Here is a 68,127-nt window from a genome sequence, read left to right as displayed (position 1 = left end):
TCGCTTCGGAGACGGATCAGCTTCTGATTGATGGAGGTAAGTCAGAGTTTCTTCAATTGAACTTCCGCTTCATAATCTACTAAGTATTGGACACTTTTGAGTTAAAACATTTAGACTGATAATTTTCTCTTTGGTGTAAAATAGTATTTCAGTCCTGTAGAATAGAGAACACCGTCTCACACTGTGTTAGATGAGCTACTGACTAACCATTGATCACAGCAGGAATTGTGGGACAAATAGCCAGAAAGCTGCTTTTAAGTTTTCTGATGTCATAGCATTTAAAGAGAGGATGAAATAGCCTAAAACTGTAGGTGCTTTTTTTTTGTTTTGTTTTTTTTTTACTTGCTTTTTTCTATTTTATTTTTGTACATTATTTTTTTTTTTTTCAAGTTAGAGCCCTATTATTTGCACACACACAAAAAAGATCTTAACTACATTAAATATTGGGTTTTATCATCTATAATCTTAGGTCACCATGAAATTATGGAAGCCATTTGCTGTAAATGAGCAATGGTGTGCAGAAGAAGAAAAACAAATTAATGTTGAATAATTGGACAAAGTTTAAGGGGAACCATTTTAACTGAAAACACACAGCAAAATAGCACAAGAATAAGCCTTGATGTTAAAGATACTAAACTCAAATAATGAAGCAAATTGAGAACACTTTAATGTATGATCAGTTAAACATTATCCTGTCTTTGTCGCATATAGATAACTCATGGAGAACTGGGTCCTATCAGGATAAAACAGCTACAACATAGTGATTAATATCTTCCTGACTCCTTGATTCTATTCATTTAAGCCACTTGACTGTTTCTTACAGTTATGAAATGAAAATCTATCCATTCATTTAGCCTCACTTGGAGGTTCTTTCCTATTCCTGCTAAAGGGCAGTTTTCCTTTCAGCTATACATGCTCATTAAGGAGGTGTCAATTCTGCAGGTCATTGGCTGAATGCCATCTACTGGGTTTCCTAGATAGAAAACGCTTTAAGAAATCTGCCTGGACGATTTAATTGTATTGGCTTTGTAAAGTTCCCTGGAATGACACATGTTGTAAAATGACAACTAATTTTGATATGAAACTGATTTGACCTAACCTTTGGCATTGGTAACATGTACCACATCACTTCAAAGGAATGAGCTCCTGCTTTAACAACTGGCATGTTGCCTCAATTCCTGAATTTTAGCTTATAAAGTGGAGTGGAAACTTCTGTGTGTGTTTATATCTTTATATAATATTTTGATTTTTTTCCCCATTTGTTTGACTTAGAGGCATTCTTCAATAAATTAAAAAAAATCATTTTCCCCCCCCCCAAAAAAGAGGCTGCTAACTTCCTACAGATTTTCAATAAAAACAGCACAGTAGGAATGTTAGTTTGCACTTAATGCAAAGTGATGGCCAAGAAAACCATGTCTCAGCAGGATTTATTTTTTTAAGAGTGCATTTAAAAAATATAATCCTAAACTTTCCCCCATCGTCCGATTTTCAGTGTCTTATCATTTGACGGTATGTGATAGATCAACACAAGGGAGTGCAATTTTGAAGTGAAAGGAAAATGGTTTTCTGTAAAGGGAAAACAGTCAAAAGGCATTAAAGGGAGCACAAAGACCAAAAAACACAGCTGGCTAGGGGTATAACATCGCTGATAATTGTGACAGAAAAACTGAATTTTTTCCATTTTATAAATTTCAGATTAATTAATCTAATTGGATGTGAATCATATTGTGTCTGACTTTGTGATATCAGCAGTCACTGTATCACCATCGAAGATAAATCAATATAATCTCCCCATTTTTATCTGGTTATCTAAAACCCTACAGTCAACTTTTCAACAAAAGTTAATGGGGAATTTGGGTTCTGAAATGGGATTGGGTTCTAAAACAATATCTTAAGTTTTGAAATTTTCATTTTATTTCACTCTGTCATTTTAAAGTAATACAATAAAAAAAAAATTGCCTGAAAAACTACCCAGACATGGCCAGGAAAGGAGACAATTAATCAAAGACGCAGCCAATAGGAAAATAATATCCAAATTCAATCCCAAAAAGATACAGTCAAATTTGTAGTTAGACGATAAAATATATATGAATATGTCCAAAGGCTTTGATTGAATACTACCACTATAAATAAACTGTATAATTCATCCTGCAGGTTTTGATAAACTTTTCTGATTTGGTGGGTCTGTTTCAAGATTTAAATTGAGTCCAATGAATGGATGTTTTACGATATTACAAAACCTCAGCAAGACAATCTCCTGTTAATTACTGGTTACAGTCACAGGTTAATAAAATCTCATTGAAGATAGGGCTGTCACCTGCTGCGGTTGGGTCAGGACCCCCCTCTGAATGCTGGTGGCCAACTGAGAACTAAGGGGCCAACATATGGTGCAGAGGCTTATGGGATTACTCAATTAACAAGGTGACTTGGAGAGCTACTAATCTTCAAATTGTTGCAAAGGAATATGAACTCAGAGTAGGGTAAAGAGTGGCTGTTTCTTTTAAGGTTTTCTAACCCAATTGAAAAGCAACCTTCTTTGAGTCATTTCTAAAATGTAGAGCTGCTGCAGTCCCAGATTCTGGATGCAGCTCCAACAACACTCTTTACGCATACCTCAAAACGTCAGGAAAACTAACCACAGTCCATTTGATTCTGACAACATGTAGGTGTGCTAATTGTAATCATCCTGACACAAAGTGAGCCACAGGCATAAACAGCACCTTTAAACTTAGTGCGCTGCTGTGCGCGCGGAGCTGGAGGCGCGCATGGATGGACGTCACGCAAAAATCAGCATCAGCAGCAAATCAGAGAGTGGATTATTCTCACCAAAAGTAGAGCATTTGATTTAAATAAACATGGGAGGTAAAGGGAGAACTATTTTAGTCGTGAAAAGTCCATAACCCTGCTGATTTGCAGCAGATTTTCTTGCTGCTGAGGGTCGATTATGCCAAAGGAGGATGCCTTACCGTGTGGAAACGCGTTGGGTTGCACCGCGTGCAGGAAGGCGCGCACCAGCTGGAACAGGATCCCTATGGGTCCGGGTTCGTAATGGGCCAGGGTCTCATAAACTCCCGCAGGCACGTAGCCGAAATCCAACTTTCCCGGAGGCGGTAGCCTCCGTTGCTCCGTCTCCTGCTGGAGTTCACCGGACGCCCACAGAAGCGACAGCAGCAGCAGTGTCCCGGGTTTCCACATCGTTTCTAAAGCGAACCTCGATCTACCCTCAGATTGCACACAGGTACTTCAACTGGACGATCACTGACAGATTTGTGTTTCTCCACAAACAGAAGGGAGATTTTCGACTTAAAGCGCTTCAACGGATGGACCGCAGCTCTTTAAGTTCTGCTGCCCACGGGTGTACGCGCTGTGAGCATCCTACCCCACGGTCCGGGGTTCCCTGTCGGCTGATAACCGACTGATCTTGTCTCCACCGTATCCAGTCTCCTGTGCGTTCAGTTCCACAGAGACGTGCGCTCCTGTCGCTTCTACTCCAGTATCTGCGCGCAAAGATGCGCTGCGTCACAGGAGCGGGCGGGGGTGTGAGCTGGACAGATAATCCACGGAGAGAGAAGCGCTCCTCCTGCCGGGAAAAAAGAGGGTGGATGAAGGATGTCATTCCAGCAAGATGAAATTAAATTTACTTTTATGCCCAATAGGCTAAGTCTATTTATTTACTTAAACGTATAACAGTACATACCTAGCTCTGAAAACATGCACCTGCTGCAGGATGAAGAGCAAAATTAATGCAATCATACTTGTAATTACAACATTTTTAATGCAGAGGCATAATTGCATGGACTAGTTAGCTGTAATATTTAGTGAGATGTAATATCTTAAGTTTAATCAAACTTTTATCATATTAATTGACTCTTAACTTTCCCTTCCTACAGCAGATTTTTTATTTTTTATTTAAGGAATCAATGGAGATTATTGGAGACACAGTGGTAATGCAAGAAGTATATCTTAAAAATCAAATGTAATCATAATTATTATGAATATTCCAGTTAAATATTTTTGTCTGAAAACCCTGCAGCCTTATGCTTGATACAAGTCTTGGCATGATGTATATCTGTGTGCTCTGCTCACTTTTTAGGGTTACCCACTACAATCATCTGGAAATGAGGATAAACTTTAACTACATGATAAATCTACTTAAAAAATATCAGGGTTAACTCTTAAAATGTCCATAAAATGATCTGGATTATCTAAAAACAATATAAATATATATATAAAAAAAAGAATGAACTTTTTTAAAAGCCTTTCATCCTATTAATATTCAATTCAATGTATTTAGAGGCGCCAGTTTGCAGCACGTCATCTCAAGGCATTTTACAGACAATTCAATCAGATCTCACAGGCAGATTGGTCAAACATTTTCTGATTGCATCCAGTCATAAACCTTAGAGACAGTAGATTTTGGTTTGCATTGTGTTGTTGACTCTACAGCAATCCCTCCCATAAAGCATGCATGAATGGTGGGATAGTGTAGAGGAAAAACTCCCTTTTAACAGAAATAAATCTGCAGAACCAGCTGCAGTGAGAGTGGTCTTCTGCTCAGGCTGACTGGGGTTCAAGGAGAGAGAAGCAGAAGTACAACAGGAGGATAAATATTTTCCATGTTATAAAAGGTCATGGAAACTGTCTTAGCAAGTATAACTTTCTAGAAGCTAAAACAGACACCATTGGTTAAGAAAAATATTTGCCTCCAACCTATAAGTCTAGAGTATATAGCTCTATAGTTGATAATTTTAACCTTTTACTTTTCACATGGGGTAGCAAAAAGCATAGGAAGTGAAATTACATTATTGCATACAAATTATTATTGATATTATTATATTAGATTATCCTCAGCACTAAAAAAATGTTGAATTTTACAATTTCTGAACAAAAGACTGCACCTAGTTTATTTTAATTGGGAGACCAGGGACAATTGCAACAAGGGAGTGGTTGCAACATTTCATATAAAAAAAGAAGCTAAAGTAATATCACCCAGACTGCACATGGAAAAATTGGAAAATGTAAAAAAAAAAAAAAAAAAAAAGGCCCCAAAAATTGCATATTGAAATTGCTCAACTTCCTAAAAAAGATCAACAACACAAATATTTAATTTAATATTTTTGTGATCAAGCTCAAACCTACATTATTTAAAGAAGTGAGAGGTTTAAATTGAATTTATATGGTTAGCAGGTATAAAGATCACCTAATTTAGCTAGAGCATGAGGTTTTATCATGGCTGACAGGAAGGGTAACGCCTATAATAACTGTTATATCTGTCTCCTTGGGGTATGTGTGTCTGTTTCCATGTCTTATTATTCAGATTATATAGACATAAATACATAAATATACATTCAAATATATATATAAATATATGTCTATGATCAGAGGTGACAAAAGTATTAATGTTTATTGCTCAAGTAGATGTATAAATCCTAATGTTTAAAAATACTTTTGTTGAAGTGTAGAGTATCAATGTAAGCTTTTTACTCAAGTAAAAGTGTAAAAGTACCATTTTAAACCTAGCCAAAGTATAAACGTGAATTTCATGCAGGAAAAAAAAAATTAAGAACAAATGCTTTAAATTTTTTAATCTATTAAAGAAATATTTTTCTAAAATTCTGGATGAAAATTCCCTTAAAGTTAAATTTCTTAATTTTATAACTAATGGAAATAGTTTCAAATTTATCTTTGTATAGTGAACAACAAGTTGGTGCAGGATCGAGTTAAACCAGAAAAAAAATTGTCTGGATTAAACAAATCATTTTGACTTTTTGTTAATGAAAATGAAAAAAACTAACCACACTATTTTTACAATGTAATGAGTAGAAAGTAGAGATAACTGCAAAAAAATAAAAAATAAAAAAAATGTAAGGGGTAGAAGTAAGAAGTTGTCCTGAAAATAATTATTCCAGTCAAGTTTAGATAGCCAAAATTTCTACTTAAGGTAGCAAAGTTTTTGTTATGAGATACCTCTGTCAATGGTGCAGATATATTGAACAGATGCATTAAACTTTTATTTAACACTTAAATATAATATAATTCAGTAGATTAATGGTTAATAATGGCAGTTTTATAGTAAGTACAGGGCTGGCCCACGGGGAAGTCCCTCAGTTTGCTTATGGCTCCAGGAACTGATCTCGGTTACAGTAAGCATGTACTATAGTCATACTTTCTACAGTTGTGGTTTTCCAAATTTGTTCCTAGATTTTTTCATAGGTACATTTAGCATAATGGATGTATGTACTGACAAGGTACAAAATTAAAGTTAATTTGCTTACAGATTGTTTCAGTGTTCCAATGTAACTGAGAACCTCTGTATTTTAGAATATTTTGAATCTTTGTCATCTGCATATAAGATTTACTCATTTAGACAAATATAATAGTTAACCGATCAAAGCCGATAAAGCTTTAATATTATGATAACATATTCAAAAAGTATTAATGCAGCATATAACAATACAACATGTCAACATTAAAAACCTGTGTTTAGAGTTGCCTTTTGTTGTCTTTGTAGTCCGATTTTCCCCATCTGCCATTATGCCACAGCAATGTACTTCTTTCTTTTTTGTTTTAGTCATGAACAGTACTTTGATTTGTCTCATTGCTGATATGTGCTATAGAAATAAACTTGGCTTACATATTGAAGAAAAACTGTGCCACAACACCATGTTTTATCGAAGTCGCTATTTAAATAGCTTTATGTAGTTAAAGTATGTATTTCCAGAAATGGTCTTCACTCTGTTTATCTAGAATGCATTTTGCATACCTTTTAATTTTCAGGTTGCAAACAGATGAAACTGGACCTGTGCTGGGAGCTGACATACCAGTGTGATTGCTGATGTGGCGCTCAGTTAAGCTCTTTTCAGGTTTTTGCAATACAATAACATCTTTGTTCTGCATGTGGAGCACGGCAGGCCTTGGTACAGGCTCAGAAACATTTGATAGTTGACCATGATCACATTTCTCCATAGATAACAAACCTAATAAGACCTGGGGAATGGCCTAGCTGTACTGATATATGATATGTATCATTTTCTGGGTTGGGACAGATCTTTGCAGCGAAAGTCCAGATATTGTCTATATATAAAAAAAAAAAAAAAAAAAGCACCTGCTTCAATAATGCCATTAATACATATTTTAAAGTTTCTTATAAAAGGTTTTAGTTTCAGACTTTGAACTAAACTACTGGTGCTGTTTCATTAAACCTTGTCTATATAACCCAGAACTGTCTACACCTGTCGTCCACTCTCTACTGTACAGGAAGCTGGAACAGGGCTGAAGCTTGTCTCAGCTCTCGCCAGTGTAAGGAGCTTATCCCTCTAAGAATGTCTGTGCAGATTTATTCTGCCTGACCTCCGCTCCCAAACAGACAATGCACAGGTAAAGGTGAGGTCATCAACCGCTATGGGAAGTGGCAAACAAAACAATATGTGGTGGCTTACTTTTGGAATCTGTTTTGCCGTAAGGATGGGAGTTTCACTGATTTCAAACAATAAGTGAAACTTTAGAGTGATTTTACTTCCTGCATTAAACACTTGGACCATGATTCACTTTTATACATTTTTAAAAGAATGTTTCCGAGTGTGCCTTTGAATATATTTTGTATTTCTTTTAATTAATGTTAGATGTGGCACTGTCATTACAAGCATGCTGTGCATGAATTTCTCTGTATTGCTGAATAGTCAACGACAAAATGCAAGCAAATTTTGTCGCCACAAGCTCATCCAAATCAAGGACTGGATGCAATCAGTTGCTTTTCCATGATAGAAAACTTTGAACCAATCTGACTGTATGGTCTCCTTGAATTGTCTGTGTAAACTGCCTTGACATGACACGCTGTCTGAATTTGCGCTATATACATAAAAATAAGCCTGATAAACCAGACTAAATGTGTAATAAAAAAAAAAATCGCAGGCAAAAATGATTTTGGCCTCTGGCAGGTGGGGCTAGTTTATTAGGCTACATAAAAAAATCACTTTATTTGAGTTTTGGACTCTTCCTTCCTCCGATTAAGGTCATAGTTTGCTGGATAGATATGTTGCAGATAATTTGTAAGGTGTTATTCTTTCACGTTTGTGGAAGACTGAAAAATACAATAATTTAAATATAATTGCAAAATGAGGATAATTGAAGAATTGTAAGACTACAAGAATAAACTAGCCTCCATCCATTCTTCTTCTCCCACTTAGTCCTTGTGAGGTTCCTCGGCAGTCTACGGGCGAGAGGCGCGGTACACCTTGGATAGGTCGCAGTCACAGGGCAACACATAGACACACAAAGACATATAATCATGCACAAACGCACTGTTAGGTTAAATAGCCATTTAGAAGCGCCATTTAACCTAACAGTCTTATTTTTGGACTGTGGGAGGAAGAGATAGTACCTGGAGAGAACCGGATAAAGAATGCATTGGGAAAAGATGCAAACTCCATGCAGAGAGATCCTGGCCTTGGAATCGAACCCAGAACCTTCTTGCTACAAGGCAACATTGTTACAAACTATGCAGCTCTGAGAAAAAAAAATAAAAGCTTGCAAGAAAATGATTTAAGAATCAAGAGATTGTCTAGATGGAGGCTTAATTCCATGAAGAAAAAAAATATTTGTCTAAATGAGAAAGATGAGAACATAGATTCATTTGATTATCAGAATCAAAGTGAGTTAAGGCAAACATTCAAACCACCACGAGAAAAACTTAAAAAATGAAAATGGAGGTTTTGGAATAGCATTTCCAGAGTCTAGAGTTACATTTGGCAAAGCAGGTAGTAAAACATTGATAAGATTCATAGACACTTTTCAGGGCAGGAATAACATGGATTTGAAGTTACAGTAAGATGTGGGATGCAAATAGACTCGTAATAAAGACTAAATGTCAAAGTGGACTCATAATGCACACCAACAAAGGATTAACTTAAGACTCGATAATAGATTTATTTTGCCATTAGTTGAACAGCATGCATGTTTTAAAAATGATTATGAACTCATTTGTACAGTAATAAATCTTCTGCTGGTCCTACATGATGTGTAACAACATGTTGCCCATCTGGAAAAAAATCTTCCAGTGTAAAACACATCATGAAGCTTGAATGCCAAAATGCCCTGTTAATCAGCAGCTCAAAAACCTCTGTGATGTCACCATGGTAACACTCCTTAGAAGTCTCATACAGCAGTAAAGTGCAGCTTTAAATCCTTTAACATGAAGCATCCCAACGAGAAGCCAATTGCTGTTGAAAATACTGACTTGTGTTGATTTATGGCATAAGTGACATTGTTCAGTAGGAAGAATGGCCTACCTTACTGGAATGGTACAGCAGTTTGAGACGAGTTGATGCCGAAACTCAGGGTAATAGTTCTGCTCAGAACCAAGGCAGATATTTCAAGGTCTAGCTTTCAAAATGTCAGAATATTAAAGTTTAGAATTATAATGTAACTAACTAGCAAAAGAGAGCTAAAATATATGTATAGATAAGACTATTTTTTCTTTTTGGCTCCTTTGGCCTTTAATTAGGACTTTATAAACCTAACCCTTGCAAGCAAGATCATTTGTAATGAAAGGGCCTTATTTTTGGCTTTGTGGTTGGGAAGATGTTTGCGACTTCCCCCCTGCCCAGATTTGGTAAGAGTTTGATTTATCAGTTAACCCTGCTAAAACCAATACTGCAATTGGCTGGACACTCAACATGGGAGGCAGGTACCCAATAAGCCTAAAGATTTGTACCGACTGTCCCTCCCTTTTACAAACACTCTCTACATGAGGCTTTCCAGATGGAAATATGTAGTTCAATTTGAATTCTACACGGTTTCAATCTGGCTCTTACCACATAACTTTATTTGTGATATTTTTGAAAGTATGCAGACAGGAAATGGGAGCAGAGAAAGGCTGTGAAGGTAACCAGGCCACAACTTGAACCTCTAAAAGACGCGTTAAGGACCAAAGCCTCTGCTCCACCACTGCATAATAACCCAAGTATTCAATGTTTACCTGCAACTGACAGCTTTTTCTGTACATAGCTAAACACAGAAATAATACTTACTTTCTTAAAACTTATAAGGTTCTTTGCTAATTTAAGGTCTGACATTTTAAATCAAAATACTAGCAAGTGTTTATAAAATAGTCACAAAAACTAATTTTTTTTTTAAAGTTTCATTATATTTCATCATTTGCCTTTTGTTCAGAATACACGCTTTTAAGTCATATTGATGGTTCTCATAATCCCTTCTTCTCTTTAGCTTGATTGATTTATTATGTAGTGTAAACAGAATGAATGTTAATCACTGTGGGATCCTGGTCACTGAGTGAAATGCGCTACACCCATAAATGGTTCACAAACAGTCTGTTGTTTCTGATTAAAGTTTACTCCTTCAGCAGACATGAGCTCTCACCACTAGAAAAGAAAACAACAAAAATATGAAGGTTATATTTTCTTTAGGAAGAACAAACTGTTAATGCCAAAACATCTGTACAGAATTTAGGTCAAGACTTTATCTAGGTCACCCCAAAAACGGTACTTTGTTTACTTATTTATTTCTCTTACGTTAAACATGGGTGGACTTGCTGGTATGTTAGAAGGCATTTACTGATTTTCACATAATTCCATATCTCAGATTTAACTGGATTATTGTGGTGAATCATAGATTATTTATCAATTAACAAAGCAGGCTATTCGTTCCTCCAAAGTGCTGGGTTATTTCCCTTTAGCGGCTACATCTACATAAAAGCTGTAGCTCACAGTCACTCTTTCCCCAGAATTATAAAAAAAAATGTTTACACTCACCATTTTAAAAACAAACAGCTTTTATTATTTTAAAAAGGCAAATTTTACATAATCAAAGTATGAATTAAATATTAATCCATACTGATGAAAAATAGCAGGCAGTGTATGGGACATAAAAACACTCTAGTTCCATAAGTTCTGTTGACCTCTGCTTCGGCCTGCCTTTGGTTCGGCTGCCTTTCGCTGTAAACAAAGCAAAGAGTTTGGACCACACCTAACAAAACAAGGGGGACTTCCTGCCATCTGTTAGAACCCTGCAATGGTTTCTGCAATCACATTTCACACCCAAAAATTTATAATAATTTACAGTTCCCCAAATAGAACCATATTCCTTATTATAAGGACAATATAAAAAGATGGTTGCCAATGTTTTTAACTTGGAAGGTTTGTTTCTTTGTTTCTATATATATATATATATATATATATATATATAAATTTTTGCTTAAAAGAATTACAGTAATTGGAGTATAAAATACAAAATCTCGCATTTTGATATGGTATTTTCAGAACGTTTGAAACCAAACTTTTCTAGTCAGATGAAAATCCTTGTTTGACTCCCTTCATAGAAATATCACGAAGCTCTGATTTTTTATATTGTCCTTACATTTAATTATAAAAAAACAATATTTTAATATACTTTATATTTTATTAATATACAGTATATTAAATAAAAAAGTTAACAATAACTTCTGTCAGTCAAATCACTGGTTTTAAAGCACACATGCAGGAAAGGCCTTCTGTTGTGGACATATGACTTCCATCTTTCTCAGATGTTCCTGTAAACATCAGCAGAGTCTGATGTGAAACATAACTGGATATAAACATCTTATGGTCCATCAGTGCAAACAATCGAGACCAGAGGAAATCAAAGTAAACTTTGTACATTCCAGTGAGGGCACCTCAGTCAACCATACCCTGTCTTCATATAGAGATTTTAATTTTAACAATATTGAAGGATTTTCACTTTTTACATAAAGAGTGTTGATATAGATGTACCAAAAGTGAAGATAATGTGCAGACCTGAGCCTCTGCTCTATATCTGTTGAGTAAGGATGGGTTTCTTTACTGAAACGTCAGTATGTCGGCGAAGATGTCAATCATAATCTAACAACGGTGTAAACAAAATGCTCCGAGGCATTTTAAAAGAAAATATGTTGTTTTCTTTGTGCCATTTGTGATGTCACAAAAAAGTTTCATTTTGCATTTCAATGTCTTAAAAAAAAAGCATAAGGTCATGTTTTCTTCCTCACAGATGCTTTGGTGTCTATATTTTCTTTAATCTTGCGTAATTATTTTTTTTAATTATTCACAATAAAACAGACAACATGCTGGCTGAAATGTGAAGAAAACATTTTCCTGCTTTCCAGTTTGATCAATCTCTGAAAGAATTAAAGTCTGTCTTCAAAGCCAATATATTGATGAAAGTTCAGCATCTGTTTTCTTATAAAAAAATAACATATTCTGCCGCTTGAGTTTGTTTTCTGGCTGCTCACAGACATTTGTCTCCTTCTGGTCCCACAGCTGCTCAATCAGGAAGTGCTTGTGTGCTGTCACACTCACACATATGCTGTCGCTTTCTTTCACTCACACAGACACCCATAAAATCACTGGTACGCACACATCATTGGCAGACCATCCTGACAACTCGCCTGCCACACTCACACTTTGTCTCCCGCTGTTTATCAGACACCTGAAGCTTTTCCTGTCAAATGTCTCGACTTCATCAAGCACAGCAGAATTGTCTGACGCTGAGTCCCTGTTAACAATAACTTAATGTATTGCCAATAAATACTCTGCTTTCAGCTTGAAGCCTTCGCTCTCCATTATACCTGAGTGGTTACATCTCAGCTACATCAGTGATGCTGCTGATCAGTCGATTCTGTTGCCACAGATCGTGAAGCGGTCAATCTCCAGCAGGTCTTTTTTGGGAGCCCTCTGGTTCGTTTCTGAGGCTTCGTCTGGTTCCTCCTCCTTTAAGGATGAAGCTATTGGTGGCTCAACATCAGACTGAGGTTCTGTAATCAAAGAGGAGCTCGCTGCTGCTGCAGGTGAAGCGATGGTGGTTGAGGAAGGAAACAGGTCAGGCCGTCGGGATGGCTGAGTGGTCACAGATGAGGAGGAGGCTGGTGAGGTGAAGGGTGTGGCAGGATTGGGATCGATGCTGGATTCACCTGAATGATGAAGCATGCAGATATTTAAAAATGTTGTTTCTCTTAAAGTATATTTTTTTTTATGTTACTTTTAGAAGACAAATTCATGTTGTATTAAGAGACTGTCTTTTATCTTAATGCTAAAAAACTGAATGCAAGCTGTAATGATTTTTTTTTAAGAATTAAAAAATTGCAATGGACATAGCCATCAGCTGACTTTGTACAGGGTTTTTGTTGCTAGGCAACAAAGGCAGAATCCAGCATGTAAATGCATCTGCCAACTTGTTCTCAATAAGGCAATTTAGTGCTATTATGGTGGCTTTATCTACCAATTACACAAAAAAATGGATATTAATAAACCAAACTGCTGCAGCTTACAGCACCTGCCTTAAGATTCAGTGTCCTTCAAGACTCTAGCTATAGCTAAAAGATTAAAAGTTTAATCTTTACAAATCAGTGAGATTAAAGCCTTTCATTTACAAACAAATAAAGCATAAATTTTTTATGTTTTAGCAGATATAATGACTATTAAATTAATACGTCCGGCCACCCAGAGACTTAGAGTGAAAATTAAACCAATTAAAAACAAGCCTGGCATAGATAAAGCAATTTTTCCACAACTTCATTCAAATCCACCAATATGGCTGATATACCATAATGCAGTACAGAGGAAAATAATGGAAATTATACAGAAAACTGAGTGTTCTATAAAACATAGAACAGCAATGGTCTCATTATAAAGAACTGTGTTTTGTTGAAAGGCAACACTGCAAGAGCTATTTCATTCTGAGAGCACCGGGGGCCAAACATTAGGAAAATCAATCCCAGAATAAACAGAATATTTTATATCTGAAGGAACTGAACAAAACTGCACTGATAATTAAGAGGATTGGCAGGGGGACCAATGCCTCCATTCCGGGTGTTTTAGCTTCAAAGCCTCCTGTTCTCATGGCAGACATTGATCTACTTACAATGGGCTCTATGCACAGCTCCACTACTTCCTGAATTTAATGCAGCTCCTTTGTTTCCTGTCTTTCATTACTGGACGAACTGATTAATCCAGGTGTGTCTGGCCAGTTACTTAGGTCATACACACCTGGATTAATCAGTGCATCCAATCATGAAAGACAGGAAACAAAGGAGCTGCATTAAATTCAGGAAGTAGTGGAGCTGTGCATAGAGCCTATTAGATGAACTAACATATAATCATTTGGAATAAAATATGCTGAAGAAAATTGTTTTGCAGTGACTCTAGTGCACTGCACAATAATTATTATGATTAATAAAGACACAAGATTACTCCAGTCTGGAACTACAGGTAGCTATACCAGGCATTGTGCAGACAAGGAGGATGGTTTTAAAGCACAAAAGTAAGAAAATGGTAGAAAAATCAAAGAAATTGATAAATGTAAAACATTATTTCAAATGTTAAAAAATGTCCTTGTTTACCTGAGGGTTTGGCGCATCTACGTAGGTCAGCCTTGCTTGGGCTCTTTGCTGAGGAGGACGGAGCGGTTGATGGCCTCTCAAACAGTTTGTCCTCCATGTTGGCTCTCTTGACGTACACACAAGACTTCCCCAGCAGCACAATACTGTTTAAAACTTTCAGTGTCACCATCCTGCAATTAGAGCAAAGATGAAAAGAAGAAAATAATCAATCCTATCGTCTTTCATGTGCACAAAATAAATTTTCAAGAAGTTTGAAAAGATATTAAGGTCTTCATATAAAAAGATTAAGCAGAGCAGGTTTTTGGAATTAGGGTTAATAATCTATTTTATAGATTTCAATAATGATCAGTTTCACTGAAATTGTCAAACCAATGAGTAAATATGTTTCTAATTGGAAGCAAAGGTTCCTTGAATTTATCTTCTTATGTTCACAGGATAATCTCAATGGATTTAAATTTGATTTAAAAGCGTATTAATTAGACACCACAATTCAACCTGGAGAGACTCACAGGGAAAATATGCACATAGTGAATATTAAATTTACTTATTCAAGTAACAGAATCATTGTCTTCAAAAAAACAGCTGACTGCAAGGACTATTGGCTCTTTACAATGCCTCGTACTGAGCATGCATGTAGTGACAGTGGAGAGGAAAACTCCCTTTTAACAGGAAGAAACCTCCAGCAGAACCAAGCTCAGTGTGAGCGGCCATCTGCCTTGACCGACTGGGGTTCAAGGAACAGATAAACACATTAATTGATTAATTAATTAAGTTCTTTGGCGCTCGGGCCCTGGCAGAAGACTTCAATGCTGTGAATCAACATTCAATTGTATGTGTAACCTGGAAAAAGACTAGTCCTCCCCCTGGGGCTGGAGACTGGTGGTGGAATAAGCCAGAGGGTTAGTGGGGCTGAGAATAGTCTGAGAGTGAGGGAGGAGCTAAATGAAGGGGATCTTAAAAGATGATTGGCTTTAGAGAAGATGCAGCCCTGCATTGGTTGGCTGGAGCTGAAAGAGGGACATCGCAGGTGGTTCAGGTGAAGCTGCAGTCCTCTAGATTGAATTTACGCTTAAACTTCATTAATTTCAGATATGATGTATATATATACATAAATACATCATATATATATATATACAAGAACCTTGTTTATACAAATCATATGGAAAAGGAAGTGCAATAATAGGTTAAAATGCCCAAATATCATAATTTCCGAGCTAAAAAACACACAATTATATACACTTCAAATAATTATAAACATTAAGAAAGAGAGAATCTGCCCACTGTATGACTGAGTTTCTTTTTTCTCAACTGATATTTAAATATTTAGAATTGTTTTTTTTTGTTGTTAAAGAAATTATGTCAACATGCAAACAGCCACATTTTATTAACGATATTGTTAAAAAAAACAAATTTTTTAGATTATATTTATTGTCAGAATTTAAAAGTGGATGTTGTATAGCTTGATAACACCAAATGACTTTTGATTCAACCATTCTGTGCTGTCATGGGAATCTATGTATGACATATAATAATAGTGTTATAACAGAACACCAAATAAAACAACTCTTTTAGTTTTGTACTTCCATTACTCTGTCCAACTGACTAAATACTACATTATTATGTAAAATGTCGTCCTCTAAAAATCAATTTGTTAACCAGCAATTGCAAAGTAGATAACCATGACAACATCCAATGACATTTTTGATGTATTGTGCAGTTCATTATGATATCAGTGTGATGCCTTCACAACTATGAGGAAGGCTAAACTCATGTTATTCAAGAGAAATCACTGACACCGAACAAAAGAAGAGTGATTTATTAAAAGTACTGATGGAATATTGAGTGGAGGAAAACAACTGGTAGAAAAAGGACGAAAAGGCACAAAGGATAACCTAGAGCATGTGTCAAACTTGAGGTCCTCAGACTGAATTTCCTCTGTCCAGCCAATTTATTTGGCCCTCAAGAGCCAAAAATTGCCAATCTTTTCATAAAATAGGAGCATACTGTATGTTCTTTTTAAATGTACAATATAGCTAAAACTGCTAAATAAATGTGAGTTCAAAACACCAGTAGTATGCTCTTCTTCTTAAATGGAATCATGAAATCAAAAGTTTGTTTTATACAGCTGCAACTGGCATCTTTAAAGAATTGGTGATGCCAAATTGGACCTATATAGAGCTAATTTGAAACCGCCTTCTCTAGGGCTACAGCTTCAAACTACTGATTTGGAGTGAGCTCTTCGTCCTGCAGCTTCAGGGGGTACATCTTTTTAAACACATTTGATGCATATAATTAGTAGATTAGCAGAAGTTTGTAGAACTTGACTGTTAGTTGAGGAGAAGGTAACAGGCCATCCACTTAGGTGTATTAGACCAGCAAGAATAGGAGTTTAAAAGTCCTGCTTTTCAGGCCTTTTTTTACCCCCCAGAAGTTGATTCACTGTGCTGTGTTTAAATAGCCACACTTGAGACATAGGCTACAACTGTCCCATACCTTCTGATTAACCATACCTAAATAAGACAGAAGAGGTGAGTTATCTATAGGGTTACAGTCAAGACTAGGGATCCAGGTTATTGATTAATTAATTTATCTAAAGTCGATTGGCCTGTTCAATACAGCAATGACTGATTAATAAGTGGTTGTTTTCTATAAAACCAGAGTTTTCTCTTTTATCAAGAGGATCTTTCCATTAACATGAGGGGCTAAATATCTTTTTAAAATAAGCTGAATTTAAAGAATTTAAAAAGAAGCAGTACGTAACTTTATTTTAAGAATTGTGCAAGCTGATAAAAATTGTATTTTACACATTATGAAATTAGATCTAAGATACAACAAAACAAGAATCTACAGTATTAGCGTACTGGATGAAAAAACATTTAATAAAATATGTTAAACATGATCAGCGAAGTACAGAGATGTAAACCTATCATTAAAAGAGAGGTTATGTCACTCTGAAATGCTGATATACTATTAACCAATGTGTTTCAATGAAGATGAAGGTAATTGTCATGTAGCTCTATGTTTTTAGCATAAACCAGCATCTAGTTCTGGGAGAGACTTTTTACCATTAAAATCACCTTTAAGTGGGTGGGTGGTATTGTTGCTCTCAGAGGGCTTTCAAAAGATGCCGTTTAGTTTTCTATCATCAAATCCTGGCCTTCCAAACACAGCAGAGAAGTTGAAGCTTCTCCACAATGCAGCACATGGATGCAATAAGGGTGAAAAATAATCCAAATAATCCTGGACCAGACTCTCCACTAGCATGCCTCCTCTCTGGCAATTCTTCTCTTGCAAATACTAGTGATGTTCAGCTTAGGAATAAAGAGCGGCACCTTATGTTGGATGGTGGTAAAATAATCACCACACAAAAAAAAAGACAAAAAATGAAAGTTCATAAGTAATTTAGTATGTAGTAATGTATATAATACAGCTTTATGATAAACACACATTTGTAGAATTAATCCCCTGTAAGTTAAATGAAGTTTTAATTTATTTAAATGCACCATTGTCATAGTGCTTTCTTAAAATAGGCCCAAACCATTGTATACTATCACCACCATAAAAGTCTTATCACTCACACCCGGATGTTGAAGTGCAGAATCCGTCTGTCTGTAGGGCCTAAACTCTGACACTGATGACTGGAAGATGGACATATTTGGGTCTGTGGAACAATGTTCGCTGTGACAGGCCATTTGGTACAGAGACTGTGTCAGCTAAATCTTTGCCCAGGCACAGAGATATGCTCAAACAAGGTCTATTTTTAAAACCAAAGGAAAAGGAAGGCCAGAGATGACACAAGAGATGACAACATGGTGTTCTTCTCCCTCAGGTCAATTCTTCAATAGTAGGAGCCCAGTGGGAAGGCAGCAAATCCACTAACACCACGAAACTGACACAAAGTGAGGCTACAGTAGTGAAGCTTATATAACAAAGAGATTTTAGAGTTAAATATGTTGGTGTGACTTCATCTCATAAGGAATGTCACAAAAAATACATTTGATTCTATAAAGATTCAGTTACAATTTCAATAATAAAAAGAAAAGTTTATTACAGTACTATGTGTTGACTTCTTTCACTCAAAGGGCGTAAACTGCCCACTGATTTAGGCAATAAGCAAGTACATGTGAAACATAAAAGATGAGAAGAATTAGTGAAGCAAAACTCCAGGCTTACCCAAGATAAAACAGGAGCACGCATGTGTATGACAGAGCTCCCTGCACCTTCAAAGAACTCATCACCACTCGGATAAGCTACAAAAAAAACAGGAAGACGTTTCAAAATCTTAGTTTGTTCCAAAATACAATCTAAAACCAAATCAGCACCTACTGTAGGATTTAAAAGCTGACCTTACGGGTTGTTCTCAGAATGGGTAGTCAGGTGTCATGACTTAAGTTCTGTTTACAGTTACTGAGCTGTAACAGACTGCTGTCACTTACCAGAACAGCTAACGGCAGAGGGATAAAGCCCATCCTCCGGGCCACTGAGTCACTGTAGTCGGTGTAGGCCTGCACAGTCACAGACAAGGTTATAGCTCTAACATATGAAACTATTGACAGCATGAGCTTTATGATGTTAGTAGGTTGTGATAATAAAATTCTAAATACTGACATTAATATCCAGAAAAAAAATCGATATTGGATACCATTTTTAATACAGTGGGAATGAAAACAATGAGAAATGATTACAAATATTTTTACTTAAAGGAAAAACTCACCTTTTCTATCTCATTATGGAACATGCTTTCTCAAAAGATGGTAGTTAAAACCATCCAAATTACAGCAAATAACTCAAATGTAACACAGTTGGACAGTTTTTTAAGGATCCCCGTTTATGGAATAAATGCTGCACATTAGGGAGAATCCTTCATTGCCAAATTTTAAAAAAGGGCTCAACTTGCTTGTATGAAGTGGCTTTTAACACTGGCAGGACTTACAGTAGTTGTAGTGACGTTTTTTTTTACCCTAAACAGATTTTTATTATTGCTGTTTTAAAGCGCTCTTCACATAAAGTTTATGATGATGATGGTATATTACCATGCCAAATTAGCAGTGTATCCAGGTGCATCGTTTTAGCACAAATACATTCTGGAGAATCAATCTTTGACAGCCATAAATGTTGCAGAATGATATAAGGACAAATAAAATGTACATACATTCTTTTGTCGGCTGCTGACAAGATCGAAGGCCAGGCTGGCTCTGTATTCACTGTACACCTGGAGGACACACAGTATTACACACGTGCTTGTTTAGAAACGTTATAAAGTTGATATGTAGAGTAGTTATTCTGCCTCAGGCTTTGTCTTACATCTGCTGTAATATCATTAAATTTAGTGATGAATGCATGTTTAATGATGTCAACTGCAACTTCAGACATGACCACCATAAGTACGTCAGGGCACAGCATCCACAGGTGGTCTAAGGAGAAAAAAACAATGTGTTTAAGTAAATATAAGGCTTTGGTATCCAAATGTAGAGCATATCATAAACACAAATAAGTACAATTTTTGGTAGAACCCAAACATTGCTGTCAGGATATCTAAATAAAGAAACACTGATTCTCACCACTCTAATTAAATAAATGACTGTGCTACTTTAAGGTGTTCAAAGGTCAGCTGTCATAGTTCGCATGGACCAAGACTGCCAGGAGAAGCAGGGTGTTTTCAGAAAGCTGTCAACAGTAACACCCAGTTCTCATCTCTGACTTAACTGCCTCGTTGAAGGAAGACTCTGGGAAAAAAAATCCTCCGAAGTACTACAGCGGGTCAGCAGTGAGAAAAAGAAAGGAACTGCTCAGCATTACTGTCAGATTTTTGTTAAAGGCTAGCACCAACTGGGACAGAAATACTGATTCAGTTTTATATCTGTGGCAGAATTTGAAAGGGTGCTGCTTTTGTTTGTCTTTATTGCGCTCTAAATGTTAATGACATGTAATTTTAAAAGGGAATTCAAATAATTACCTGGGTTCCATGAGAACTGCTCCATATTCCTGAGACAGACGATGAGGAGGAGAACATAGCTAGTGAACCGTTCTTTTATATCTGCAAGAATAATTAAAGGTGTTAATTATGTAAAAAAAAAACAACAACTTGTAATTTAGTTTATTTTTCGTTTGCACACAGTGGTGTCAGAGTAAGGCAGATCTTTTAGTTATCAGGCTGCTCCCCTGTAGAACCAACGACAAATTTTAGTCCGTGAAGCAGACACCAATTCTACTTTTAAGGCAAGGCTTAAAACTTTCCTTTTTGATAAAGCTTATAGTTAAAGTGTCTTGTGCTACTATATATAGAAGTTATGCTGCTTTAGGCTTAGACCACTAGAGGACCCCTTTTCATCATTCTGTTTCATTCTATTTCTATTCTACCATTTTGCAGTATTTGTTAGTTCAACCTCTAATGTTTTGTTTGCCTTTTTTAATCATAGTAGCTTTATCTGGTCTGTTCCTGTTTGGCTGTGACACCATCCTGGAGACAAATATCAACTGTGCTGCTGCCATCAACACCTTTGTAGATGTGGGAGCTTGGCCTGTTTTTCAGTGTAGTCCTGTTTCTGTTTCTGTGACTAACTGTGTGTGCTCTCTTCATCATCGGATATTCCGTATGTCTGCTTTTGTTTTGGCAGATGGACGCTCACACTGAACCTTATTCTGCTGGAGGTTCCTTCCTGTTAAAAGGGAGTTTTACTCTCCACTGTCGGTATAAGCATGCTTGGTGTGAGGGATTGCCGTCGAGTCAATAAGACGATGCAAATCAGCCTGTTTTCCTTAGATCAAAAACTAAATCAATCTGACTGTATGATCTGGTTGAATTTTCTGTGTAAAGTCCCTTTAGATGACATGTGTTTTTAACTGGCGATATATATATATATATATATATATATATATATATATATATATATATATATATATATATATATATATATATATATCTATATAAAAATAAACTGCATCATTTTGACACCAAAAGCTCTTTTTTATGAAACTACAGGTAGTAATTCTTCAAGCCTTATCCAAAACCTTGCAGATCTTTCATTTTTGGTTTTGTTGTTTTCAGGAACTTAATAAATCCTGCTTCTATAGGTCCACTGTTGCAGAACTTCTACTGTTGGATGGATGGGTGCTAACTTTAATACGCATGCATGGATCTACATGCTAGCTGGAACTCTCTTCTGTGTGGCAGCAAACACACTTTAAACGTATTATGGCCACCCAACGGGTTGCAGTGCAGAGGTCAGTGTCAATATATTGTGACCAAAATTCAGTGTGTGAGCTGAAAATTACATTTTGTAAAATTGCAGTTTTATTGCAAATGCAATTAGGGGCCAGCAGGAAGAGGGCCTCACCTTATGAGACAAAATGGTATAGCATGCTCACACACACTCTCAAACACCTTAGAGCTTTTTGGACAGGCCAGTTAATCAGCATATGTGTCTTTGGAATGGAGAAATCCCCACTAAAATGCAGAAGCTGACACTTCAACTCAGGACCTTTTAGCTGTGTGGTAGCAATGCTTACCAATCAATTACCCTAATATTAAAGCTGAACTGTTTAACTTTTAATCCATATATTAAACAATTTATCAGGTCAATATATTCTGTAAAGCACTTGGCTTGTATGAATGCTCTGAGCAGGCTGCTCTAGTCAAAGCCTTGCCAAAGTAACTTAAGAGGATAAAAACCTTTATGAGACCCAGACCCTTGCCTTAGAGCAGTCCGAGCTTCCCTGAAAAATGGGCTAGCTGAGCTAAAAGTTGTTAGGCTAAATAAATATGACACTTACCTAATCAGACATATTTTTATGTAGGATTTAACCTAAAGGGGTAAATGTGTTCCAGCCTTTACAAGGAACTGCGTTTCTTTTTAATATGATTGTAGCCTTGTTAACAGGGTTGCTTTAAGTATTTTATGCTTATTTAAAATATTCTCATAAATAACCTGCATAGTTAATGAGACTTGAAACAGCTCAGTCTCTTCTGACCTCTTTTATAGATATATATCTTATGCTAAGAATAACAGAGGTAAGTGAAAACCGATATTTAATGGACTGAAAAACTTACCACTGTTAGACATTTGGAATAAATTGTTCTTCTCAAATTTCTTGAAGACGCTTCCCTTGATCTCCACAAACTGTGACACATCAAACACACAAAAGCGATCATTAAATATACTTGTAAAAGAATACAGCAATGTAGCTGCAGCAGTGGGATTCAACGCTTTAATGTTGAATACTTTTAGTGCAAAGGTTATTTGTTATCCTTTTTGAATGCAAGAGTAACTGAGGTAATATTTAAGTAGCTACTTCTGCTTTAGTATAATGTGGTTTAGTGACACGTATCTGTGTAAATACTGGCTTGTGTGTGTGTGTGCACTGACATTGTTGGACATCATGATGGTAAGCAGAGACTTGTTATGTGAGTTGAAGGCGACATTGAGGGTGGAGGCTTGCACCATGATGAGGATGGAATGAAGGACTGAGGAAGAAAGACTCAGGAAAAAAACAACTTTGAAAATGAAAGCATATATCTCAAATTCATTTATGACCGAAATTAGGTATAACACCTCTAAACTAAACATGTTGACAAAATCCAGTTGCTGTAATAATGAATTTAAAATTATTTTACTGAAGGCTCAAATGTTAAAGCTACACACAAATAGCTACGCCAATTAAGCATTTACTTTCCTGTATTTGGCATCCCTTGTTTGAAAGATTGACAGGCAAGTTTAAAATATGGCTAAATGCCCAGCTTATGTCTGTTTATCTCTGTTGCTTAAAATAAGAAAACATAAGAAATAATATTTCTAAAGAGTTTGGGTTTATCACAAAGATAAAACGGAAGGATACAGACATAGAAGACAGCCATAAAAAAGTGAGGAATGACTCCTATATTATCTCTCTTCCGCTCTTTGGGTTCTGTGGCCGTCCAGTAAAGAGCATCCAGGATGTCTTGACCAAAGGACGAGAAGAGACGATCTGCAACCTTACAATGAAAACATAGGTTGGAGAATAAATTACTCTTGCAAAAAAACAGTGAATGTTACCTTGAAGGTATCAGCTAGTGAATTATTAGTGCGTATTAAAGCATCTGCACTAAATCAATTCTGACTTGTAGAACATTGATATAAAGTGCTTCAAAGGCTGAAAACCAGAAAGAACTACAGTCTGCCTGTGATAGTGTTCATTTTCACCCTGTAGGATTTGTTTAATGGAAGTATACAATTGTTCTTTTTTATGTTTAAGAAGTTTACATGGCTAAGCATGACTTGCTATTAAGTAACTGATCTTATGCCTGGTTCACACAGCAGGATTTTGAAATTGTCAGTTGATTTTTAACCCTGTAAAACGTCAGACATGATGATAAAAAAAAATCATAGACCGAACAGGTTTGTTAATAGTGCTTGGCACACAGCCAGATGGCAGACGCACTCACCAACAGATCTCCCTCACAAACGTTTAGATGTCAGTTAGGAAATCTCATAAAACATCTTGAGATTAAATGTGATTTGATGAGGAAAGGGTGGGTTTATTACTTGGTGTTTTAATGTGTTTTATTACACATTAAAAGGTCATATTTATGAGTGTTAACTATATATTTACTTTAGATTATGATGACATTGTCGACATGAACAGATTCTGGGCCAATATGATTGGTAGGTTAAAATCAGGTGAGAAAGAGCTCAGGCATTGCAGATGCTAATAGTTCAATGTTAGAGCTCAGAAAAGGCGCCATCTCTCTTTTCTCCGATTCAAGCCAAGAAAAAAAAAGAAACAAAACGAAAGTGAACATCGGCCAAGCTTTTGAGCATGGGAGCCGACTGAAGAAAGCAAAGGGGTTTAGAAGCCAGACAGAGGTTACAGCTTTCTTTCTGAACAGGAAGGCTAAATAGTTTGCTAATGCGTTTGTATTGGCAGATGTGGCAAACGGCTTGAAAACTGTACAATTAATGGTTGGAAGGAGAGTGGATGCGGGCGAATGTCCAACCTACTGGCTCGGAGGATTTAAACTTGTAGCCATCTTCTTTAAAACTCCCAATAGGTTACCAGGCCAGGACAATTCATTAAATAATATCAGCCCATTAGAGGTCCAGAGGATATCAAATGTCCTTCCAAACAGACAAAATTACTGTGCAAACACCACGCAGCAGAAATATCTCATCATTTTATCCAGAGGGCTATCACGGTTACAATCGCAAGATTGTAGGAAGTGGAGAATCAGGGCAAAGGTTTCCATTTGCATTTTGCTCTGTGAACCAGGCATTATTTTCTTGTTAACTGTTACACTACTGGAGAGCTGCATTCATTTTTTTATCTATCCACTTGTAAAAGGATACTCTTGTTGACAAGCAACCAGCAGTAGAGTTTTGCAGAGAAGCCTGTGGCCATTATCCGACACCAGTTTTTCTTAAACTCCATAAGTCTGATATTTTTATTGGTCCTATAAGTTTGATAAAGTCTCCCTGAAAACAGGTCACTTTTCTTTTGAAGATCTCAACTAAGGAAGCAGATCTTAAACTTAGTTTTTTAAGATATTAGATGTAAAAAGCCATTTAAAACTCTTCTTTTGCTTCATTACAAAAACTAAAACATTGCCATTTCTATGTCTAGCTGAAGGGAATACAAATTCTGGTGGACATGACTCGTTGGCAGGTTACTTTGTCAGAATCACCCACCGCTTACACACCTATAGCAGTGCTTCTACATCACATATGCCTAGCATTTAGCTACCGGTTAGTATACATTTGTTTTTCTAAGTTAATATGTAGAGTTAATGTGCTAGCCAGTGCCTGTGTGACTTACCTTTCACCTGACTGAGAGTGCAGACTCTTCCATTGCGAACAGGCAAATCATTTTTCTGCATAATTTACAGTTTTCCAAATGTTGGTTTGCTTCATTTTCAACTCATGGTCTGTATTTAATATTTTACAGCCTTTAAAATGACATCCCCCAGTATGATCGAAGCTCTGTCCACTTGGGAGGGATATTGTTATGAAAACATACTAGCATGACAATAGCGCAAGCTTTGTCTGATGTGTAAGGGGCATCAGACAAAGCTTTAAGTTAATAGATTTCTATTTGTTGTGAAATAAGGCCCAACAAGAAATATTTGGGAACTACTGGGCAATATCAAGGCATCTTTCGGAATTAATATAAGTGATTCAGAATCTTTAAACACAGCCCAACTGAGAAGCTTCCCAGATTCCCTTTGTTGTCCTGTGTGTGCAGTGTAGGGTACCTCCAACATGTTGTAGATGATGTAGAGTTTAATAACAGACTGTCCTCTGATCAGGTGGTACATCATGGAGTAATCCACGTAATGCATCATGGAGAAGCACAGCACCAGGATCAGCCCCTTCAGCATATCACAAACTTGTGCTGGCTGCAGCAACCGTGACCCACTGTTCACAGAGAAAGGAAGGCAGTCAGAAAGCTCATCGTCTATTTCCTCCACTGACACGGAGACATGTGTTATTTAATGCACTGATGCATGCTGAGCTGCAAGCTGCTCTGTATCTCCCAGTATCAAACATGCATGAGGAAATGTATTCACACCATGGTGTAAAGTGTGCTGACAAATTTTTTTAACTAAGTACTAACATAAAGACATTTCCGACTGTTTGAAGATTCATGCACAGGTTTTACCCCAAGCCGATACTTTGCAGCCATATGGCACACAGTAAACCAAAACATTGATGGACAGACAACAGACCTCTACCAGCCTCGCCTATTACTGCCGGTTACTGAGGCTGAATGATCCCAGATTATAATCTCACAAGACGTTACAAAGAGATAACATAGACAGGGGGAAATTTCTCTTCTCAGTTCAAAATTAGATAAAATGAGGAGGGGCAACAACAGATGATATCAACCAGCGCACAATATGAAATATTAAAGATATTATCTCCATTATAACACATTTATCTTGGAAGCCAGCTTTCCTTTTAATATGGCCGTTTTTGAAATATGTCTTTTGTCCGTTTAAAGTACATGAGTATAAATAAACCCAGGCTGCTCTTATCTACCAAACAGCCCAGCAGTATCAGCGCTAGGAGCCTCGCTCTTTCTTCAAATATTACAGTTATAATATAAAAAGAGATTCCACATTTTGGACAGAAATGTCTAAAACAGAAAACAAACACCATCAGCCGTCATATCCAACAGCAACATCAAGAAGCGTCTTCCCAGGGTAATAAAGTGTGTCAAACATGCAGCTTATTTTATTAATATCTGCGCTTGGCAGGGGCAGCTGTGGAGCACGTTAGGAGGAAAGCTGACAAATCCATAGGAGCGGTTATTTAGTTACTGTGACAGAGGCGACTGGAAAGAGCTGAGGGGAGATTAATCTGAACACTTTCTGCATATTTCCAATGTCAGCTGTGTGTCTGTATCTTAGCCCGCAGAGCCAGTCTCTTCTTCTTAGACATTAACTTCTCAATGGCGACCAGTTTATTATTCTAGTTATTTAATTACATACCATTAAAAAGAAATGTACCTTTAAAGTGCTGAGGGAGTCCAAATACCATCCTGCTGGCTGCATTAAGCTCTATTCCAAAGTTAAAGACAAAAAATCTTTGTGCTTAATCAAAAAAAGTGCATTATTTAACTGCTATTAGAGACTACTCTAACAGGCCTTGTTACCTTTACTGACTTGAGTTTGGAGTTGATTACTAACAACAGAAAAAAGGATAGAGGAAACAAGTTTTAGGAGGTGAGTAATGGTGAGGCTATATCCCAACAAATCTGAACTGTTATTGAAGCCGACACAGATGGAAAAACTAAAAAAAGTGCCTCACAGCAAGTAAAACAGGCTTATCATTAGCATCACTATGTTCTCTGAATGCACAGCTGAGAAAAGGGCACTAAAGCAAAGGCACTGGTTGATTATCAATAAATCCTGAACGTTTTTGTTGTAAAGTAGACTTCTGGCGCTATACCACCATCCAGTGGTCAAATGTGAGACATTTTAATACATCACATACATCACACACATTAAATGGTGCATGCCTGCATCACTTCTCATCACCATTTGATCCAATTATGCTAACAGCCAGAATTATTCTGACTTATTTCAGATCCAACTTGCCATAATGATTTAAAAGGATTTCAGAACAAACCCAACATTTTAAGATAAGCTCTAGCTTCTTTGAAAATAAGCACCTACATTACATGATATCACAGAAGAAATCAGGCCAGATTACAGTTCTTCTTAAAAACATCAGTTAAATTTTCTTTCAAATTATTATGTTTTCATTTATTCCCCCCTTTTAAACTAGTTTCCACTGTTACACGTATAAAGAACTGTCCTACCTATAAAATACTTTTGGTTTCACAGTCAGTAGAGCCAAAACCATCAGCTTCAGTTCAGTTAAATCCACAAAGACAAAAGATTTAATGAAATCCTGCAACTTTTTTTAACCAGTGATGGGCAGGTTATTTAAAAAAGTAACTACATTGTTATAGTTACTAGTTATTTCTCCAAAAACTATATGAGTAAGTAACTCAGGTATGTCTCAGTGAAAGTAACTAATTACTAGTCAAAGTAACAATGTGTTTACATTTTATGAACTAAAGGATCAGAGAATTTTCAAAACATACTTGTTATTAGAATTTTAAATACAGCTAGAGGTTCAATTATAGCATATAAGGTGTTTGTTATTGATTAATAAATACATATATTTATTATCAGTATAGCCATAAGAAAGCAGAGAACATGTGCAGCAGCTGTCATTCAGCATTAAGATGATGTGTGGGGCTTTTTTAAATTACAGCATCTAACCAACATTTATAAAGTCTGTGTTAACAAACATAATGAGCAAATCACAGGAACGTTCAGCAGCACTTTTTCAGAACGCTGTCATTGAATCAGCGTCTCTGGGCCATTGTCTTCCCTCTGTGCTCATGCTGAAGTTGCCCATAGCTGTTGCGTTTTCCAAGTGCGCTTCCACCAGAATACTGTAGTCCTTACTTATATAAGGTAACAAATATCAAATCTGATTAAACTGTAGAAATGAAAAGGGATTACTGTCTTTTACAATCTAATTAGTTACAGTGCTAGTTGCTGCAAAAATAAGAAATTAATGTAATGTGTTGATTAATAACAATAATGGTAACATAGTTCCAACACAGATTAGAACAAGAATAGTGATAGTTATATTTTTTATATTTTCCTTTTTTTTGTATTATTTAAAAATTCTGAATGTTAGAATTTCTACAAATAACTGAAGTAAAATATTTAAGTTATTAAAGTTTAAAGCAACACTGTAAATGTTGACCCCGGGATTAGCTTACTATGTGATAATCAGTGGTGTCAAAAGTACACACATTTGTTACTTAAGTAGAAGTATAGATACCGCAGTTTAAAAATGATCTGGTAAAAGTTGAAGTATTAACTTGACCTCTTTACTCAAGTAAAAGTGAAAAAGTATGTGCTCCAAAAACTGCTTAAAGTATAAAAGTATAAAGTAACCTCTAAAAAGAGCAGCCAGATGCCACTATATGAATTGAAAGCTCAATTTTTCAACAATTTCAAAAAATTATCTGAGATAGGGCCAAGGATGAAGGAGGTTTTGTTGGTCTCCGTCTCCCGATACACTCTCGTTTGTGTCCGACCTTTCAGACATTTCAACATCTTTTTCTGAATCCAACATTGTAGCATGGCATAGACAATTCACGTTTGCAGTGAGAAGAACACCTGCTTGCTTCTGATGATTTCCTTTAGCTAACTAATGAGTGTTTGCGTTGTATGACTCATCCATTTCCACTAGTTTTCACTAGATGTGAATGGCGCCAATGATCTGCATTGGATGGCGCACATGACGTGAAATAATAAGTGAATCATGTGACCCAGAGCGCTGTTTACTGCAGTCTATGCTCACCAAAGGAGAGACAACTAAGTCTAGCGCCCCAAGTGGCTAAAGAATTGGACAAATGTTGGAATCTGCCAACATCAAGCAAAAATGCTGGGAGATACTAAACTTCTTCCAAATAAAAAAATGAAAGTTAATTTAAGCCTAATTTAAGAAGGTGGTCTAACTAGGTTTTTATCCAAGTTCGAAACTTCTCATTCAAAGAACCGGCTGCAATAAGAAATCTAAATCCCTCGACTAAAAAGAGGTAAAATCAGTCAAAATGCAGCTGGTTTAATACTGAGATAATTTTTAGACACTCTTCATTCTTAGCACACAGACCCAACACTTTCAAGTGCCCTTCTCACAACAGCCTGCATTATAAACAGTAATATTTAGCTCTACTTCACATTCTGTGAGCCTGAAACAGAAAACTTAAAATTAAGGGCCAGAAAAAAGAAGAAATTATTTTGTTGGAGGAGCTTAATTCTTATATATTCGCTCTAATAACTGCTGAAAGATGCAACTACAGACAGGAACTGTGCTACACCTAAAAGCAGCGGTGAGGTAGGACTATCACTAATAATCGACACAGGGGTAAAAGTGGCCAAACATGCTCAGCAGATCTTTACATCAGACAAAAAAAAAAAAAAAAATGAAAACTGACCTGGAAGATCATAAAATGATGTGTAATATCAGACTGTATCTTAACAAACAAGTATGGAGATGAATGGAGACGAGGACTTGACGGGGGCCGGTTTCAGAACGATAATAGTGTTTTAAACAGCCACTATAGGTTTGTGGGAGCATACCTGCTTCTTTTGCAGTAGGGGCATGTGCGTGCCCTGCAGGGGAAGCAAAGTAAGGGAGAGTCAGGTACAGAAGGGACAGGGGAGGGGGGGCTAGGTCTCTCCGGAGGGGGCAGGTGATAATTTGTCCCCATGCATTGGTGGGCACACTCCCACCAATTAGATAGCAGCTAAAACCAAGGCTCTTTTTCTTTTGTCATATTTGGATCCAATCACAACATTCACAACAACAACTTGCAACATCCAGCTGTGTGTACACACAACAAAACATTATTGTTGATGTTGTCGTCACACAGAACTGCTTCCTGTTTACTGGACAGGATAAGCCCGGGTAACGCAGTGCTTTCAGGTAAGCAGCAATAACACACTGAGAAGAACTTAGAACAGACCAGACTTATTAACCTAAAACACATTTGACAGGCTGAACCTTGAAAGGGTCTAACCTTCTATTGGAGAAGAATTAAATCAGTTATCTCTTTGCTTTAACCTCTGGTCATTTTTAATATTTCTTCATTAGTAATTAGAGTATATCTATTCAATTAGCAGACCATTGGTTACTGATCTCCTTTAGGTTAGCTATGTCCACCACTATCCACATTTGTGAGATAGCCTGGACTATAATCAACTGTACACTCTCAACCACATGCCTATGCAGCATGTCAGAGCTTTTTAAAAGAAATGCATTTTGAAGATACAGTGAGGAAAATAAGTATTTAAACACCCTGCTATTTTGCAAGTTTTCCCACTTAGAAATCATGGAGGGGTCTGAAATTGTCACCGTAGGTTCATGTCCACTATGAGAGATATAATCTAAAAAAAATATACATTTTTTAACTAATTATTTGTATGATACAGCTGCAAATTAGTAATTGAACACCTGAGAAAATCAACGTTAATATTTGCTAATGAAGCCTTTGTTTGCTATCATAGAGGTCAAACGTTTCCTGTAGTTTTTCACCAGGTTTGCACACATGGCATTAGGGATTTTGGCCCATTCCTCCACACAGATCCTCTCTATATCAGTCAGGTTTCTGGGCTGTAGCTGAGAAACACGGACTTTGAGCTCCCTACAAAGATTCTCTATTGGGTTTAGGTCTGGAGACTGGCTACTGCTTCTTCCAGAACCACTCCTTGGTTATCCTGGCTGTGTGCTTCAAGTCATTGTCATGTTGGAAGACCCAGTCTCGACCCACCTTCAATGCTCTAACTGAGGGAAGGAGGTGATACCCCAAAATCTTGCAATACATGACCCCGGTCATCCTCTCATTAATAAAGTGCAGTTGCCCTGTCCCATGTGCAGAAAAACACTCCCAAAGCATGATGCTACCACCCCCATGCCTCACATTGTACTGATCTGCAGCTCGATCATACAAATAAATAGTTAAAAAATCATATATTGTGATTTCTGAATTTTCTTTTTTTAGATTATGATTATTAACAGTGGACATGCACCTACGCTGACAATTTCAGACCCCTACATGAGTTCTAAGTGGGAGAACTTGCAAAATAGCAGGTTGTGTAAATACTTCTTTTCCGCAGTGTAGCAGTTTTTCAGGCAAGACCAAAAAAAACAAAAAGATTGAGGAGTAGTGCTACTATTAAAGCATCTTCTAGTACTGATCATCATTCCTTAGCATTCTCTACAACTTCTATGGTTTTGAGGGGCTGTAAGATAAAGAATTAATACATACAAACCACTCAAGTTTTCTCAACAAACATGATGTTAGAGAATAAGCAGCTTTTATTGTGGAGTGATAACTTGTCTGCAGATATATCATATTTTAGCAGATGGTGACAGCAGTGTAGGTCTTCAGTCTTACCTGAAGCCACAGCATGGTAGAGTGAGGAGGCGAAGCAGAGCTAGCAGCACCCTCAGGGGCAGCAGGGTGAAGATGTACAGGAAGGCATCAGCACACAGGAAGAAGCCAAAGATCATCAGCTGGAACAGACAAACAAACAGCGCCGTGCCAAACAACAGCTGTCAGTGAGAATGGAAAACCCTACCTGTAAACATTAAAAGTGTCTGAAAGTATTTTTTTACAAATCAGGATTAAATCTAACAATGCAGCAAACATACCCTTATAAAAATGTCTGACATTTTAAATGGTATACATTTGATTAGAAGTAATTTATCTTAATGCATTTCAGAGACTGAGGTAAATTTAAATACAGTACATCAAGCTTTTGATCATTTTAAATTACTATTACAAGAAGAAGAGGTCCATATATGTCCTTTAAAGTTTGAGACATTTATAATGTCGTTAAATTGGTTCTTTAAAAGTACATCTAAAGAAGCATGAAATAATAGATACAATCAAAATAAATAAGGCGAAAGTTTGAGGAAAAATTTGGGAAAGATTTGAATTTTGTCAGTGCCACCAGACAGGGAACAACACAAATTCCAACAATATTCCACACAAATTATGTTGGAATTTTAATAATTCCATTCAGTATTGTGTGGCTAAATGGGATTTGTAACCATTGCATATTTGTAAATACTGCTTGCTGTTATAAACAATAATAAATCATATTTAAATTAATTAAGGTTAGGGTTAATATCAGTTATAAATCATCGAATGGCAAGCTGCATTTGGTTAGTTTTTCTAAAAATGACTATAAAACAGAGAGAAAAGCACATTGAAATCCTCTCTCATCAAAAAATCCCTTGATGTATGAATGAAAAAATGTATCTGCTTGTGAATGGTTTAACTGCGACTCAGTCTAGAAGATCCTTGATGGCTTTAACTGAACGTGACAGGCTGATGAACATGGCTATAACTAGACGGTACCTTCTCCAGCTCCTTGGGAATACGCATGCATGTATATACCCTCTCCCTGCGCTCTGTGTACTTTGCTTCATTGTGTTCCAGGAAGTACCCTCTGGTGAGTTCTGCACAAATGAAGCGTGTCAACGATGGATCTGGAACAACAACAGGTCCACAGTGTTACCATGAAGCCATTGTCTGTAACAGTAGCAGCTGTCAGCACAATAAGTTTCCAATACTATGATTGTTATTCTGGTAAAAAGTTCAGTGCCCGTTTTATCTGTGATCACTTCAATGCAAAGGCAAAATTTACCAAATTTAGACAGAAGAAAATTGGACAACATTAGATTTTCATTGATAAAAACTTTAAGGATTCATTTTATAAATCTAAAGGGAAAAAAATGCTATACATTCTTTTAAACAGCAACCAGCAAGAATACTTCAAGCTTTTATGTCTCAAAAGGGTAAAAGAAAAGTGATGAGCTTGTTTGGGTTTTTGATCTACATAATACTTTTGCATTATGGTGCTGCTAAGATGAATATTGTAAAAATGGAGCTGAAACATAATTTGCATGAAAGCACAGCTATCTTTTAAACGAATCCTCTTAATCCAACTCTAGATGAGCTTTAGTGTAGCATATCTATGGACATCTATTGTGACTTTAATGGCAAATAGCTTTTTATGCAGCTAGGGAGATTATGTAACCTAGAATGACTTTTGTACTTTATACTTTTGTGTGTTTGTTTACCCGCATTTAGATGATAAAAGATGTAGTTAGCACCAGATAATACTGGTTTATTTCACATCCAGCTTCCTGGAAGTTTTTGGTTTGGTCAAAGCTTCATGGTTTGTTATTTATAATGATGTTCTTGAGCTATAACCTAAAATTTAAGGGTGACAAGATAACCTCCCACCACAAAGTGGGCCACCCTCCTCCTGCCGTTAGGTAGGTCTGCTCATTTTAACATCCTACAAACATTTATCCTACCTGTCCAGATGGAAAGTAGCAATCTAGTTCTGAGTTTCTTTGCTTCCTTAAGACAGAACCCTGCTCAAAATGTTCTTGTTTTGCCTTCTTTTTTCTTATGTATGTATGTGTGTGTGTGTGTGTGTGTGTGTGTGTGTGTGTGTTGAGGTTGGGGGGTGGAATTAAATCTAGAAAAGGCAATGCATACTGAAGAATCCTTTTCTGTGTGCTATCACAGAGATGCTCAGCTTCAGTATCCTTTTGTGTTGACATTGGGATCGTACCCTAAAGAAAATATTTATAGTTCTAGGACCCATCATATCAACCATGTATCATAACAGTATACTATACAATGTTTCTTTCACTAACATCTACTGAACTACTTTTGTTCTGCACCATTCTACACATTCTGTGGATGTATTTCTTTTTGAAAAAAAAAAATAGTTTTGATGATAAAGATGGAACTACGACTTCTAATTAGCATATGAATGAAAAGAATCCAAATTTGTATTTTTAAAGGCAGCATTTCTTTTGAGCTTTCACATTATTCAAACTACTGTGAAGCCTTATGACTGTTTCTAAAAATTGAATTTTGAAATATATGCATTTTTTCAAGTACCGGTATGTGAACAAAAAGCAGAGCCTACTACGTTATTATAACACTACAAACATAAAACCTGGAGCCGTTTTCTTTTGTCTACACAGTCATTTCCACTTATTGCCTAGTGCAAATAAAGGAAGTAAAATTATATATATATATATATATATATATATATATATTTTTTTTTTTTATTAATTTGTAAGTTATCTGTAGGTAAAACACTGAGTTGAATTTTAGTCCAAATGGCTTTCTAGACGAGTTTAGTGTTTAAATAATAAGCATTCCTTTATGAAGAATATTCAATGCTCAGAATAATCCCTGAAAAAAAGAATTTAAGAAACTCAACTGACACAGCAAATGATCACTTAAATCAATAAATCAGCACTAAAAGTTGAAACTTTACACCAGATCTCAAGCAATTTAAAATGAGTAACTGTTCACTTTCCTTCAATGCTCTAAGTCTTTGATTTTCAAATAAAACTAGCAATTGCTTTCATAAGAAAAAAAAAAAAAAAGGAATTTTAACACAATCCAACAGTCCATTCCCTGTCCTCTGCATATCTGCTGAAATAATCTCATCTAGCGTTATTCATAACTGGCCTAAAGGAAGGGGATCACCTTAGGCTAGATTTTGAAGAGCTAATGCGTGCTGGCTTGTTAAAGAATGACCTCAGGTGCAATGGACACCATGACACAATCTCTTTTTTTCTTCCCCTTAACCTTCCTTTATTATAATCATGCAGAGCAATCTGAACACATTTCACAATATAATGTGAATAAATAGATACTTTAGATGCTGAAAATCTTAAATAAGAATCCTTACTAAAAACTATAGTAAGAAACACAACTAAACATATTAAAAAAAAAATGGTTTATTTAAACAAACAACATACAGTAGGACAAAGGAACAGCCACGAGGGTAAGCATAGGGACCTAAAATAATGTTAGCAAACTTTTGAAAATTGGGGGAAAAAAACCAAACATAATGGAACTAAACAAATAATTTCACCAAATGCCTTAATTTACTCAGTTATTGCACCAGCTGTTGGTTTATTATTAGCTTGATAATTAGGCTAGCACTGACTGTAAACAAACAGAGCAGCTGTCATCAAACTGAGGGAAATAATTCAGATTCTGTACCTAATTAATTTCGGAATACCCTCCACTGTAAAAAACAAAATAAAAACAAATCGCTGTAATCGTACAGTCGCCTCAAAACACACGCAAAAAAGGTTGAATTTGTTTAACGGTTCCAGTAGCGGCTTCAAAGACCTCCGACTTACCTGCTGAGGATTCCTGCTGCTCCCTCTTCGCCGCACTAATGTCGAAAAAGCCCAGCGTCTCTGGCAGCTCTGGGGTTATCCTGTTTTTTCCCGACCTGTTAAAATCCTCCCAAGGTCTTCTCTGTCTTTTTCTTTGCTCGGTTTCGCTCTCTTTCTCTTCTGACAGCTCGGTCCCCAACACGTCCGCCATCTTTACTGTGGTCAACGCATGACGTCATCAAACTGCGTCGCTCTACGACACGTCAACTGAGCGGCTTATACAAATAAATATACAAAATATACATATTTTAATATTTATGAAAGAAAAAAACGGATGTATGTATTTATGTATACACATATATACTTACATACTGCTTATTCATATTTTAATAGTCATATTTTGTAAATCCACCTTAAACTATATAAAAATTCTAAAACAAGCCAACGATGGTTTTATTATTTATTATTATTTTTCAAACATATATCCTATCAATTAATAAAATGCCTAAAATAATACAATGGGTAGATAAGATTATTTTTGCGTGATGTAAAATACCAAATAATAAAGGTTTATATTCAATAACAAAGACCATACAATTTAAACATTTCAAGCTAGGGTATGTTAAAAAAATATCTTAGGTTTAACCGTGTGTTACATCTAATTAAAGAACAGTTCTCAAGACTTTCCTCATGGGGGCGCCAAAGTTCTATCAAATCTTTTCAAATTTAAAGTCTACCCAACAACAGCAATCTACAAAAGATAACTTTTACATCAAAGTGTTTTTGCAAGACTGGACATTGTAAATTATTCAGGTGTCTCATGCTCTTAAAATTGTAAAAAATGATCATGTTAATTCTTAAAAATATGGAATCTAACTTGATGAGATCTACTCATGAGCCTGTTTCTATTTTGTGCATATTTGTGGTTGTTTTCACGGCTGTCTGTGCCACAAATGAATTGCAAAAATCACAAGTTAAGCAAATGAAAAGCTGTATTTAAAAAAAACAACAACAACAAATTAATACATAAAGAAAACTAAACAGCTGATATCTCATCAAAGGTTATCACTAAAAGCAAATTTATTGACAGTAAATAAAAGTAAGCTTGTGGTTTGATGTTCACTACTGAGAAAAACAAAACTCAAGCTATCAGCTGTTTTTTAACTTTTATTCAAGAGTAATATAGATCACAACTGTTAATTCATTTCAGTCAGCTTGTATCTCTTTATATGGTCAAGAATGCAAATCTTATGTCCAAATTTAGGGCTATAATAACAGTTTCATTTCTGTTGAAGCTTTTATAACGTAAACCAAGGAAGATAACTCAGTTGTCTAGTTTATCTAAAACTGCATTTATGTGAAATAAAGATTAAGACATATGCTGTTTTGAAGACGGACGTGTCAAGCTTTTAACAGCACGTCTTTATGAAAAGATAACCTGCATAATGAGTAGTGTTGCGCCGATGCCAGTATTTTCCCCCGATACAGATACCTGGCTGTGCAGTATCGACCGATACCGATACCAGACTGATACCATCTGTTTGAAATTGATGTATGTGTGTATATATGAAGAACTGCACACTACTTGAATGTAAAATAATTGCCGTCATGGCTTTGTCAAGCTGCTGCCTACCTTTGTGAAGCAGGAAAAAGAGACTAATACAAAATGAATCCAGTAGAATTTTTTATTGCCTACCTGGAATGGTTGACAATAGTTGCATAAACTTCTGGCTCTCAAAATAGTACCGGTGCCATATTTGTTGGTACTCGCCGATACCAATACGACAATTTTTGTGCTGGATCGGTGCAACACTAATAATGAGCCAACTAATCTGTTATATTTGATAAAGATCAGGGGAAAATACATACAAGACTTACCTGTTGGATTTAACCTCAAACCTTTTTATAGTCTCTAGTTGCCCGCTGAAAACTGATTTCATTTCTTTATAGTGTCACAACACATTCTGATGAAAAAAAAAGGAGAACTTATACCAAGGGTGGTCTGTGCAATGAATCCTACTTTTAAAGTGCCATCTATAGGTCCTTAGCCTGGTTTGTTACAAAGAGGTCAGAGAAGATAGTCTCAAAGAAAAAGAGAACTTTTGCAAACTCTCATGCAGTAATGCAGAAAAAGTCCTAGCAAGAGAGATAAAGTGATGAAATCTAATAAAAGTGTCAGCTTTTGGATGTGCACGCCTAAGGAACCAGATTATATCCAGGTTTTGTTCCAATGTATATTCTTTATACACTGTTCAAAAAAATAAAGGGAACACTCAAATAACACTAGATCTAAATTAAAGAATTATTCTCATTGAGTACTTTTTTCTGTAAAAAGTTAAATTCTGCTAACAACAAAAATCATGCAAAAATTATCAATAGAATCAAATTTATTAATGGATGCCTGGATTTGGAGTTACACACAAAATTAAAGTTAGAAAGCACACTATAGGCTGATCAAACTTCAATTTGTCCTTCAAACAGAACAAAACAAGGCTTAGTATTGTGTGTGGCCTCCATGTGCCTGTACACTATACTGTAACCTCCCTACAATGCCTGGGCATGCTACTAATGAGGTGGGAGATGGTCTCCTGAGGAATACCCTCCAAAATCTGGATTAAATCATCCACCGTGATGATGTTGAACATGATGTTGGTGAATGAAACGAGAAATGATGTCCCAGATGTGCTCAGTTGGATTCAGGTCTGTGGAATGGATGGGCAACTCCATAGCTTTATTGCCTTCATCTTACAGGAAGTGCTGATACACTTCAGCCACATGAGGTCTAGCATTGTCCTACTTTAGGAGGAACCCAGGGCCAATCGAACCAGCATATGGTCTCACAAGGGGTCTGAGGATCTTTATCTCGGTACCTAATGGCAGTCACGCTACCTCTGGTGAGCACATGGAGGTCTGTGCAGCCCTCCAAAGAACTGTCACCCCACACCATTACTGACCCACTGCCAGATCGCTTATGCTGAAGGATTTTCCGGGCAGCCGATCGCTTGCCACGGTGTCTGCAGACTCTGTCACATCCGTCACATGTCCTCAATGACAAACTGCTTTCATCTGTGAAGAACACAGGTCACCAGTGGCGAATTTGCTAATTTGTGTTGGGCTGTGAGTACAACCCCCATCTGTTAACGTCAGGTCCTCATACCATCCTCATGGAGTCGATTTCGAACCGTTAAGGTTAGGAACACGAGGAGCAATAGACATGCTCCTCGTGTTCCTCCTTGCAAAAAGTCAGAGGTACCAGTCCTGCTGCTGGGTTTTTGCCCTCCTACGGCCTCCTCCACATCGCCTGGTATCGTCCCCAGCTTCTGGACACCTCAATGACAGACACAACAAACCTTCTTGCAACAGCTCACATTGATGTGCCATCCTGGATGAGCTGCACTACCTGAGCCACTTGTGTGTGTTCTAGAGTCTGTCTCATGCTACCATGAGTGTGAAAGCACCACCAATGGTGAAAAATGACCAAAACATTAGCCAAAAAGCATAGGTTCTGAGAAGTGGTTTTTGGTCCCACCTGCAGAACCACCCCTTTATTAGTGTGTCTTGCTAATTGCAAATAATTTCTGTCTTTAGTTTATTCCATTTGCACAAAATCTTGTGGAACTGATTGTCAATCAGTGTTGCTTCCTAAGTGGACAGCTTGATTTCTCAGAAGTTTTATTTATTTGAAGTCACATTGTGTTTTTTGAGCAGTGTATATTTTTTTGCTTTTTATCAATAATCTAATATGTCACAGAAAAACAGTATTGGTGAAAGTAAACTGAGGATAATTCCAAGTTAAGTTTTTGGACAGTAAAATAGCTACACCAAAAGAGCTGTAGAGCTGATTTTCAAATTAAAAGCCTTCTTAGTTCAATCCATCAAGCATCTGCCATGAAAATAAATTAAATGTATATTTTAGAATATGGAGCAAAAATAATGACAGTCCTAAAAAATCCAAAAGAGCTTCCAGGGTATTAAATTGAGTCCTTTTAAATAAATGTTATCATTTTTAGAGTTAATGGTGTAGTAAAGCACATATGGATCAACAAAAAAACAGGAAAGGATCACCTCTTAACACCACATGCTTTAACCAAATCAAAAGTAGCTTTTTTACTGTAAGCACGGTTTATTGGCACACATAATGGTAAAGCATACATACCAGACATCAGATATGACACTGAACACCTCTGCTATATAATGTACAAATGGTGTCTAATAATACTAGACTCATATTTCCAAATGTGTGAGCTTCCTTACAAATACACAAATAAATACCCATTAAATCCAATTGTATAAAGACTGTCATTGTCTTGCCAGTTTTTAAAGAAATCTCCAACAAAAAGAGTATATGCAAGGGTATCGATTCAATTGAAGATTAAAGAACGATTGTGAACACAAACACAGGGATCTTTAAGCATTTCTGTGGGGTGGATGAGATTTTAAGTCAGTCTTTAAATGGTTCCTTTAGTTTGTCACAAGGTACTCATATAACCAAATACAATGACTGTGTGGTTTTTCATTAACTTTGCGGCTTTGGTTCTGTGCTAGCTAAAGAGGTCTTAACTTCTAATATGAGAAGTTTTGGTTCAAAATAAAGTAAACCTGCAGCCATCCAAACCACCCTACAGAAATAGAGACTGGTATAAAACAAAGAAAAAAAAAGCTGCCATATTCAAACTGCTTTCAGTGGTCGATTTACAGTGGACAAAATAGATTCCACCTTTATTTACAAGCTACAAACCTTGTTACAGTGTTCCCAAACTGATAAACACAAACAAGAAAAAAAAACAACTAATGCATTTCAAAGAGCACATTTAACAAACCAAATAAAAATTGTATAAAATCATGCAGGAGAAGGCTTTGTATCAGTTTGGGAGGTCATTAAAGGGAAAGAAGTCCTACTTTCCAGGATTGATAATAAAAAAACAAAAAATAATAATAAAGCATCAACATGGGTCAGCAAAGTTCACAAAATGATTGGCAAAAATTACAATGTGACTTCAAAAGATTCAGAAAGAAGCCAAAAATACCAACAGACTACAAACACAATCAAAGTGGTTTGCATGAAATCACAATCCGTGACAACAGCGGTAACGATAAGAAAACTATTCCAGGACAGGATTTTTCCTCATTTGAAAAAGGATCCACTTTGTAGAGGACTTTTATTTCCTCTTAATTGGAAATGGAACTCAAGCAACAGTAGAAACAGCCCAACGGCCGACTGGATTTCCAATAAAAATGCAATTGCCTCCAACAATGTTTTCATCTGAGTCCAATGTGGTGAGACACTTCCATGGGCTCCGCTGGCTGCTGAAAACCACATTCCCTTCACAGGCTTTTTATTTCAGAGACATTTTGTTTGTTGTTTTTACTCTTCTCTCCTTCCTACTGTCCGCAGTCAGTGTGATGACTTGTGACCTGCAGGTCAACCAATCACAGCTGAGGTATTCCACCAGACAGGAGGTTTGTATCTGACGGTCCAAGAAGGAGAATTTGATCTAGAGCTTTCCACTCAAGGATTAAGTCAGCCTGCAATAATATTTCTATATTACATTGCATACATCTTGTATGCTTTTCTAGTCTGTAGATACTTCTAAGCAGTTCATCCAGTTCTCTGTGTTTTTTTAAAGAAATGTTGCAATGATTCAGAAAGGAAAATATTCCAGATGACACAGTTTGGCTAGACATGCCAATGATGAGTCTGCAGACAGGTGAATTAGTTATGCGGCATAGAAGCACTGCCCTCTGGGTGAGAGGAGGATGTTTGAACGTCTGACCCACATTGAGCCAAGGATCTGTTGTTTTCTTCTTTTATCTAATATTTGTAACTTTACTGCGAAGGCTGTGGCGCTGTACTCTCTGGCTTGGTGTCCTGGGTGGCAGGTTTGCTGCTCCAGGGGGCGCTGTTACCCAGAGCAGGGGAGCTGTTAAAATCATCCTCATCATCCAGGCCGTTGGTGGCGTCATACTGGGTGTTCTCCAGACGGGTGATCAGGCGCTCATCCTCGTCCCCAAACTCACCGCCCATGAGGGTGGGCTCGCCAACGACCATCACGTCCTGTAGCCATTAAAAAAGAAGATGGTGAGAGACTGGAACCTTTCCTGATAAAACAGCTTAAAAATCAAAAACTTAAACTAGTTTTAAAGCTGAAAACAGTATTTGCTGCCTTTGAAATTTCTTTTCTCTTTGCACTTGAATTTAATAGATGATCAAATAAGTTTTAAAGCTGAAGAGAGGCTGTGTAATTATAACCTGTAGTTTTCAATGTTTAAATTTAGAAAGAAAATACAGCTGTTAAAAATGTAGGCTAAATATGTATAGCTAATTTAATGTCAAAGCAATATCAGAAGGTGAATCCCAAGGGTCTGTTTGAATGGCAATAAACGTTGGCTAATGTAGTCCAAACTTTACGAACTCATGTTTTACATACTAATGTAATATTTAACCAGTTGGAATAACTCTTGAGGTAAGAGATGCTTGCACTCGACACAACTGACATTGCCTAAATACTAAAGGTCACACAGCATGTAGTACACAAATGGATGAAGAGAGGAAGGAAGAAAATAGGCATTTATTGTAACTAGAAGAATAGAATAGAACAGAATAGAGAATCCCTTTATTGTCCCACAATGGGGAAATTCTTGTGTTTACAGCAGCAAAAAGATGATAGAAAAATTGGTCACTCAAATGTGGTCCTTAGAAATGTATATAAGAATAACATAATAGTGAAGAGTTAAAACATAAACAATTAAAATACTGCATTGTGTACAAGTGCACAATATAAATATTGTCTACCTGGAGAGTTAGTAACCAATATCCAGCCATGGACATTTTTACAGTAAGTGATATTTGAAAATAGCAGCAACATCAGAGATGTTCAAAACTAGTATGGTGATTAAAAGATTCTTTGATATTTTGCAGGTCTAATAAAACCAACCTGGCCTTATGTAGTAAAGTAGTTACACAGTAAGAGTCCTTTACCTCACTGTTTGGCCGATCTTTGTTTGCAGAATTGTTTTAAGTAACGCCTGAGCATTTAGGGCCATTTTTTTGGCCAACATAAGGGCACAGAATCTCCATTGGTCTTTAATCAGATGTTTGACAAGTCTCGTTCAAAGCTTTTTTTTTTTTTTTACTGTTGTGCTTCAAATCGCTATCTTGCTGCATAATCCAGTTGTAGTTCAGTTTTGTAACACTTTCTAAAGCAATTTCATTGCTTCTGTTTCTTTCTTTTTTTTTTTGTCTTTTTTTCCCCTTCTCCGTTACCTCTGTTTCTGCTCTGTTCACAAATGTCTTTATATTTGGGCAAGTGTGCTGTTTGTTGAGATGGTTGTTTTATGGTGTCGCACAGATCTTTTAAATTTCTTTAATAGATAAGGCATTATGTCCTATTTGTCTCTGTGTCGCCCTGCGTTGGACTGGCGATCTGTCCAGGGTGTAACCCGCCTCTCGCCCGTAGACAGCTGGAGATAGACATCAGTACCTCTCGTGACCCCAGCTGGAATAAAGCGTGTCAGAAAATGGATGGATGGAAGGTATGGCATCAATTAGTTTTGATGTGAAACTGAATTTGGCTCTCTAATGTGTAGGCAGAAGGTGTGAGGAGTAGTCATCTTTTCACACAGGACCAAATTTTGTTTGATTGTGTTTTTTTTTTTTTACTTTCAATCATCGATCGAAAACAGTTTTTTACATTGACTCATTTGAGTTTTGATACCAAAAAGAAAAAAAAAGAGCTCTTTACTGAGGTTAATACTTTTTACATGATTATATTCGCTGTAAATTGCACCCTATTACTCTACAACCTCTAAAATGCATTTTGTTTGTGTTAAAAAGGGTAAAGTCCAACAGTTCACCAGATTTTCTTTTAAAGATCTCATCTTCTGAATTATATGTTTTCAGCAAATTAGTGTCTGGAAATAACCTGTTTGGAGCTTAAAAGCTTTTTCAAATTTTTTGTGTTTTTCATAGACTCAGTTAAATTGCAAAATATTCAGGGCTAACCAATTAAAAATCAGCAGGGTCCGAATAAAGAAAACCATCAACCAGTAAAGGTCCAAAAAAATTTTCAATAAAAACAAAAAATAAAATTTTCCATTTCCATTTTAAAATCTAATGTGCTTTTTGAAGTAGAGAACAACAATCGTTCAGTTTGTTGTATAGACAGTTTCCTGATTCACATATTTTATAAAACACCCGAACTGACTGATTTCTTTTTATGGCTTAATGAGAGCAGTGGGCTTTTTGCTGCCCTGCAAGGTTTTTAAACCTGGGTTTGAATGGCGACAAAGCTTTTCTGAAGCACATATCAAGGTGCTCATTCGTCAGCCTGGATCGATATTTATTTTTGATTGTGGTCATGGTGGAGAATCCTGCTTCACAGCAGCAGGTTGAGCCAAACACTCAAAATGTGCAGGGTCATCTTTGAGCACACCATTTCACTTTTCTTTTACCAGTTCACCGCAGTTCTTCCAGAAGTCCAAACTTTCTCTGTTCTTTTTCTCATCGTCTTCTCCTGCTTTCCAATCGCCCAGCTTACCACAGGTTTGCCTTCTGTGTCTAAAAGTAGCAGAAGCAGCAGTGACCCATACTAACAGCTCATTCGCTAATTTGTATCATCTGCAGCCTGGTGCCGGACGCTCCGGTGGGCTTTACCATATTAACAGGAGAAGCGGCGCAAGTGAAGTTGAACACTGTCGTCAGACAACATGTGGTAATTTATAAATGTTTTAAATCTGGTTGGGTCTGGATTAGCCAGCAGTTGGGTCCTCTGCCCTAATATGTCTTTGAAAATGTACCTCTATAGATGTGTAAACAATCCATGAACAGTAATCATAGCACAATTCTTTTCTTTTCTTTCTCAATTCTTTTTAGCCAATATCAGTACAAATAAAATATCAACAGACGCCATGAGATGCTAAAAAAACCATAGGCATTAAAGCTCTTGCTGTCCCTTTTTCAAAGATAAAATAATGGATTTCAGCAAAACAAATGCGATAGCAGAAGCTAGACGTATAACCTCCTGTGCTGCTATGTTTATTTTGCTTTGGCTATGGGCTGGGCAGCTCTTGTTTTTGTCACAGCCTTAAACCATATTACTACAATGTGGTTCGCTCATCTGTTTTGGTGAACAATCTAAGCTGGAGGCATACAAGATAGATTTTTCATTTGTGAACTCCCAAATAGTGCATGAATTCAGCACAAAATAACGGTTAGTTAGTTAGTAATTTAATTACAGAAGAAGAAAAAAAGACAAAGGGGCCTAGTCACGTACTATGGCTTTAGCAAAACTACAATATAATACATATTCATCTTTAGCCATAACAATATATGCTAAGATATGATTCTGACCATGTTTACTTAGTCCTTTTTGAGACTAAAATGATTTTTGCACCAGAAAACAAGTAGTAGAATTAAACATTGAGATCTGCTGGCAGTACTTATTTACACCTCCTTTACCTTGGCAGCTTCTGCAGCGTTATCCCTTGCTTCAATGAACACCAATTTCATATTGGATTTTGAGCACTTTTAAATCTAATTGTATCTTATCCAACTTAGCATCCAGTATCTTTTTCTTTTTACACATTTGCAGAGTTGATCTTATACTTTTCCTCTTTCTTTTGGCTCCTCCTCTGGAAATACAGACTTCCTTGTCTATGCCTCTGGTCGCCAGGACTTGTTACAGTAAATATACAAATTGAACACAACAAACCTGCAACCAGACTGGGCTAGTTGCATAAAACTGTGTAAAATCATAGTACTGTATGTGACCAGGCACTTAAAATATTTAGTTTAATCTGAAAATGTAAACTAATGTCTCCATCCATTGATCCATTGATCATATTTTGATCTTTTAGCAACCTCTGTCTTGTGTTTGGAAAAACATAAGAAGGAAAACATATCTGAAAAAGTGACAATGTATCCTGGAACAAATGCATCAAAGTGACGATCTGAAATACTATCAGAATTTAATAAAAAAAAAGAAAAAGAAAAAAAAAGAAAAAACATTACAGGGGAAATATTTGTTTTATAACTATTTTTGTTCTATCATTATTTACATGTTTAATCTAAATCTTCGACTAAAGCACCATTGGTACTTTTTCTAATGTTACTAGCATTACTTTACATATATGATTATGTTTGTTGTGTTTTATAAAAGAAGAACAGAATCGGCCACCTTTAAACTGAAATACCATGAGGTCAAAAAAACAAAAGCTGACTTTAATAGGCCTTTAACGTTCTATCAATTTTTCTGTCTGATGGAGAAACACCCAGGCGCCCCACACTGAAAGCTGTATATTTCCCTGCTTTAAATGCAGACCCCCTGCTTACAGTGGAATGACAGCAAATGTGAGTTTGAGTGTGTTTAGGAAAAGTGAGGCTGTACCCAGTGAACCCATCCAAATGGGTGACCCCTCTTGGAGCTCCTTGTGCAAATGAAACCTTCCCGTATATTGAGTGGATACCCCTGGTGCTCTGCACCCGGCCCGATCAATACTCATCATGTAAGACATATTTCAAAGAGATAGCCCTCTCACACTGGGTCATGGAAAGCAAGGAGAGAGATTCATCCATTATCTACTGATTTCTGTGACTTGTGTTATGTGACGGAATCCTGATGGAGAGGGATGCCCCTCTGGAAGCGATTGTGTTTAGTCATGTTTTACAATTCCTCTGCCAAAATAATCACTGCACTGTTATTTATTATTTTAAGCATCGATAAACAAGGACCTCAATTAGAGCTATATTCATTTGTGAGTTTTTGTGTCTCATCTTTTGTAGCTGCAGAGTGTCTGGAGTAGCTATTGTAACCTGGGAACAAGCCGTACAGTTAAATGGAGTGCACGCTTCACTGGCCATGTGTGTCAACGCTGCCTGGTTGGAAGATCTCACTCTACGCAGCCATCTCTGCTGCAACAAATACACAAATATAACCCACAGACGTGCACGCGCGTTGGACGGGGGCCAAGACAAACCCACTGCATAACAGCGCCATTGCAAACAACTCCACACAAAGGCAGATGAATGCAGATTAACCCTGCCTGCAGCACTGTACAAAGTAAGCAATGATGTAAACATGCGCGAGACAACCTGCTTCTACTCTTGTCTTATAAAACAACAAAACAGTCACTCACTCACTTTAATGGGAATCACAAGGATATCCAGTTCATGAATCCAAGCCATCTCCACCCTCTTTTCCCCCAGCGACCACTTCTACACCTCTCTATGCCTTAATCAGGATAATTAATTTAGGTGAGCTTTTCAACTAAATGACAATATCCACACTGATTTGTCAATTTGCATAACTAATTAAGTCATTAGCTAAAAATGTACTGATTGCCAACAAGCCTTGCATTCACCATCTGTTCCTGTGAGGGGGCCTGTCAACCTACCTCTGGCCCGTTTTAGGCAACCCCTCCCTCCACCTCCCCTCTTGAAAAAAATCCCTCCGATAATAACAGCTGGTGGCTAGTCTGAGACTGGGGAGAGCTAATTGTGAGCTAATTAATACTGTCTACTTGTCTACTCATCTCGTTAGGAGTTTGCTTTTGCACTGGCTGAGAGTTGAGATTCTGAATGGGCCGACGCAGAGACAAACGCCTCCCTTCTTACTTGATTTCACTGAACGCTGCGTTGGCATGTATTCACAGAGACGAGCAGAGAGGGGAGCGAGGAAAGGAGCGTATCTGCTCCTCCACAGACTCTCTGAACAACAAGAGGGAATTCGGTGAGATGGGAGGAGATGGAAAGTGTACAAAAAGACAACCGGAGAACAGATAGAGATTCATTGTATTTTCAAAAACCTCAGTTGCACTATAATGCTAAACAGCCATGAAAAAAACCCTGTGAGCTGTAAAGAACTTGAAATAAAAAAACAAAAGTTGCAAAAACTGCTAAAATGAAGGAAGATAATAACCAAAAACTGAGTATCATGATTAATAAGGAAAAATAATTCATTTAAAATCTTATATAAAATGACTTGTACTACAAAAAGCATTATATTGCTTTTTACCAAATCGATTTTTGAAAATATTTAATTGTAGACAGTTTAAAACAAATCTAGTAACACTACTAGAATAAAGGATATTTGGGTGTTTTAAATATTTTCTATTGAACTTATCTTTATTAAAATAACTCTTCATACTTTGCACATAGAGATTATAGAGACATCTTCTAATTTACTTTATAAAAAACTAGAAGATGTTAGATAAATACTAGTGTTAAACTAACTGGTAGTATTTATTTTTCTATTTTGTCAAAACACTTATTTAATAAATCCCTGTCAGGAGATGCCAAATTATTATAGGTAATACAAAAGAAACAATCATATTGTATATTTCAACTAAAATCACAATTTAAAAAAGCATTTGTATTTAAGAAAGCAGATTGTTTTTAGGTATTTGATTCTTTTGGATACGCTATTCCTTTATTGTCAGATCAAGTCTAAAATCTGTTTTGCATCACAGCAGTATTATAAACTGACATGTTTACACAGACACAGGTAGCATGGAGAGATACAGCTTGTGGGATGAACAGATGGTGATAATTGCATTCAACTAGTGGCAACTTGTCAATAGGGGGCGGTAGGACACTTCACAATTGCAGGGAAGGAGTACAGAGACAGTAAACATAAACAAAAATTGATAATCATTATGATGACTCAAAAAAATGTATTTTTTTTTTTACATTTTTTTTTTTTTTTAGGGTTCTTGTTTCATTTTAGATATATCTGGGATTAGTTTTTGCTATAAGGCATGCGGTTCTGTGAGGAGGGACGTCGTATTTATATGCATGTGTCTCCTGAAACTTTTGGCTTCCATGTGACTATGCAGGTCTCTACCTGGATTCTTAGAGATGATGCTAAGGATGCAGGGAGCTGCACACTCAATTAATCCAAGATAAATGTCAATCAAAGTCACCTCTGGTAACTAAGAGGGACCATCCCTATCAGACAAAGGAAAAGGAAGGAGGAGGCAACCTATTGGTAGTTAGTTTTTAGTAAATGGATCTACCAATGTTCCAATCCATTGCATAGGAGCTATATGATTGCACATGACCTTTTTTGTGATGGTACATTAAAAAAAAAAAGCAGTGCAAAACATGCTAATGGAAACACCTTCATATGCTTTGGGTTTTATAATGGAGAGCTTCCGCTGTTCACTTCATTTGTGTAACTTTTGCTTTTTTTCTAGTTCACCATTTTTTCTAGTGCATCATTGGCAGGCTCATTCACACCAACCCCTGTTGACTTTGTCCTTCTCTCTGTCCCTTCTTTGCAAGGGTGGTCTGCTGAGGAGACATTTATAGCTACCTGTTTCAAAACTAAATCTGGGTACAATTATTTTTACACATTGTCTAATTTATATATAAATGCATAAATACACATGCATTTTTAATAATTTACCTTATCAATAGGCAAAAAATTAAAAAAATAATGTGACCATCAACAACATTCTGTTGTAATTTTAGCTAGATATTATTTAAAGGTATTCCTGTCTGTATTATTCTACCCACTTTCTGCATTCCTCAGCATTAGGCTAACTCTAGTGTGCTCTGCAGGTTTTAAAGCTTCTTGTTAACTCAAAGACACCAAATGCAGTTACCTCTTTTCAAGACTGCATATTCACAGTCCACTTAGAGGAAGTGAGTTTCAGCATATTCTGTTTGTGTAGGAATAATTTAGAATACAGAAGTTAGTGAGAAACTTCTTTTACATTTACTTGAATTTGTTCTAACTCATTCAATTTACATTTACTTAAGAAATATGTTTAATGTAAAATCACCCAACCCCTTACACAAACAGTTTCAATGCACAATTAAAAGCTCTGGTCTCATGAGTGTATTAAAACATCAGACTTTTTACAAGCGTTTTTACTATTCCTGCAGTAACTGCGAGCATAAGATCAATTATTTAAGGATACTTAAATCTAGTATTAAGGGAGAAGTGTATTCAAAAGCAACAAAAGGGTTGGTTATAAAAATATGCAAATTGAAGGTGAACCTTTCCTAAAGAGCATATGCCTTCTGCTCTCCTAAAAGACAAATGTTAAGCTTTCAGCAGCACTGTTAAGCTTGCAGCTTTGGCCACTAGAGGTCAGTGTTGCTTATTCTATATAAAATAACCCCTTACCACCACAACCTCCAGTAATACCCCCCCTTCCAGTTGCAAGGGTCCACTCCTTATTGTTATTGGACTCACGTAGGCTTGTGTTCAGCCACAAACGAAGAACTTCTCAGACAAAGACAGCAGGCGCGCAACATATGTAACCAGCATGTTACCGACCGCACTGCCCGTCTTTAAGAGTTGTGTGTGAATGCACAATGAGGATGTCTGTGTGTGTTTGTGTGCTTGTGTGAGTGGGTGGGTAGGTAGGTGAAGGTGAGGAGGAAGAGGAAAGGGAATGGGGGCGGCTTGGGTTGGAGGTGTGGTGGTGGTGGTGCTGGGGGTTCAATGATGGAGCAAAGACGGAGCATGTGAAGGAGGGAAGGGGGGGGTGGGGGTGTATACAGATATCTGTGATAATGAGAGCTGGCACAGAGCCACGCTACCTCCCAAAGAGAAAACAATTTGCGAGCACTGTGTGTATATGTGCATGAGATGTACATTATGTATGGGTAAGACGAAGGCAAGCAGGTAAAAGAATAGAAAAAAGAGAGACAGGCCTGGACTTTACAGTAAATCTACACGGTCAGTTCAAAAATGTGAGAAAGTAACCTGGGGTGGTGAACTCTATTGTCCAGTTAAAAGAACAAGAAAATAATAAACAAGAAGTCATTTTTTAAATCAGTTTGACTCTTGCATCAAAGGACCAGGTCATGTATATGTCAATATCATCTCCAAAACCAGCCCTACTTTTATTGAATACAGATTACAATTTTGTTAATGTTTTCAAAAGTTAAATAATAATCATAACAATAAAAATCATTGGCATAATTTAGAAAAAAAATAATTGTGCCAAGGATTCTTGCTGGCCTGAGGCATAACTGTATGTAATGAAAGCCAATCATTAAGCAATGATACATTGTCAAATAGCAGAATTGTATAATAGATATCAAAGAAAAAATCAATAGCCTACTGCTGTTCTTTAAGAATTTCTGTTTCTTGTCTCCCAGCTGGAATCACATTATATCCACTCTCTGTTTACAACCAAATCTAAACAAGAAGTTGCTTTTGTGAATGCGGGCACAGTCAATTAAACCTCCCAGCGTTCCCGTGTGGTATTTAAGTGGTAAACACAGGACGTTTCTGTAAGAAAAAATGGGGAAGTTCGGGAAACTGTCAATATTTTACCAACTAGTCTCATTTTTAAAAATACTTTAAGTTGTTTTTGTCTAATTCAATTTATAAATACCGGTAATGTCTCACCTGCTTACTCTATCTCAAACATTTTCCAACAAAAACCATGAGGTGCTATTGTTGCCAACGTATCTTGCAATTAGGCTCAGTTAACCTCAGGCTGATCCAAAGTCTTTGTGTTTTTATGGTTCCTACATGCATGTGTTTTTTTTTTTTTTTTTTTTTTTTTTTAGAATATATGCTACCAAAAAACAGACATTTTTATAGTGAGGCTGGGCTGACATTGCACACAAAGTCTCTTACACTTAGATTTTCCATTAAGCTGAATTAGTACAGAGGACTAAATGAATGTCCATTATTTCCAACCAGTAAAAACCTTAACAAAAACAAATTCCTTTTATGTTTTGAATCAGCGCACTTTTTGGTGCACTGAAATGATCTCTGTTGAAGAACAGCAGAGTGCCATGCCGACGAGCCTACTGAACAGTAAATTGGATGCTGGGGAGTGAATGTAATACAGCCTGTGTATAATGAGCATTGTGTGGAATAAAAGTATAACCTCTGCAGACAGCACACTCACAGCGGCATCCAATCCTCCAGGGAGGTGCCAGGCATGTGGTGAAACACTGAGCTGTTAAGGCGGCTGTTTAACCTTTAAGTACGTCTAGTAACCTTTTTTACAGCCATGTTGCCAAATCAGGCACTTTCAGTCTTAAACAGGTTATGAAGTTGCATGCTTGCAAAATTCATTTTAAGCCTTGCAGGTTATACTGAGTTCATCCTAGAAAAGATGATACTATGATACCTTTCTGCAAACATTAAGCATTTGAAATACTCTTCACGTTTATGTGAAACGTCTTTCTTTAAAACTAAAATACAACTACAAGCTAATGGATTTCAGATTTGGTTTTGGGGATTTTTTTTTTTTAAATATGTGACATTTAAAATTGAAACAATGCTAAAGTTATATAAGGCTTAAATCATCACACGTAGATTGCACAAGTAGAAATAGCAGCTTTTGTCCCCCTATCAAGCTTGGTTAGAAGGTGTTAGAAGGAACAGTAACTCTACTTTTAGCTTTATAAACAGTAGAGTTGCTGAGCAGAATTGGCACTAATAGAATCCTAAAGGTGCTGTTTATTAGACATTCACACGGACAGTATACGTGTTTTAAGGCCGCTTATATCATTCACACCCTTGTATGTATTTAAAAACAAGTATGTACAGCACTCTCAACATGTATTGTCTACAAGCGAATACTTTTAAAACTATAAATGCAAGTTCTTTTGACAAGAGAGAGAAAAAAACAGTGCATGTTTGAAATGAAATGTTTTCTACAAAATCAAGTTTGATCAAGTTCAACAATAATTTTTAACTGTATAACACGGTTGGCTTGTTTTCTGTTTGCATTGGAAAATGGTTTTAGTCCAGGTTAAAAATATAACACAGCGGCATCTTATTTGACACTAGAAAAAACAATTTGTTCTCCAGCTAAGCCAGGCTTCCACAGTTTTGCCATGCTTTGGACATGTTAAAACGACTCTGCACCATGAACGGTGAACCCCATACAGTATATACTGTACTACACACAAGAAGTACTGCTCATAAATGTATGCATGACATATACTGACTTATATATCTCAGCATTATCCCTAAAATAACATTATTTACCACTCTCATGTTATCACATGCAGAAGCTTAGTCTGCACTGAAGAAAATTTACTTGGAAACACTTGAAAAAGCTCCAATTAAGTAGCTTTGTCACCTTATGCCTGGTTAATTAGCCAAAAAAAGTAATTCAGCCAATAACAATAACATATGGAACAAAGAAGTTTACTGTGAACTCCACAGATGGTCAGTAAACAGTTACATTTAAAAAGCAAAAGATCTCAATGCAATTATATGGTTTTTAAAATAAATGTTACAGTGATAAACATGCATGGGCATGATCCAAGAATATACCAAGTTTATACCTAGAGCTGGGAAAATACAACACGTCATTAAGTAAGGTGGGTGAACTATATTAAAAAACCATACAAGACTTGGCTAAAAGGAAACTTATCAACTACATTTTCCTTTATCTTTAGCTCAAAATTTTACAATCTGATTTAAATGTCCTGATTAAAAAAACGATAAATAAGTAGATTGCAATTTTATTTGTAGACTTGCCTATCGCATATTATAAAAACAGATACCCAGAGCAATTAGCCAGCCAAAGTGAATATACGTCAAATTGACATAGGGTGCATATGCTCAATTAGGCCAGGATGCCTCATTCAGAATAACTCGATCCTGTTAAGTGTTTGCGTACATGCTAACTGGCTTGTCAGTCAGCATCCCTCTCAGTTGGATTATAATTTATTTCGTAATTCGATCGGAATATTCCGACTGACATGCTTACATGACAAATTTTTTGTCCAACCACTTGTTTACTCTGATCACACATATGCCCAGTAGTCTAGTTGTAAAAAAAAGAAGGGGGAAGGGGGAATTTATTTTCATATTTTTTGGAAGCACACATAGCCAAAATTAATATAGTCTATTAACCTAAAACATTATGCAAGGTATGGTTTTTACATGTCAGGTTCGCCGGTCATTGAACTTGACCAAGACACCTTACAGTAGAACTGCAGTCAGTCCCTGGACTGGCATGGCTATCGCTGCCCCTACATAGGGACAAATGCAGAGGACAAATTTCGCACTGGGATCAGTTTCATAGTCATGGTAGGCCGCTTCTTTTATTTTATTTATTTTGCTCAGGCTACTCATAAGCCCACAGCCCACCAAATGTTGAAAGGGCAATATTATTGCCATTACTGTTAATATATAGTAGAAATTTTACACATTCAGTAAGAAAATGTCACAGGGAAAGGTATGGGGGGATGTTCATTTTAGAAGGTAGATGATTTTTTAAGATTTTTTAAGAAGGGGGATGCCACCCCCCCTCGCCTCGTGTAATGCATATGCCCATGTAAACGTAGCTATTGTCAGATCAAAGCTTAAAAAAGTTACATACCAACAAAATTGTGCCAAATAGGCCTGGGAAAGGGGAACTGTTGATCTTAGTAACACATACACTGTTTCGGATTGTAAAGGAGGTAATCTCTTAACCTCAGTTTTAGAGAAACATGAACATCTTGAATGCGTAATTTTGCTAAAGTAACATGATTTTTTTTTTATGCATTTAATGTCTTAAATCTGTTTTACCTATATTCAAAGTGCATTGACTGACTTTGTGTATGAGATGTTTTATAATGGAGATGTAAATAGATTTTTCTATTTGTTTATCCGAACGAAAATGAAAAACTGAATACTTTTATGCCACGTAATGATAGTAACCTGCATTCACTTTTTAACACTTTTCTGAAACACATTTTCCCATTTCTTTAATATTTAATATTCCTGATGAAAAGTACATTTACAGATTTACAATTCTTTGCATTTCTGACAGAAAAGGCTTAAAAACTGTAAGCTTAAAGATGATCATAAAATGTTTTTGTTTTCAGTTGGCAGGCTTGTCGCCAATATTTGAGTAAAAGTGAGGGGATGGTGAGATCAGTGTCTTGCTCAAGGGCCTGGTCAGTATGGTGGCTGTGAGAGGGCAAAGCATTATTTTCACCACCCACATTTTTCTATTGACTCAGAGATTTTCTTTATTTTCTTTAAAGCCCAAGGCTTCGGTCACTTGGATGAGCAACAGGGTCTCAATGCTGATTGGTCTGTCTGAATAAACATTCTGAGAAGGCTTTTCTGAGAACATTTAGGAGGCATCTGTAATGGTTAGTCACGATGCAACCTAAATGTTGCAACCTTTCAATAAAACCTGTTCCTGCTTTGGACGTTTCTATTTTGTTTCATTTCATTTCCTCTCTTAACTCATTTTCTTTACAGTTTTAAAGCCTTTTCTTTCATTTGTAAAAATAACTTAAATCCTACAAACTGAAATACCATTAGGTAATCCTGGTGTTTGTGTGAAACCCTGCAAGCATTCAATTGCAGCTACATAAACCAATTAAAGCTCCTTTCTGAGATGCTTAAAGAAAAAAAAAAATACTGCAAAATGGCTGTATGTAGATAAAAGAAGAGGCAAACCGAGAGGAGCTGATGCTTACAGGTACCTGACTGGAGAGGCTGAAGTTGGTGGCGGGGCTGCGCTTCTTGCTGGCGGCTGTGCCCACACTGCTGTTGGCGCTGCTGGCTGAGTTCTTCCGTTTCCTCCTCTTCGTCGTTGTCTGTCGGGCAGGCTCAGCTTTGGCGCGACCAGCAAAGAGAAACAGAGGCCATGCCAAGAACATAATGCATACAGACGGAGACAAGGTGTAGGAGTGTGTGCAGCGTGTACAATGTGTAGGTGAGATCATGCAAACTTGTTCGGAGTGCTAGTACACTGCAAAGCATGCAGACAGACACCCCACAGACATACTACACAGATAAGACACTCTATTAAACAAGGATGCATGCTCTGTTATCTATGGAGGTGAAACCACACAAGCGTTAACATCTCCTAAAACATGCAGTTATAAGAAAGAACCCCTGTGTTATTAGCACAAATGCTCAACTATAGACCTTGATGTTCAATTTGATTCAAATTCTAAAGCAGGAGCAAAACAAGAGCAAGAAACATAAGTAGAATCACTGCTCAACTCCTATTATTTTTATTGTTCATTGCCAATTATTAATAATAATAATAGTTTAACTTTAATGATTTCACATTGGAAAAATTTACCTCTGCATTTAACCCATTCCCTTTGGGGAGTAGTGGGCTGCCATCGTGGGGCAACCAGGGGTTAAGGGTCTTTGCTCAGAGAGCAAAAGTGGTGGTCTGTGGAAGAAGGTTTCGAACTCACAACCTCAGGATTCTAAGCCCTAACCACTAGGCCACCACTCCCCCTAAACAGCTTTAACTACAAGTTATACACAAATCATCACAAACATTCAACACTTCATTTGTCAACAGGCAGTTGAGCAGCTGTGATAACCTCACACATAAAAATGTATTTCAGACCATTCAAGCGAGCAACAAACATAACGCTGCTTTCGGACAGCTCCCATTGTTAGAGAGAAGATACCTTTTTTGTGATTTGTGGGAAATATTTCCGTTTTGAAGTTCTGTGGGTGTCCAGCTGAAACCGGAGCAAAAATCTGTTTTGTTTTTCTCAGTTTGTTAAACAGAGAGGAGGATATCGGATGTGACAACAGAGGATTGTTAAACAGATGCTAATAACATTACTGGGTAACTCAGCACACATTAAGTAGAATGTGCAATTACATTACAAGTAAAATAATTAGTATTTCAAAGTTACACAGGTAAATAGTTCAGGCTTTATCCCTCACTCGTTCACTTGCTTTTGATAAAGAACATAGTGCATAATTTATGAATACAAGGTTTTGCAAATTCTCCCGACATGTTAGAAAGCATTATTCCTTTTAATCTCAAGAGAAGACAGAAAAATCCTGCCGCAATCTTCAAACAGATGTCTGAAAAGTGGAATACATTTATTGAGGTTCCTTCTAATCACGCCAAGGGAGATGCTCTCATATTCAGTTATAACAATCAGAGACTTACAATACAAACAAAAGTAGCTCCACAAATCAGAGCCTAAACAAAAAAGGGAATTCTTATCTGTATCTTATCTTGTTTTATTCAAAAATTGGACAAACGTGTTTGTTAAAAAAAAAAAAACAAGTAAAAATGCGCTCCTATTGTGGGAGACAATCATTTGTTTTATCCCACTGGTTTCCTCCGATGCTGAGTCTGTGACGCACAAAAGTTGCTTCCATTTCCACTAAAAGGACTTATCAGAGCATAAATGCGCCTGTGGCTTCCTTCCTGCTGAAATCCCAACCTGTTTCCGAGCCGGAGAAGAATCACAGGAAAAGTGGAACAAAACCCCACCAATAAGGAAAACCCTCATTTCAGCTAAACCGAAAAGATGATGTTACAGATGTGTCAACGTGCGAATAAATAAAGTGAAATAACCTCTTTTTAGAGGGTCAGCAGTGTCAGGAGTAATTTTAAAATTAAAAAATAAAATTTGTTTGTTTTTACCTTATAAATAAAACTGCATGCATAGAGGTTTGCAGATCTGCTTTGGCTCTTTTCCCATAAGCACAAATAACTATCAGTATAGCCAGGAGTCTTTATTATATTCATAAAATACTTTCTTTTTTTTTCATCTCTGACTGTTTTTTTTCTCTTCTTTGAAGAATGTCGTCGACACTGGGGAGCCGCTGTCCAGGGAGCTGGATCTGCGAGTTTGATTACACCCGGCACTCTTAATTAAAGATACACAGGTCTGAGTCAAAGGCTTTTTGACTGGTGTTGGTTTTTAAAGACATCTCGTCACGCCTCGCTAAGCATTGCTGTAATTTGCAGCCACTCCAATGTGTCCAAAAAAAAAAAAAGAAAGAAAGAAAGAAAAAGGCCTCGGCTTACTCCCTCTTCGGCTTAAGACCGCACAGCCAATTTAAGCTCGGTACTTTTCAGAAACCAGCCTGCAAACATCAATCAAGGGCGCCTGAGAGGCCCGTTAAAGATTGGCAGGGTTGAGATTCAAGAGGCAACCCTGAATTCTGATGATTTCATATACCTGACAGGCAAATAAAAAAAATGTATTTCTAGGATTAAGATGGCAAATTTGGAAACATAAATGATGCAATAATACGTACTCTGAGTGAAAATATTCCTGTACAGTGATGGATGGAGTGAAATTAAAAGCTGTTTAAATGGAAGAATAAACTCAAAACTCAGTAGAGGGAGCAATTACCTCTCACCATTTTTTATAAGGAACCAGCTTTTTATAATGTTGGTTACTTCAGCCCTATTAGGGCTCATTTTTATTTATTAAATTCTAAGGAAAAAGAAAAACTGACTGAAGAGTTTTGCTGAGGGAACCATGTCTATGGTTTTATTGAAAGAACACACCATAAATTAGGTAGTTACCTGGTGGCGCTACCATTCTCTGCCATTTCTGGAATAAGCATGTCTTGAGACAGTCGCGGGGACTGAGGTTGTAGGTCTTGTGCCTCGACATGAGCTCCTGCATGGGCTCCAAGATGACGCACAACTGCAGACACAACGAGAGAAAGCAAACATCAGTGAAAGGAGATTTACTGATGAGAGAACAGCACCTGTCCCTTACTGCTGATGCTGCTTCTTTCATGGTAAACCAAAACCAGAAAAGGATGAGTTTTTTGCTAAATAATCACTCATTTAATCACTGAGGTCTAAGTAAAAAGTAATATATCTATCAACTATATCAAAGGGCTTCTTGGAGAACTTGGAGAATTCCAATAGCTAAATTCTCACATTTTGACACTTTATCCACAAACTTAATTACATTTTTCAACAGAGTGTCCACGGAATTAAACAGATCTATCAATTTGCTTTTTTTTTTATTAATAAAACTCCAAAAAGTCTGCAGTACTTATATGTTCGTCCCTCCTGAAACATTACATCAGGCTGCTGAAGCACCTTTTTCTACAAATATATATTTTGGGAAATGCTCAATGTGCCTCTGGAAAAGCAAAAAAAATAAATATACTGTAGCCCATGCTTTTTTTGGTAATTATCTAAAGCTCCATCATTCTGAATGGAGTGCTTAAATTTAAAGCTTTACCGCAGATTCTCACCTGTAAATACTTTGACTGGGACACTTTGTATTTAAGCTTATATCTGAATCATTTGCCTGTAGCTTTGGCATCATTTTTGGTAAACATCCTACTGGATAATGGTGTCCACAGGGAGTGACAGCTGTGTTAGCTTTGCACAAATGTTGCATTTTGTAATTTAGGCCAAAAAGCCTTTTTTTTTTTTTTTAGATCACACCGTGGTGCTCTCATGTCTGGGATAGCCTCTACATGCAAACTTTGGGTGAATCTACTTTTAGCTGTTTTTTTAACAATAGCCTTCTTCTCATCTGAGATGATAAATAGCTGATTAACATGTCAGCTTTCCTTGCTGGACCTCTATTCCCTGCTTGTGATAAAGCTGTTTGTTCTCTAATGTCGTCTTACAGGCCTGTAAGCTGGATTCATACTGATACAAGTAGACTTAACCAATTTGGTGCCCTCCTGAGAGAAAGGGGTTCTAAGTGGTTTTTATTTGGACTTCAGATTAAAAAGGGGCTTGTTAAATAGCAGAACGGAATAGAACATAATATATGCAAGATTTTTAAAACTCTGCATTCTTTCCTTTTGACTGTCCTCTCTTGGTTTACTTTATATTGGTCTATCACACAAAATAATTCACATTTTGTTGTTGGTATGTAAGTAAATTTAAAAAGATTTATGGCATAAGGGTACTTTTGTAAACCTTTAAACCCCCTACCCCCTGAAATGAAGAAAAGATAGTTCATGAACTCCCTGCGATTGTGCCTTTTAAGAACCCAAAATGCATTATTCATACTTTCTTTTTTATTATCAATCAGAGGAAATTCTTATTGATAATCATTGACCCTGTTTCAATTAGGTATAAATGTAACACAGATTTATTTCTGTCACTCATAAAAATGGGAAAGACTTCAAAATATACAACTTTAGCAATGAGTTCATTAAAACTAGAATGTTGAGTTAGTTTAAAGAAAACAAAACAAAACACCTCTACAGTTTACTGTTGGAGAACTGCACAAAGTCTCAAAAGCAAATATGTTAAAGCTTTTGTACATCTTTAGCAACAGTGCCAAATATTTTGTAGGTCACACTTCATTCACGTTCTCATATATTATATATTCCCTCTTTAGGAGAGTAACCACAGAGAACAGTCTGTCCCTTCCATGTTGGGTCTCATAACTTCCTTATATTGAAAGACCACAAGTAAAATATTCATTTTGGAAAAAAAAACTAAATCTCTAGCGACCTGCTTTGAGAGGAATCAGGGGTCAGTATGTCATCTTAAATACATCAGGATCCTCTTAACTACAGAACATCTGGAGGATATTAGAAGCAGGTTATGCCGCACTGTTCAGCTGCAGGACCATCCAGATATGTTAGGGACAAGTTAGTTAAAAGCCTCAGCAACTTTTATCATGCTGCAGGTGAGCAGAGGTGTCAAGGAAATCAAATAACTTTAAAAGATGTTTTGCATTATTTTTAATTAACCAAAGAAAAAAGAAATTAGCCACCTGGTAAAACAGAAAAACATAGCATTATTTCTTCATCAGCTCCTTTCTTCTTCCTTTCCTCAACTAGAGGAAAAGCAGCACGATCATTTGTAGAAAACAACTTTGGACAAACCAACATTTATGCTCCATATTATCTGGAAGTAGCTGCAAAATGTTTTTAGGGAGGGGGAACTTTGTGGGCGGATGTGCTCACCAAACTTTTGACTTCATCTCTTTGCTTCAAATCTGTATCCTATTAACTGGAAATGTTGGTTTCTCATAGCTCTGCCGACTCTTTCCATTACAGTAGCTATTACCACTAGTGTCTAAGCTCTCCTGCAGTGTCTGTATTCCATTAGGAGAATCTAAACAGCTAAAAAATGACTCATAAAAGCAAATTTGTCAAGATCAAGGAGTTGTTGGTTTGCTGTGCTTTTTATTACATATATTAGAAAAAGTTGTGGCCTGAACCATCCATATCAAGGTTTGTTTTCCATTTAAATTCCATTTTTCTTTCCAGGCTAAGAATTTGGAGTTGCTTTTCCTTCCTTTAATTGCATAACGATTAAAGAAATCATGATGAATTGGTGGAATTATTTAGAAAATGCATTAAAAGAAGAATAACAGTTTTTTTCCCCCCCTTAGGTGTCAAAGGTTAGGGCAGACCTGATACTCCATTATTGGCTATACTAAAGCCAAAGGTCGGTCACCAGAAAATAGCCTCATTACCTGCAGTCTTTAACCTAGCTCCAAGGACTTCCAGCAGACCCCTGTTAGCTGAGATTTGAGAGTGAAACTGTTCTGCCAGATATTGAGGTGTCAGCCCATTACAAGCTGGCAAGAGGTGAAATATGATAATGTTTTTGCTGTCTCAATGAGAAAACAAGCTGCTACACTTTGCACTAGCTGTAGACTATATCTTATTGACTGATCCACAGTGTAATTGGTTAGAGAAATCTAGCTATGTAGTTATTGATGCCATGATTAACATCTAAAGATCTTTAAGAGGGAAATTAACCATGGTTTCCCTGTTTAGCAAAATAAAGGCACCATCAAACTTCACACCAAAGGTTTTGAGAGGCGAGTAGAACTAATGGTTGAAAAGAGACCAATGATTTATGCTGCCTTTACATGGTATGGTAAAGATGATCTTTTCCACTTGTGAATTGGAAATTATTTTGTCTTCCAGTGCTTCTGTTATGGATGCACAGATTAGCCTGTTCTGATACTTGGGGAAGACAGTTCTAGATTTCCTAAATCATCTGCTACAGGAAGAACAGGATGCATCAAATGCATCAACTAACTGTTAGTGAGAATTTGTTGAAATCAAACAATAACGGTATTTTCAAAAACACATAAAGGGTGATACATTTTTTTAAAAATATATGTCACAGCATTATGTAGGCTACAAACAACATGAGAGAACACTTAAGAATCTAGTACTCGCCATAGACAATAGTTTCTCTGCTCTACGCCATGTTGAACGGTCAAAGTTTACCTGTTCTCCGTAACTCGGATATCATTTTTTCCCCCAGTTTTCCAGTATAAATTACAAAACCAGTGGGTGTTCATGTGCAATTTAGATGTTAGTTTTTGTTATTTAACTTACTACCATACCACATGAAGGCGGGAATAGTCAGGTTCCTTGTGCTTTAAAATATGGTCAGATCAGTATAAAGATTGATTTATGCTTAACATGCCTAGATTCTGCGTTGAAAATGAAACACACGGACACTACCTGAGGCTTTTCAAACTTTATCAGAGCCTCTTCATGTCATGCAAAGGTGACAGTGATTTCTTTTTAAGAGTTAATCTGTTGATTGTGGTTATATTCATGGGCTAAATTGCAAGATGTCTCCAGATATATATATTTGGCGCTCATCCACCACGTTTTTTCAAAGTGGATGTGTCTGCGTAGCAGCGCTCTGTGAAAATTCTGTGGGCGCCACTTGAAAGGGTGTGAAAGCTTATAAGAACCATTTGGCCACTCTGACCTCATGGGCGCATCAACAAAAATCAAGCTGAAGTTAGTAATTTGATTTTATTCTGAAATTCTCCAGTAGCTTTTCCTGTTTGGTGTCTAATTTTCTGTTTTCAGGAGGCCTCAGTAACCACACCCGCATTGCACTGGGGAACAATCAGAGTGTAGACACTGATTTGAATTAAATCGGGGTTCCTTGCGATACCTGCACAGCAGTCAATGCAAGTTTGGTGTAAATTCTTGGATAGGAATGACAGTTTTTACAAAAAAAAAAAACTTACAAAGGAAAAAACACATAAGGGTCCATGTTTCTATTAGGATGAAAACAGTTTTAGAAAGAAAGAAAAAAAAAGGCTTGAAATACAAACATTTGTATATACTCGATTATCTTTTTCAATTCCTATCCAAAACCTGAAAATAACTCACATTCTTTACTTTTCCAGACTTATTGACCTGTGCAATGAAGTTTTCCAGCAGCTGTTAACTACTCTAATATGTCCACATATTTGCTGTCTCCTAATCAGGCTGTAATATAAGGTCAAAACTGCTGCAGTGACTGAAGGCGTGGGTTTACTAAGTTGCTCAAGGGCACTCTCATAGTCATTACTGAAAGAAAAGGAGACTGTTAATCATTCCTTGCATGTTCAAATGATCTCATCTGACCTTCAGCATCCCACCACTCCTACTTTTCTTATGTCAGTTCTAATCAACAAGTTATTCCCATCTTGAAAAGGTGAAATTTAGAAATCCGTTACAGGAGGTATGGATTGAGTACAGTCCACTCACAGCTAATGATAAAACAGGACTGGACGCATCTATGCAACATTAAGAATCTATGGAGAAGCGATAAATGTTCTCCAAGTTTTAAACCAGTCAATCTAACAGCAGCAAAGCCAAGTGCCTAAGCCAAATTACCCCACATGAACATAGCGATGTGTGTTGCTTTTTTTTTTTTTTCTGTGAACTGGGACGCTGGGTTGTGTTTGGATGCGACGCAGCTAGAGGTAAAGTGAGCATCCCTGTGGCAGACTAATCCAGTGTTCTCCTCTGATGGTTCCCTCCTGACACAGTAATATCCCTCCCCGGCTCAGCCAACAAGCCCTGGCTCTCTGCCTAAAAACAAGGGCTATTTTCAGGCTGAATAGTAGGAAGCTAGCAGCTCCAATACACGGAGAGAAGGCTTAGACACTACAAATGAAAAAAAAAAGATGTGTGTGTTTGAGTGGGGGAGAATGCAAGTTGTCGCCCCTTTAGCCAGGAAGCCGTCAGTCTCTCTTGGAAGGACTGATAAATGCTAGGAAAAACTTTTTCCAAAGGCATATTATTACTTGTTTAATTTGAGGAAAGGGAATATTTTAAACTGACAACCCCAGATAAGAATGACAGAAAACATAACTTACAAAGTGTGCGAGACGTTGACTATAAAGCAGCGGTTTCAAACCTGAAGAGTCAGACCTCAAGATGGATTTAATAAGATACGGAGAAGTGCTTAAAGATAAGTTATTTTGGATTATCTGTTTATTTAGTGGTGAAACTATTTAAATATTGATCCTCGACTGGTCAGAGTTCATTCTAGACTTCAAATGCAGTGTTTTAGAATCCTGCATGGCTACAGAATGAAGTAAAAAAAAAAAATGCTCATCAATACTCCAAACTGTGCTAAAGTTTATTCTAAGAAATACTGCTTACAAATTGATTTGGTGGGATATTTCAGGTTTGAAAGAGTCACACTATGACAGTTTACGCTGATCTTAACCTCTAAACACATTTTTTGCACTCAAGCCATAAAAATCATTTTATTTCTTAAGTGCTGACCTTGTGAATCACCAAATTACTGGAGAAGCAGAAAGGAAGCCTTTAGTTTGTAATTAAAGATGCTTAAATTAGGATTAGCAGCGTTTTTCCCTTTCAGCCATGCAGGAGTTGTCCTCTGTATGGAAAATCTTTGTTAAGAGAAAAACAAAACAAAAAAATAACATCCTGCTCCCTCGCTCCTTCTCTGTGTGTTTTTCTTCACCCGGCTATAATAAGCTGCGAAGGTGCCGTATACTGATTCGCGCCATTTCACAATTATGAGTCTCAACAGGGAGCGTTCATTAATGTTATGCTAATTTTCTGTATCCAATTAATTCTTTCCTCTCCCCGTTTCTGTCCTCTTGTTCCCCCATTTGAAAATTGAACCTGTCAGTCAACTGTGGTGTTGAAAAACACAAACAAAACCCACTGAAATCATCACTAATACCATCAGCCAGCTTATTATCTCATGATAATACATGTTAAAATGCTGAGAAAAATATGTTTATTTATAAACTTTATCATTATTTTCCTTACATGTACCCATTCAATTAAAACAATAAAGATTGAAAACCTTTTAGCTTTAAATTTCAATAGAAGAAGCTAAGCAAGTGCATATTTCAGCTACCGATACAGATAATCAGAGAGTAAAAAATTAACCATTGTGCTTTAAAATCAGCAAATGTAAGAATTCTCAGCAGAACATTTCAAATTATTTGTAGAGCATGTTATATTTTTTTGACAAAGAGAACATTGCAAATGACGCAGCATGAATATTCTGCACAATAAAATGACAATATGAAGTCTAGACATGGTACTTCATTAGAAATTATGAGTCACTTTGTTTTTCTAAGTATAAAAACAGACAAGAATATCTCCTTTTCATGCAGAAAGAGTAACAGAATTGCACAAACCAAAAGCGGGATTTATCCCCCCTTACCCCCTAAACATACACAATATACACACTCAAGGTACTTACCCTGAGGTAGTTGAGGGTGAAGTTGGTCAAACCCATGCGTGTGATGTTTTTGGACAGTTGTTCCAGCACCTGAGGGTCTTGTGCCTAAAGTCAGCAGCAGAGACATAAAAAAATTTGATTCTATGTATACTCAAGCCCATGTTACATCCACCTAGTAATAGTTGGATTAAATTTAAACTGACATAATCTGATTTCCTTTCTACTTTATATATTTGCAAATTTGAAAGCAAATGAGTAACAACATTCAAGTTTTCACAATTTTCTAAATGCATTTGGAGGTTTGTTTGTTTAGTTTTTTTTCTCCAATAGATTTGATATTGGTATATCGTGCCTGAGCTGAGAGAGTATTAAATAAATAATGACAAGCTATAGAAAGATGTAGCCTAAAAACAAAAAGAAATAAATAATTTCTGGGTTATACTGTTTGTATTTCACTTTCTAAAACACACCCAGTATGGCAAGATGTTTTATCTGCATTTTGCAAAAACAGTAAATGCTGGAATATGTTTAAGAAATGCATAGAATGAACTTTTGCAGTTAAGCTTTTGAAACAGGAATACTTCTAAAAAGTTTTTTTTTTTTTTTTTACTCATGCTGGCAATTATGAGGATAAATCTGAAGATTTTTCTTTTTCTATTTTGTTTGCTCCACAGATAAACATTCACATCATAAAAAAGCTGGAGGTATTGACATACCAAAAAATAAGCCCAGACTGAGCTGAAGGAGCGAGCACACTTGGATTCAGTGCCTCATGAAAAATGCATAATTCTATCTCTAGTCGCATCTCTGTGTGGGGAAAGTCAAGAGGGAAGCGGGGGAGTCCTTTTGTACCCCCGGCAGACCAGCATGAGTGATGGCAGGATTGAACTATTGTGCATTATTTGACAGCTGGCAGGATCACAGTCTGAATTACTTTGCTCATCAAGCAGAATTAGGATGAATGTTCTGTAAACATATTTTTCTTGGCATCATCGGTACAGCGACGCATCAGCAACTTGAGGAAATACCGACTTGTGGAGTAGAGGAGACACCACAACAAAGAACAGAGTACTAACCAGAATATATATAGGGTCAAACACAAAAATTAAAAACATGAAAAAAACAGATTTTATCTGCATTAAATCTAGAAGAATTTGACCTTTTCATCATACTAGAAAAAGCAGCTGATTTGTTAAAAAAGTGATGATGTCATTACACAGCTATAGCATCCAAACTATGGCCACATATAACTCTTGCAAGTTGTTAAAGGTGGAACTAAAACCACTTTATTGTTATTGTATTTTTCTTTTGCCTCTGTTACAATCAAAAATGTTTTAATGACATTTAATTTTAAATTAAACTTTTTCAGCAACCAATATAACTTGAAAACAATCTGTTGAAAAAAAGAACACAGAGTCCTAAATACTCACTGTTGCAAGCAAAAATATCTTCATTAATAATTGTTTAAGTATCTCAATAGGTTATCCAATAGTTAGACAAAAATAGAAAATCTATTTTTGTCCCACAATTGGGGAATTATTGGACAATATTGTGGGAAATTATACATTACATTTTAGTAAAATCAAAGTAATTGTAGTCCTGAAAGTTGACTTTCTAAAGGCAATCCCAGGTAGCTGTTACAGAAGTTGCCAGGTTTTACATGCAACAGACTGATTAACAGTATTTATAAATGCAAAAGTTGGTGCAAAGTTTTTGCTTTGCTGCTTCATGTAGCCAGTCTGATCAGTTCTTAACAAAATACAAATATTTTTGGAGCTAAATTTTGAATGAGGAAAACATAAAAAAAGAAAGAAAAAAAGAGTTCTAGAGCCCACATTTAAAAAATGTGGGCCCTTCCAAAACTGCTGGTATTGCACAAGAATTTGCAATTTCAAGTTTACCGTTTGCACTCCCATGTGTCTGTATCTGCTTTAATTCGCCCAGGCAGCGATCAAAAGCATCTACTTATACTCAAACACAAATCACAAAAGGCCAAGACCCACAACAGCCCACAATATCACACTCTTCAGGAATTAGCAAAAATACCCAGAGGGGCCAATTTATCGGTGAGTGAAATTCTTATGAAGTTTCAGGCAAAAAGCAAGACTGGCTCTGTTACCTTTAAAGCCATGTACAAAAAATAGGAAAAAAAAAAAACGTTTGTCCCAAAGTACATTGAAAAACGTGTGTGTGCAAAAAATGTTACACTGGAATGGAAACCTAAAACCCTGTAATTAGTCAGAATTATATAAATAAATATATATACAAAAATTTGATGACTGAATGCTGGAGTAAAGTATTGAGTTTACATAGCAAGAGAATAACTTTGTCTGTATGTCTTAACAAGAATGAATATCTGCATCTACAGTTAACAGTTATGAGCTCAGTTTTTGACATATTATAATAAAGACACAATATGCTAGCATTGGCCTTTTCTTCTCAGCTAAGGGCTCTGCATTAAAACATTGTCAGCAGGAGATTGTGATGTCAAATCAGATATGCTGTGAGAAATACTTGTTTGATCCCATAGTGAACAACTTTACATAGAAATTTATGGTCTAGAATATGTAAAATAGGAATATTTTAACAGACATGAAATCTACAGAAATGTCTAAAAAATTTGTATAAAGATTATAATCAGATCATAATATATATATATATACAGTATATAAAATCTTATTGTCATATCAAATATCCCCACTGCCTTTGGTGAGACCAAAAAGCTTTCTCAGATCAGAAAAAAAAAAAGCATGCCTACACAATGCTAAAATGGCATCAAGCTTGGTGAGAAGTAGAAAAATGAACAACACCACGGTTATTGGTGAATAGAAGAAGCACAAGATAATAGTGTTAGCCTCTCTTTGAAGCTCCATACAAGAATTCACCCTGGGACCTAGGATGACAGTCAACAAGTGAACGACTGCTAACACATGTTGCCATGATGGCTCTCTGAGGTTACCCTGAACAGGTTGGCAGTCGCCTACAGGGAGACCAAGAGAGATACAATGCATGAACACGAAAGCTAAGGGAATTTTAAAGTTACTAATTAACCTAACAATCTGGAGTACCTGGAGAGAACCCACTGTTAAGAGGGAGAATGCACAAATTCCATTTAGAAAGTCCCTGGTCGGCATCTAGAACTTCTTCTGCTGACTTTTGTTTCCAGCTGTGCCACCATGCAGCATTTAAAGGTGTATTTCACCTTTTTTTTTGACACATAATTCTGTGAAAATATATCTTGTGTTTTATTAGGCCAAGATTTGAGAATACAACTATAGATTCAACGGCATGGCTTACGGAAGGAGCCACAAAAACAATTAAAGGTGTAGTGGAGGATTTTTGCGAATTTTTGAAAAGAAGCTCCTTCTCCACTTAAAAAATGCGCATGCA

At 36.7% G+C, this 68,127-nt stretch overlaps 3 protein-coding genes across 12 annotated transcripts in view; all 3 read right to left on the bottom strand.

The window, feature by feature from the left end:
* The window catches only part of LOC107089168 (prominin-1-A-like), a 95,551-nt gene extending 91,763 nt beyond the window's left edge, over nucleotides 1-3,788 (bottom strand). Inside the window, exons 1-2 of one of the 5 annotated variants that reach the window (XM_015381810.1) lie at nucleotides 3,698-3,788; nucleotides 2,967-3,580 (exon numbers count right to left, since the gene is read on the bottom strand). In XM_015381810.1, coding sequence (XP_015237296.1) covers nucleotides 2,967-3,195 — 229 coding nt within the window. In that variant the 5' untranslated portion in view covers nucleotides 3,196-3,580; nucleotides 3,698-3,788. The remainder of the gene's footprint in view (nucleotides 1-2,966; nucleotides 3,581-3,697) is intronic. The other 4 variants (XM_015381806.1, XM_015381808.1, XM_015381807.1 and 1 more) reach the window with 4 other exon arrangements.
* A 7,425-nt stretch (nucleotides 3,789-11,213) lies between these two features.
* LOC107089187 (transmembrane anterior posterior transformation protein 1 homolog) lies at nucleotides 11,214-35,819 on the bottom strand. 2 transcript variants are annotated; one of them, XM_015381834.1, is made up of 15 exons: nucleotides 35,629-35,819; nucleotides 32,801-32,931; nucleotides 31,832-31,950; nucleotides 30,015-30,047; nucleotides 25,593-25,755; nucleotides 23,204-23,339; nucleotides 22,735-22,832; nucleotides 22,419-22,488; nucleotides 20,325-20,405; nucleotides 19,673-19,782; nucleotides 19,521-19,580; nucleotides 18,805-18,873; nucleotides 18,542-18,618; nucleotides 14,369-14,538; nucleotides 11,214-12,940 (listed from the first exon to the last, which is right to left on the bottom strand). In XM_015381834.1, the coding sequence occupies exons 1-15, from the start codon at nucleotides 35,816-35,818 to the stop codon at nucleotides 12,639-12,641; spliced, it is 1,809 nt and encodes a 602-aa protein (XP_015237320.1). In that variant the 5' UTR covers nucleotide 35,819; the 3' UTR covers nucleotides 11,214-12,638. The 2 variants fall into 2 exon arrangements, with proteins under 2 accessions (XP_015237320.1, XP_015237321.1); XM_015381835.1 differs by lacking the exon at nucleotides 30,015-30,047.
* A 3,674-nt stretch (nucleotides 35,820-39,493) lies between these two features.
* LOC107089184 (LIM domain-binding protein 2-like) lies at nucleotides 39,494-64,891 on the bottom strand. 5 transcript variants are annotated; one of them, XM_015381824.1, is made up of 5 exons: nucleotides 64,759-64,891; nucleotides 57,847-57,970; nucleotides 55,973-56,026; nucleotides 55,016-55,167; nucleotides 39,494-41,662 (listed from the first exon to the last, which is right to left on the bottom strand). In XM_015381824.1, the coding sequence occupies exons 1-5, from the start codon at nucleotides 64,792-64,794 to the stop codon at nucleotides 41,435-41,437; spliced, it is 594 nt and encodes a 197-aa protein (XP_015237310.1). In that variant the 5' UTR covers nucleotides 64,795-64,891; the 3' UTR covers nucleotides 39,494-41,434. The 5 variants fall into 5 exon arrangements, with proteins under 5 accessions (XP_015237310.1, XP_015237314.1, XP_015237316.1 ...); XM_015381828.1 differs by having other exon boundaries at nucleotides 55,022-55,167; XM_015381830.1 differs by having other exon boundaries at nucleotides 39,495-41,662; nucleotides 55,016-55,152.
* Between the last annotated feature and the right edge of the window lie 3,236 nt (nucleotides 64,892-68,127).

Source organism: Cyprinodon variegatus, unplaced genomic scaffold (genome assembly GCF_000732505.1).
Source record: "Cyprinodon variegatus isolate N-32 unplaced genomic scaffold, C_variegatus-1.0 Scaffold242, whole genome shotgun sequence".
NCBI classification, from domain to species: domain Eukaryota; kingdom Metazoa; phylum Chordata; class Actinopteri; order Cyprinodontiformes; family Cyprinodontidae; genus Cyprinodon; species Cyprinodon variegatus.
Note: the sequence above shows the minus strand (reverse complement) of the source record. Positions and strands in the feature narration are given on the sequence as shown.

What these genes read in the sequence shown, in the direction of transcription:
- LOC107089184 (XM_015381824.1), bottom strand. Translation starts at nt 64,794, where the DNA reads ATGGGTTTGACCAACTTCACCCTCAACTACCTCAGG. An exon ending in TCACCCTCAACTACCTCAGG is followed by an intron (nt 57,971 to 64,758) that starts GTAAGTACCTTG and finishes TTGTGTCTGCAG; the next exon opens with TTGTGCGTCATCTTGGAGCC. An exon ending in TCCCACAAATCACAAAAAAG is followed by an intron (nt 55,168 to 55,972) that starts GTATCTTCTCTC and finishes TGTTTCTCTTTG; the next exon opens with CTGGTCGCGCCAAAGCTGAG.
- LOC107089187 (XM_015381834.1), bottom strand. Translation starts at nt 35,818, where the DNA reads ATGGCGGACGTGTTGGGGACCGAGCTGTCAGAAGAGAAAGAGAGCGAA. An exon ending in GCAGTTCTCATGGAACCCAG is followed by an intron (nt 19,783 to 20,324) that starts GTAATTATTTGA and finishes TTTTCTCCTTAG; the next exon opens with ACCACCTGTGGATGCTGTGC. An exon ending in GTGCTCCTGTTTTATCTTGG is followed by an intron (nt 14,539 to 18,541) that starts GTAAGCCTGGAG and finishes CTCTAATTGCAG; the next exon opens with GATGGTGACACTGAAAGTTT.